Source organism: Neophocaena asiaeorientalis, unplaced genomic scaffold, assembly GCF_003031525.2.
Source record: "Neophocaena asiaeorientalis asiaeorientalis breed wild unplaced genomic scaffold, Neophocaena_asiaeorientalis_V1.1 scaffold741, whole genome shotgun sequence".
In the NCBI taxonomy this organism is placed as follows: domain Eukaryota; kingdom Metazoa; phylum Chordata; class Mammalia; order Artiodactyla; family Phocoenidae; genus Neophocaena; species Neophocaena asiaeorientalis.
The window spans coordinates 121,982-194,070 of record NW_020172792.1 but is presented as its reverse complement, the minus strand read 5'-3'; positions in this window follow the sequence as shown (position 1 = coordinate 194,070).

Below are 72,089 nucleotides of genomic sequence, written 5' to 3'. Positions count from 1 at the left end.
CCTATATTAGATTAGAGAAAAAAGGAGTAGTGGGAAGGGGGAAAGAGAAGCTAGCCGAAGCCCAGCTGTCTGCCTTACTTAGAAACAAGGGGAGGGGAGGTGTGGGTCTGTGAAGCCTCAGTTAGGAGGCACAAACCTTTTGCTGCTTCCTTGGTGGAAGAGCCCCGAGCATTAGAGAGCAGGTGCTCTTGATTCTCTGGGGAAGGAGAGCTCTACCTTCCCCTGCTGTCTCTCCTTTCTTCTTGTGTTAGAAAGGAATTTATTACAGCACAAGTATGGAAGGAAGCCCAGAGGACTCTGCCTTTAAGACATGCTTGTGAGCAGGCAGGGAGATGCTTTCAGAGCACAGGATTTTCCAAAGCGTTTATAATTTTGTGTCGTCTCCTGTGATCCAGCTATGAAGATAGACATAGATGTACCAGCTTGGGTGCTCACTAAATTAGGCTGTTTCTAATGGATGAGAGTTTTAATAAATATGAAAGTTCTATTTATAGTGTTAGTACTTTACTACTTCAAGCTATGTCTTCTGTGAAGTCCCAGAAAAACCTCTTCTTTTCAGGGCCTTTTTTCCTAGTTATTCCCTCCTTTGCCTATTTCTATCCTTTATTTCTCCATCCCATCGACCATTCATTCAACAAATATTTATTAAGCATCTGCCATGTGTCTGGCATGTTCCAGGCACCAGGGATGTCCTGGCAGATAAGGAGGACTAGGTCCTTGCCCCTGTGTAGCTTCCCTTCCAGTAGAGGACAGATACTAAATAATCAACAGTGAGGAACCGCTGTAAGTGCTGTGAAGAGAGTGAAACAGGATGTGATGGAGAGCGATGGGCCAGCCGCCCTGAACAGGTGAGGTCTGAGCTGAGACTGAATGAGGGGAGGCCTAGCCCTGCAAGAACCTGTCAGAGGGTCTCAGGCTTGAAGGTAATGAGCTCGGGGGTGGAAGGCCCAGGTGATATTGGGCCATTTTGCTGTACAAGCAAGTTTGGATTTTATTCTGAGTGGAAGGAGAAGACTTTGAAGTTTATATTTTTAAAGCTTTTAAAAGTGTTGGGGTAACATTACTTGATTAGCTTTAAAGATCACTCTGACTGCTGTGTGACAAGTTGGTGGGGGGCGGGGGGCAGAGGGCAGTCTATGTGCTGGAATGAAGCAGGGGACCAGGTAGGAAGCAGTTACATGCTTGAGAGAGAAGCAAATGGACGTGGATAGGTGAAGGGTATGTTTTGGGTACAGAGTCAACAGGACCTGCTAGTGGACGGGATGAAAGGGGAGGGAAAAAACAAGAATTCCTGGGTTTCTGGGTCAAACAACTGGGTGGATGGGGAAGCTCTTTATTGAGACAGAAAACTAGAGGAGGGATTTTGGGGGGTAGGGCTTAGGGGAAGAGGGAGAATGTAGTCACAGGAAGGTGTGAGATCCCTGAGACAGAGAGAAAAGAGACTCATTCATTTGTTTAGGAGGTTGACGGAGGAGAGGAATGAGGAATTAGGAGGGTGCTGGTGGCTGTCAGTGTGGGGATTTCAGCAGAATGAGAGAGGAAAGTCATACTGCAAGGGGATGGTGAACGCTGTGAGGGCAGGGAGGGACCAGCTCAGGCTTTGATCAGAGTTGTAACCCAGGGCCTGGCACAGTGCCTGGCAAATGAAGGTACCAAATATTCAAAATAAATAAATGAATGGGAGGGTGGTAAGGCGGTGTGAGAACTGAGTGTAGAACACTTTCAGTTAAGTGTGTCAATGAAGATATGAGGGAAAGGATGCTAGCTGGAGCAATGGCAGGTTTTATATTTATTTCAAGTTTAATGGACAAGGGGTTCCTATAGTCTCAGGGAAGAAACCCCCTAGGGAGAACTGATGCTGGATCAGGAGGGCAACTAATAGAAGGAGGTCCTAGAAGAGGGGGTGAGAAAGGTGAGCAGCAGGTGGGGGAGGAGAAAGAAGGAAGGAGAAGGGAGGAGACGGGGAGGGGAAAAAGCATGTGGTACAGTCTCCCGAGGGCCAGGGTGTGTACTGGGCTCTTAGGTGTATTTTCTCATGTAACCATCGCAATGGCCACTCGGGATGATGTTATATTCTCCACTTTCATGTGAGGTGACTGAGGGTCTGAGAGGTGAAATCACTAGCTGAGGTTCCAAGATGAGCTAGCAGTAGCATGGATTTGTATCTAGAAGCTGCTATTACCGTTAGGCTGTGTGTAGGCCAGTTGGATTCTAAAGAGTCTTGGCAAGGAGTTGGCATAGGTGAAGAGTCAGGTGGTGGGCTTTCATTCTTACTTTCATGTTTAACCCCAAACACCAGCAATTCTGGAGAGCGAGCCAACTGGACTGCAATGTACAGCAATGTTGAAACCTGGACAGAGGTTTATAAGTTGTCATGTTTGTGAGCAGGTTTCTTTTATTTTGAAAAGAAACCTGTCAAAATTTGGGGTATATTGTCACAGGATTTAAGTAATTTGGGGATTCTTTATTTGTTCTTTTGTATCAGGAGGTGGATTAATTGAGCTTAATAAAAAGTCTGAAGAGGTGATACATGTAGACTTAACAGTTCTGAGCCTGGAGGCAGAGGGCCTTGGCTTAAATCATGATTCCAGTACTTCCTAGGAATTTGTTTCATCTCTCTGAGATTCAGTTTCTTCACATGTAAAATGACAATGAAAATATGACCTTCCTCAGGAGAGACTGTGAGGACTAAATATGATGTTGCATTTCTAAACTCCTAACCCAGGCACAACTATACTGCAATGGGATCGTAGCATTATCATTGTTTTATTTTCATTCCTATTATTTTCCTGTAAGTGTGTCTTAGTCACCTTGAGCTGGTGTAATAGAATGCCATAAACTGGGTGTTCTAAACAATAGGAATTCATTTCTCACAGTTCTGGAGGCTGAGAAGTCCAGAATCAAGATGCTGGCTGATTCAGTTCCCTGACGAGAGCTCTATTCCTAGCTTGCAGATGGCTACCTTCTCATTGTGTCCTCACAGGGCAGAGAGAGGGAAGACAAGCTTTCTGGTGTTTCTTTTTATAAGGGCACTAATCCCATCATGAGGACCCCAAGCCCATGATCACATCAAAATCTATCTACCTCCCAAATACCATCACACTGACTGTTAGAGCTTCAAACATATACATTTTGTGGAAACACAATTCAGTTCTTAGCAAAGCATGAATGCATTGTGAGTAATGGTGGCTCTGAGATTCTGAGATTATACAGTTTGGGAATGAAGTAATGAAGTTGTATGAGGTTTTTTGTTACTGTTGTTGTTTAGTTCATTTGTGAGAGCTGTTTCCGAGTTAAACCCTAGGGTGAAATTATGTGGAGCTCATTACTCTAAGGCTGACACAAATCTGGTTAAATATTTTATCTGATAAATAAAATATGGGTTACAGATGTCACCAAGTATGGGCAAAATCCTTTCCTTCTCATTTCATTATTTAGTTGCCTAATTTTATTTTCTTTGTTGTGATTGGCTTAAAAGCAGAATTTTTTGTATTAGAAATCCTGGACTGTGGGTATACACAGCTCTGGATCAGAAGAAATTCATTTACTGTGGTTTGTGAATTGCTGTTTGTGAAATGAGAATTGCTGTTTGTGAAATGAGAAATGCCTTGTATTTAAATATTCTCTCCCCACTGTATCAATATGTCAAGTTAATGCACACACCTTTTCCCTTTAACATTAGAAAGCTCGGGGATTTGTATATGAAGTCGTATCTTTATTTTCCTTATTCCTGATCCATGTGTGAGTGCATGTTTCATATTTCAACAACAGTCACCACAATATGCATTGAGACAGTTCTTTGTTCAAAGAATTCATGGGTATTTATTTTCTTCTCTGCAGTAGTCTGTGCTGCAGGGTCTCTCATAGTCCCTCATTAATTTAACAATATGTATTGAGTGTGTGTTACATGTCAGGCATCATTCCAGGTGTTGGGGAAATATCAGAGTCAATGAAACAAAATCCTCTCCTCAAGGAACTTAGCTGTTTGATGATCATGATGTTTTGCTTAAAATTGGCTGATTTTCTAACTTTTGTGGATGAAACATTGGTTAAATTTCCACTCAGTGAGTCTTAAAACTCTTTATTTTAATTACCTTGCACAAAAGCATGCAAATCAAGTTACTGAGATAGGTTTGGATTTAGAGAATAGTAATACATTTGGCACTAAAGTGAAATTGTATGGTCTGAAAAATTAGGAGATACAGGGAGGCATATAAATATTTTGACTGGCACTGTTGGAAGGAGGAACTGTCTTGTTCTATTCAAGTTACTATAACAGGATACCATTGACTTGGTGGCTTGTAAACAGTAAAAATTTACTTCTCACATTTCTGGAGTCTAGAAGTCCAAGATAAAGGTGTTGACAGATTTGATGTCTGGTGAAGGCTCACTTCCTGGCTCATTCTTGCTGTGTCCTCACATGGTGGAAGGGGGAAACTCTCATCTCTTCAGCCCCTTATAAGGGCACTAATCCCATTCATAAGGGATCCATCCTCATGACCTAATTACCTTCCAAAATTCCCACCTCTAAACACCATCACATGGGGATTTAAGCATCAACATATGAATTTTGGTGGGACACAAACATTCAGTCCTTTGTGTCCTTTTAATATTTTATTCTCATAGACTTTGTGCTTTTTTCTTTTTCCCTGAAGTAGAAATCACTGTATAAATTACCTTCATATTATTTAATCTCCTTAGTGGGAATGTTAAGGTTTTATTCCATACCTATGATGCTATGAGAGGCCAAATGCATTTCAGATCATTATTTATAGCATTATACTGGTGTGAGAGAAACTTGGTGAGCTGGGGCAGTGAGATTTGTAAGAGACAGAAAAAAAATCTTTGACTAAATTATGTGTTGTTAATAAATAATAACATTTTCTTCTGATGGAAATTGTTGTTGACCCATTATTCCTCCTTCCTACATTTTAAACACCTTTCTTTGTTGACTGAATTCAGATGAGCAGTTCTTGACTTTATTCAACTACTACCTGTCAAAAATGAAATAATGGAATGAACAAAGTGTGAAGTTAAATAATGAGTCTACACAGAATATACAGCCACCAGTTAAAGTGATGTTTGTGAAGTCATTTACTTAATAGACTAATCTCTTCACTTTGAAGTGTTGATGAAAGTTTAAGCCTAATTAATAAGTAAATATTCTTAATTCAAAGCACAGGTGATGACATGATAGGGGATCTAATTTCAGATTTTTTTAAGCCTTTTTCCCCTTCCAACTCCTCTGTGTCACTACTAGTTTCTTCCTATTTCCTTTTATTCATTTTCATGTGAAATTTATTTATTTATTTTTTTCGGTACACGGGCCTCTCACTGTTGTGGCCTCTCCCGTTGCGGAGCACAGGCTCTGGACACACAGGCTCAGCGGCCATGGCTCATGGACCCAGCCACTCCACGGCATATGGGATCTTCCTGGACCGGGGCACGAACCCGTGCCCTTGCATCGGCAGGCAGACTCTCAACCACTGCGCCACCAGGGAAGCCTGAAATTTCTTTATTTAAAGATGTCTTAGGACATATGTTGCTATGGAAGTTTTTATTTTATTGGAAGATAGAAATATTCCAGTCTTTTGTTGTAGACCTTATGATGCTACATCAAGACCATTGTCACTGAAGTCGGCAAAGCAGGAAGGTGGTGGTGGGCATTAAGGGAACAGTGACTTTGCTGCAGCCTTTGTTACTGGTACAAACCAAACCAACTAACAAAACTATTGTAATATCATTATATTATTTGTATATTTGAATTTTGCAATTAAGTACATACACATTTAGGATTGTCATGTCTTCTTGATGAATTTACCCCTTTACTTCCTCTTTATCAACAGTATTATTTCTTTTTCAGAAATCTAATTAGTCTGATAATATAGCTATACTAGCTTTCCTTTGATTAGTATATTTACATGACATAGTTTTCCCATCATTTTAATCTATGTCTTTATATTTAAAGTCAGTTTCCTTTAAAAAGTATATAATTGGATCTTGTTTTCTTCATCCAGTCCCACAGTCTTTGCATTTAATTGAAGTGTTTATAACATTAATTTAATTATTCATGCATTTGTATTTAAATCTGCCATACATTTTTTTATCTAGTTCTAGTTCTTTTCCGTGTGCCCCATTTGTTCTTGAGTCCTTTGTCTCTCTTTCACCACCTTCTTTTGAGTATTTTTTTATGATTCTATGTTATCTCCCCTACTAGCTTATTAGTTATACATCATTTTAATTAGTTTGGTTGTTCTATTGTTTTCAATACATATTTTTAACTTATGACAGTTCACTTCAAATAATATTACAGTACTTCCTTTATTGTGCAAGAATCTTACCATAGTATTTATTCATTTCCTCCTTCCTGTCCCTTATGCTACTGTTCTCATACATTTTACTTCAACATATTCTATGAAACATATGCCTTACAGGTATTTTTACTTCAGACAGTTGTCTTTTAAAGAGATTAAAATCAAGAAATATGTATGTCGTAGTTACCCACATTTTTCCTTTTCCCATGCTCTTTATTTCTTTATGTCTATCTTGTATCAGATTTCTTCTGCCTGAAGAACTTCCTTTTAACATTTCTTATTCTACAAGTCTGCTGGCAATTAATTCTCTCAGTTTCTGTGTCTCTGGAAAAATCTTCCCTTCAGCCTCATTTTTGAAAGGTATTTTCACTGGACACAGAATTTTGAGTTGATCAATTCTTTTTTTTTTTTTTTTGCGGTACGTGGGCCTCTCACTATTGTGGTCTCTCCCGTTGTGGAGCACAGGCTCCGGACACGCAGGCTCAGCGGCCATGGCTCACGGGCCTAACCGCTCTGCGGCATGTGGGATCTTCCTGGACCGGGGCACGAACCCGTGTCCCCTGCATCAGCAGGTGGACTCTCAACCACTGCACCACCAGGGAAACCCCAGATCAATTCTTTTTTTTTTCAGTTTTTAAAGATGTGACTCCATTGTCTCCTGCTTGCCTAATTTCTGACAGTGAATCTGTTCTGCTTCCTATCTTTGTGCCTCTAGAAAATGTGTCTTTTTCTCTGACTACTCTCAAGATTTTCCCTTTATCTTTGGGTTTCATCAGTTTGACCATGATGAGCCTAGGTAGGGTTTTTCTTGGTATTTATACTGCTAGAGCTCTCTGAACTTCTTGGATCTATGGTTGTCTTTCACTAATTTTGAAAGTTATCTCTTCAATAATCTTTCTGTCCTTTTCTCTATCTTTTATCCTTCTGGTACTCCAAGTACATGTGCATTAGACTCTTTGATATTGTCTCGCATCTCTTGGATAATCTGTTCTATTTTTCACTATTTTTTTTTCAAATTCCTCCAATGGTGGGCTGCTGCCACTTTGTGCTTAGCATGCAGCCTCCATTACTGTAGGGCTTTTTTCAGGGTTCCTCGTCTGCTCTCAGCTCTCAGCAGGCCCAGCAGGCCTGAACTACATGTGGATATTTTCCCATGGTTTTGTTCCTCCCCAGCAGCAGACTGCTATTGCTGGTTATTTGGTGGGGTCTTGTGGTCAGGGCAGATAGAGTTTCTTGGTTCTCTTGATGTAGCCTCAGTCCTTAGAAGGCCTTGTTCATGTGCATTTTGGGTGCTCTTAGTGTTTCAGACCTCTGTCCTCACTACAACCCTCCCCCACCCTACCCTGCCACATAGCCATAGTCTACCCTGCATCAGTGAGGGGGACGTGAAGGGAACTCTCCAGTGTGGGCACATGTCCTGCCCTCTCCCAGTGGTAGTAGGCCTCTGCTTTAGGGTCCTGGACTCAGTTTAAGGGCCTGGGCTCAAACATCTGTCTCATCCCTCCCTCAGCTGCAGATCACTTTTTTCCTAGCCCTCCCTCCCTGGCAGCATACCTTTGTCCTAGAGCAGGGGCAAAAGGGTTTCCTACCTTACTCCCCATGTCTTCCAGGTTTTGCTTCAAACAAGAGGTGGCTTAGTGCCTGTGTTCCAGTGAGGGCGCCTATGCCAGGTACCATGTCTATCCCATCTTGTGAACACCCAGTAGAGGCCCCTGGCTAAAAGCTGGTGAATGAACACAGACTCTCCTTATATCTGAGGCTCCCGGCTATATAAACTGACAGGCTACTCCATACTCAGCATTTCAGAATTTGTTAAAATTTCACCTTTTTTTTCTTACTCACTTTTATGGTGGTGATTTCTTCCTCCCATAATCCCAAAGGTGAAACAGTCTGTGTGTCTCAGCTTTCTGCAGAGGAGTTTGTCATCCATTGGATTTCAATGGCTGCTTTAATTTGTTATATTAAAAAACCTTTATAATATATATTATTTTTTGAATTTAATAACTTACATACCTCTATAACCTTTTGCAATCTTTATCCAATAGCATAAAAATGATTTTATATTGTTTAAAAAATTTTTTAAGCATTTTTATTAGAGTACAATTGCTTTACAATGGTGTGTCAGTTTCTGCTTTATAACAAAGCGAATCAGTTATACATATACATATGTTCCCATATCTCTTCCCTCTTGCGTCTCCCTCCCTCCCACCCTCCCTATTCCACCGCTCTAGGTGGTCACAAAGAACCGAACTGATCTCCCTGTGCTATGAGGCTGCTACCCACTAGTGATCTATTTTACGTTTGGTAGTGTATATTTGTCCATGACACTCTCTCACTTTGTCCCAGCTTACCCTTCCCCCTCCCTGTATCCTCAAGTCCATTCTCTAGTAGGTCTGCATCTTTATTCCCATCTTGCCCCTAGGTTCTTCTGACCATTTTCTTTCTTTTTTTTTTTTTTTAGATTCCTTATATATGTGTTAGCATACGGTATTTGCTTTTCTCTTTCTGACCTACTACACTCTGTATGACACTCTCTATTGTTTTCTTTATTTCTTTTTCATTTATTTCTGACCTGATATTTATGATTTCTTTCCTTCTGCTAACTTTGGGGGTTTTTTTTGTTCTTGTTCTCTAATTGCTTTAAGTGTAATGTTAGGTTGTTTATTTGAGATGTTTGTTGTTTCTTAAGGTAGGATTGTATAGCTGTAAATTTCCCTCTTAGAACTGCTTTTGCTGCATTCCATACATTTGGGCCATTTTGTTTTCATGGTCATTTGTTTCTAGGTATTTTTTGATTTCCTCTTTGATTTCTTCAGTGATCTCTTGGTTATTAAGTAGTATGTTGTTTAGCCTCCATGTGTTTGTATTTCTTACAGATTTTTTCTTATAATTGATATCTAGTCTCATACGTTGTGGTTGGAAAAGATACTTGAGATGATTTCAATTTTCTTAAATTTACCAAGGCTTGATTTGATACCCAAGATATGATCTATCCTGGTAAATGTTGCATGAGCGCTTGAGAAGAAAGTATATTCTGGTTTTTTTGGATGGAATGTCCTGTAAATATCAATTAAGTTCATCTTGCTTAATGTATCAGTTAAAGCTTGTGTTTCCTTATGTATTTTCATTTTGGATGATCTGTCCACTAGTGAAAGTGGGGTGTTATGATCCTTGCTGGGTAGAGTAGTCTTGGTTGCAGGTTTTTCTCCTTCATCACTTTCAGTATGTCCTGCCACTCCCTTCTGGCTTGTAGGGTTTCTGCTGAGAGATCAGCTGTTAACCTTATGGGGATTCCCTTGTGTGTTATTTGTTGTTTTTCCCTTGCTGCTTTTAATATGCTTTCTTTGTATTTAATTTTTGACAGTTTGATTAATATGTGTCTTGGCGTGTTTCTCCTTGGATTTATCCTGTATGGGACTCTCTGTGCTTCCTGGACTTGATTAACTATTTCCTTTCCCATATTAGGGAAGTTTTCAACTATAATCTCTTCAAATATTTTCTCAGTCCCTTTCTTTTTCTCTTCTTCCTCTGGAATCCCTATAATTCGAATGTTGGTGCATTTAGTGTTGTCCCAGAGGTCTCTGAGACTGTCCTCAATTATTTTCATTCTTTTTTCCTTATTCTCGTCTGCAGTAGTTATTTCCACTATTTTATCTTCCAGGTCACTTATCCGTTCTTCTGCCTCAGTTATTCTGCTATTGATACCTTCTAGAGAATTTTTAATTTCATTTATTGTGTTGTTCATTTCTGTTTGTTTGCTCTTTATTTCTTCTAGGTCCTTGTTAAAGGTTTCATGTATTTTCTCCATTCTATTTCCAAGATTTTGGATCATCTTTACTATCATTATTCTGAATTCTTTTTCAGGTAGACTGCCTATTTCCTCTACATTTGTTTGGTCTGGTGGGTTTTTACCTTGCTCCTTCATCTGCTGTGTGTTTCTCTGTCTTCTCATTTTGCTTAACTTACTGTGTTTGGGGTCTCCATTTCACAGGCTGCAGGTTCGTAGTTCCCGTAGTTTTGCTGTCTGCCCCCAGTGGCTAAGGTTGGTTCAGTGGGTTGGGTAGACTTCCTGGTGGAGGGGACTAGTGCCTGTGTTCTGGTGGATGAGGCTGGATCTTTTCTTTCTGGTGGGCAGGTCCACGTCTGGTGGTGTGTTTTGGGGTGTCTGTGGTCTTATGATTTTAGGCAGCCTTTGTGCTAATGGATGGGGTTGTGTTCCTGTCTTGCTTGTTGTTTGGCATAGGACGTCCTGCACTGTAGCTTGCTGGTGGTTGAGTGGAGCTGGGTCTTGGCGTTGAGATGGAGACCTCTGGGAGGTTTTCTCTGTTTGATATTACGTGGAGCTCAGAGGTCTCTTGTGGACAAGTGTCCTGAACTTGGCTCTCCCACCTCAGTGGCACAGCCCTGATGCCTGGCTGGAGCACCAAAAGCCTGTTCTCCAGAGGCTCAGAATAAAAGGGAGAAAAGAAAGAAAGAAAGAAGAAGATAAAATAAAATAAAGTTATTAAAATAAAAAATAATTATTAAGAAAAAACATTTTTAAGTAAAAAAAAAGGACAGACAGAACACTAGGACAAATGGTAATAGCAAAGCTATACAGAGAAAATCACACACAGAAGCATACACATACACACTCACAAAAAGAGAAAAATGGAAAAAAAATATATATATCGCTGTTCCCAAAGTTCCCCTCTTCAATTTGGGGTGATTCCTTGTCTATTCAGGTATTTCACAGACGCAGGGTACAAGTTGATTGTGGAGATTTAATCCTTTGCTCCTGAGGCTGCTGGGAGAAATTTCCCTTTCTCTTCTTTGTTCACACAGCTACGGGGGCTCAGCTTTGGATTTGGCCTGGCCTCTGCATGTAGGTCGCCTGAGGGCGTCTGTTCTTCGCTTAGACAGGACGGGGTTGATGGAGCCACTGATTCGGGTCTCCCGCTCACTCAGCCCGGGGGGAGGGAGGGGCACGGAGTGCCGGGTAATCCTGCAGTGGCAGAGGCCGGCGTGACTTTGCACCAGCCTGAGGCGCGCTGTGTGTTCTCCCGGGGAGGTTGTCCCTGGATCACGGGACCCTGGCAGTGGTGGGCCGCACCGGCTCCCGGGAGGGGAGGTGTGGACAGTGACCTGTGCTTGCACACAGGATTCTTGGCGGCGGCAGCAGCAGTCTTAGCGTCTCATGTCCGTCTCTGGGGTCCACGCTGATAGCCACGGCTCACGCCCATCTTGGAGCTCCTTTAAGCAGCGCTCTGAATCCCCTCTCTTCGTGCACCAGGAAACAAAGAGGCAAGAAAAAGTGTCTTGCCTCTTCAGCAGCTCCAGACTTTTTCCCAGACTCCCTCCTGGCTAGCTGTGGCGCACTAGCCCCATCCAGGCTGTGTTCACGCTGCCAACCCCAGTCCTCTCCGTGGGATCCGACCTCCGAAGCCCGATCCTCAGCTCCCAGCCCCTGCCGCCTGGGTGGGTGAGCAGACAAGCCTCTCGGGCTGGTGAGTGCTGGTCGGCACTGATCCTCTGTGCGGGAATCTCTCCTCTTTGCCATCCGCACCCCTGTGGCTGCGCTCTCCTCCGCAGCTCTGAAGCTCCCGCCGTCCGCCACCCTCAGTCTCCGCCCACGAAGGGGCTTCTTAGTGTGTGGAAATCTTTCCTCCTTCACAGCTCTCTCCCACTGGTGCAGGTCCCGTCACTATTCTTTTTTCTCTGTTTTTTTTTTTGCCCTACCCAGGTACGTGGGGAGTTTCTTGCCTTTTGGGAGGTCTGAGGTCTTCTGCCAGTGTTCAGTAGGTGTTCTGTAGGAGTTGTTCCACGTGTAGATGTAATTTCTGATGTATTTGTGGGGAGGAAGGTGATCTCTGTGCCTTACTCTTCCGCCATCTTGAAGCTCCACTACAAAATATTTTTTTTTTTAATTTTTGAACACAATGAACTGTCCATAGATTTTAACTGTGAGTACCCTGAGGTAGACATTCTTAGGGCATGTTAAAGCACTGGAGATGTAGTTGGGTATACTGATGCCCAGGCAAATGTCCTTTAGTAGGGAAGGGAATATTTAACTAGGAACATGATCAAATAACTTAATTTTAGCATAGGAGAAGCAGAGATGATGGGAGCCATTGGGAAATTTATAAAAGAAACTATATTAGACTAGTATTGATAGTTTTCTAAATTATCAACCACTTTCCATTGGGGATTATCATTAGGAAAAAGGGTTTTTTTCTAAAATAACTTGCCTCTATTATTCTTTGGATTGGTTGATTTAACCCAAGCTGGACTCAAATTTCTTTATGGTGAAATGCAGAAACTCTCTCTATATATTTTCTGAGTCCCCAGAATATGTAATAAAACAAGAATTATGCTAAAGTATTCATTTGAAAGCTTTTTGGCAACTGTGTTTGTACTTGAACTGAACTCTACACTAAAATGTTTTATCTTCTTGGCTTCATTCAGAAATTAGCACTAAAAGCTTCTTCAAAATAAATCACTTGCTAAGGAGACTAAATTTCTTTAATTTATTGGTAGCAAAATTTCTGTAATCTGTGCGGTAGTTCTAGCTACTGCTGTCCTTGGTTCATTTTGCTTAACGTTAATTGGGTACTGGTGCTTGGCAATTTTTGATCACCCATATGAATTTCAATCAATAGAAGGTAAATTAGTTTTTTCTCAGTTAAAACTAATCAAATGTAGCTATCTGATAAATGGCCAGGATCATATGTTGAAAGAGATACTAACAAAATATAGGCATTTCTAACTGACAGACAATTCAGTCACTGTCAACAGCTTCTTTGTTGAATATTCCAGGTCTTGAGTTTTTCCATCAAACAGTCACCATATGGAATTCTCTGTCTTTGGTTAAGAGCTATGATTTCAAGATCACCAAACATCTCTCCATTCTTTTGTAAAACACAAACTAGCATTTTCTCTTTCTCTCTCCCTGTCTTCCTCTATTCCTCCTTCCTTTCTTGTAATGTATCCTCCTAAAAGATTGTGGTTATAATAAAAGCAGTCTCATCATATCTTTGTATTGTACAAATTCAGAAGATATAGTAGTAGTTCACTCATGAGATCATAATTATAGACCAGGTAGCAAATCCTTATGATCCCTAATTACTTGGTAAAAGCTCCAATATTTTCCCCTGAAAACCATATGTCACACATTTGGAACACTGAGTAATCTATGTTTTGTAGAATGTTTATGACGGAATACCAGAAATGCATGTTAGAAACATATTTTTAGAAAATGAAGAATTCAGAAGACCATTTTTTTTTCAGCCAAAAAATAGGATTGTACATGTAAAAATAGCCGAGAATTAAAAAACCATTTTAGAATTCAGTAGCAAGCAATAACCATTATGGCATTATGGTGACCAACATAGTTACACCTGACTGTGTACTTAGTAAAGGGCAGGAACTATGCTAATTATTTTACATATATTTTTTAATTTTACTATTACAAAAGCATATGAAGATTTCAGTACTCAGAGTGGTTTAGAGCATGGATTCATGCCGAGTGCCTGGGTTTCTGTTCTGTTCCACTATTTATCAAGTGTATGATCTTAGGCAAATTCCTTAAACTCTTTCTGCGTCAGGGTCCTCATGTGCACAAGGCAAAAATACTAGTACCTACCCCATTTGTTGTGAGGAATAAATGAAGTAATGCATGAAAAGGCTTAAAATAATCCAATATATAGAGACAACTCATTAGTGGTAGTGCTAGGATTTTCCCATGTTTATTTTATGGCAAATCAATCTTGAATTATTATTGAAAACCATATTCTTCCTATAATGTTCCTGTTTTCTCTGTTGTGTGCATCAGGGAAAATAGGATAATCTTGATTTGACCTGTTATAAGTTATTTGCTCTTTTTAATGAGCTTATAACACTTGAAAGTGAACAAAAACAGAGTATAAAGAAATAAAAAATAAAAAGTATTTTAGGGTAATGTTGTAAAGTTCATCAGTGTTTAGGATGCTCAGAGAATGCCTGGATTAGTACTCATTCCTAACCAAAGGGTATATTTATTTAACTGATGAATGCCATCCTCATTATAAATTGATTGAAAAGAACTGTTTCTGTTTATTCTTTATTTTTCTGTGACTAACAATAGTCAAGAAAAATATCCTTTTGAGATGTTTAGAGTCTCTGCTGAACAAAGAGCATTAGTTAAATAAACAATTGACAACTAGCTTCAATTTCATTAAGTTGAAATGCAAGAAATAAACAGACATAGTTTACCAATTTCTAGATGAATCAACTATTTTCATATAGGAAGTTATGCTTTTTGTATGGAAAATTTACAAATATTAATACTTTTTGCATTATGCAAATCATGGTCATCATTTACATATAAGCTAGAAAATGTATATTGATTTTGTGATCATTCTAAAGCAGCAGTTCTTATGAGGAGACTGACATTAAAGATTTACCTTTAAAGATTTAACCTCCAAAAGTATTGCTGAAGTATTTAAAGGGAACATAAATCTGGATTTCTAGGGTATGGAGGCAACTAATTTATCATAATTTGAAAAAGAAAGAAAACAAATTCAAATAACCATCCATAGTTGGGTGAGTGAGAAGATAATTCTCGTGTTGAGGTTAAGGGCTGGCATCCTACTGCAACTAGTGAATAATCCATGCATTTTAGTTATTGATTGATAGAGCTTTATGTAACTGAGAGTTAAGTCTTTCTCAAAGATTTTTCTTTTACACTTTGCATTCAGCTTTAAGTATATTTTCTTTGTGATTGGTTGTGAAAATAATTATGATGTATACTTCAAATATAAGACGTATATTGTTGTTTAAAATGGTTACTTATTTAAAGTGATAACTGTAATTTTGATTTTTATGCAAACAAAATGAGAGATTGTCTTTTATGTCTCCAATGATTCCTCATTAAATCACCTAATTTACAGCTGAGATGGAGAGCCCCTCTGGTCCTTCTTCAACACCTTCTTTAAGGTGTTATCATGGTTAAAGACTAAGAGAACAGGGTGTCTTAAAAGACCTGAATTCTTTTCTTTGGCCCTCATTGCTATTTTTGAAAAATCTGCAGGATATAAAACCACCAACTGGTTTTGTTCTTCTGAAAGCTCATGTCATAGCACAGGTGTTTTCCTGGTTGTCTTCAAGTCAAAGGTATAAAAAAAGCATGTTAGGTGGGAGAGGAGAAATGAGCTCCATTGTGATTCTGACTTGCTATATGACCTTGGGCCAATTATTTTACCTATATGTGTCTCTATTTTCTCATCTTTAAAATGGTGGTAATTGGAGGAGGTTAAAAGTTTTAAATATCTTCTAAGGTCCTATATCCAAAATCTTATAAAATTGTACTGTCATTTTTCTTCTTTTTAAAATTGCTATTCTTGCAATGTTGGGTGCAAAATTGGAGGTTCTACTGTGTGTTGGTGGCTGAGAGGGAATCCTTGTTCTGTCCCAATAAATTAAAACGCACTCATTGGTTCATTTAGTTAACAGACATATATTCATCACTCATTGTATGTAAGTGTCCTAGGAATCATTTGCTTGTTAGAAACAAAATCATTTTCAAAATTATTTTAGCAAAAATTGAAGTTTTATTGAAATGATACATGAGAATCTCACCGAACCCAAGGTTGCATATGTGATCGTGGTTTTTGGACACAAGCAATTGGAGGTCAAATTGATTTATTTTTCACCTTGTCAGGGATTTGTCACCTCCCTTTTGCTTTTTGTCCATGTTGTCTTTCTTTTCCCCCTCTCTTCAAAGACCGGCTTTCCCTAATTTGGTAAATGCAGCGTTGCCTCCCTCTAAGCTTTGCATGGTCTCTCCATTTGTCTTGAGAAGAGATGAACTAGAATTATATTGTCCTGATTCCAGATTCTCATCAAAGAGACTGATTGGCCCAACATGGGTTAGATGTCTCTCTAGTGGGAGAGTCATGTAAATAAAGAGTGCACTGATAGATAAATGCACAAGGTGCTACGGGACCACAGTTTGGAGCATCTTATCCAACATACGATGTTTAGCTGGAGCTGCATCCTAACAGATAGGGAGCTGCAGAAAGGTGGGAAAGTCTCAGCACAAGCAGCATGAGAGGTATGCAGCTGCAAAATGTGTGCGCGTGACAACAAACAGCTCAGGGTTTGTGTAGTGAGCAGGATGAGGTGGGAGACAGAGGGAAGAGCCCTGTCATGGAGGAAGTTGAGGGAAATGCCAAGGAGACTCCTGTCAGTGGCAACAAGTGCAGTGGCATGGACATCTTTTTTTTTTTTTTTTTTTTGCGGTATGAGGGCCTCTCGCCGTTGTGGCCTCTTCCGTTGCGGAGCACAGGCTCCGGACGCGCAGGCTCAGCGGCCATGGCTCACGGGCCCAGCCGCTCCGTGGCATGTGGGATCTTCGCGGACCGGGGCACGAACTCGTGTCCCCTGCATCAGCAGGCAGACTCTCAACCACTGTGCCACCAGGGAAACCCGGCATGCACATCTTTGAGCTAGATTCCTATGTGGCAAAAAGTGATGAAAGTCAGAAGGAAAATATTATTTGAGTGTGCAGGTTAAAAATATTCAAGCCACTTGATATTAACTGTTGCTTTTTAATAATTAACTGACAATGACAATTAATGGTTGAGAATGCCAAAGCCACAGTTCTGAGATTTTTTACCGTAACTGAATCCTGCATATCTGTGAAAACTCAACATTGACGATTTCTTCAATAAAATTTTCTTTATACCTATCTGTAGCTTGAAAGAATTTTAATATTTAAAAAATGGCATTAGGAGACTTCAGGATGCAATTTTATCACACAGGATGGAGAAACTATACCAGTTTTTATACCCATTAATTGAAATGAGCCTCTAAAAATTTTCATTTCCCTCCAAAGAATATAAAAACTGATGGGAAATTTCTTATCACAATATTCTGTTTATAATTTGATTTCTACCTTCTTGTTAATTTTGCCACTTCTGAACACTCACAGTTGGATATATTTGGGTAAAATGAGAGCTGTCTACTGGCCAGAGAGATTTGAGACCTTAGAAGAGAAGAAACATGTCCTCACAAAATTGATAATTCGAAGTAAAATGAATACATTGGCAGTAATGTCTTGTTGTTACAAACACATTATGCATTCATAGCCTCATTTTCAAAGTTCGTTTTAACCAGTTTTGATAATGGTATTATAATAATGAAATGGCAGCTAGTTTATATTGATAAAGGTACATCTGAATTCCCTTGAAGAACGGGGAGAAAGAATAGAGACTGTATTTCATTAGTGGTCTGCCAGTGAAAATTAAAATAAAGGGCATTTATTAAACATACTTCTATCTGTATTATTCTTGTGTACCTGGTTGATATATAAAGCCCAACCGATTTTGTGGTTTGGCTTGGAATTTAACTCATGCTTGTTGCATCCAGACAGCTGGTAAACTTTGTACTTAAAGAGATGATTGCTTATTTACTTGGAAAAGAAAATGGACACATGTAAGATAAATATATTTTTCTGGCTTGATCATTAAGAAGGTCTTTAACCTAATGTCGATCGTTTTCTTAAATGATGTAGCAGGTGCAGCTCAGTATGAGACTAAAGCTATTAATTGTCAAGAATTCACTTTGATCAAGATTATACGACAAGGGCTTCCCTGGTGGCGCAGTGGTTGAGGGTCCGCCTGCCGATGCAGGGGACATGGGTTCGTGCCCTGGTCCGGGAAGATCCCACAGGCTAGGCCCGTGAGACATGGCTGCTGAGCCTGCGTGTCCGGAGCCTGTGCTCCGCAACAGGAGAGGCCACAACGGTGAGAGGCCCGCGTACCACAAAAAAAAAAAAAAAAAAAAGATTATACAACAAGGCTTTTAGTATCAAAGCTCTTTGAATTAGGGCTTGGATAGTAAGAAACAGAGTTTAGTTTTCACATAAGGAAAATTGCATCAGGACTTGAAGGGTTGTACTGGTGTGCTTCTTTTCTGAAAAATGGTCCCAGTATTTCCCTTCTTGGTTATCTTTAGTAATGATGGGGTAGCATAGCTTAGTGACTAGGTACACAGCTAGCCTCTTAGAGTCAGAAGTTCTTGGGGTCAAGTTTCAGCTTTATCACTTAGGGGTAGTATGAACATAGTTTATTTCCTTACTCCAAAAATGGAATAATGGTAATACAGCCTCATGAGGTAGTTATAAGATTTAAATGAAATTAAGTATAGAAATAGTTTAGAGTAAGAGCCAGCACTATTTAAAGCATTCAATAGACACTCACTGATGTTGTTATTATCATCATTATTATTGTATGATAATCCCATGGGGTTGACTAGTTTCTGGAATTGGGAATGGGAGGATAGAGTATTAGATCGGAGAAGCTTCCTGTCTAACGCACCTATGATGCCATTTTTCAATTTCTTGAGCGTTTTGGATTAATTTTTCAAATATCTCTCTGCCACTGGAAAGGAAATGGGAAATACCATGGGGTGCCTACTACAAGCCAGGAAATCAATGCATTTAGCCATCACCGTGTCCCTGCGAAGTCGTTCTTTTTGCCACACTTAAACATGTGAAACCAAGGCTCAAGGAGGTTGTATTATTTGCATAGTGTTGCACAGCTAGAAAGTGGAAATTCCAGGATTTGAACCCAGATCTTCCTGACTCTACCCTGTAGGCTGCCCCAAGTTCTGGAGGTTGAGCCCCGCTGGTGTCTTCTTAGACAGCTGGAAACATTCAGTAGACAGAGGGCATTGTTCTGATCTATTTTTCTCCTCATCCTGTGGGCCCTGAGTGGCTTTAGCCCACATTTTACATGTGTTGGGCACTGAAAATTTGTTCTCCTCTTACCCATGTCATCATCATGCTGGAGATAAACAGGATTTTGCTGTCCAGGGTCTTTGGGCTCAGCACTTTTCAGAAGGACCTTATTCACCTTGAAGTAAAATATGAAACGTCACACTCCATCTCTAAGCAGCCCTTGAATACATTTTTGAAGGACTGTAAAGTGACAGCCAGTTTGCTGATAGAACGAAAACCTGGGCCCTGATTATTATATCTGGTGGGATTTTTGTAGGATTGTTCTGTTCCTCAGTAAAATAACATTGTGTGTAACATTTCTGGGGGATGGATTCTTTTTTTTTTTTGGCAAGGTCATAATTATTTTTATGCGCTTTTGGTCAAAAATTTTCAAAGCTAATGCATGTCTGCTCGGGTATTCACTGCGGACATGCTAAAGCAATGCTTTACAGTCATTGGCCATGATCGTGCGCTAGGGAGTCATTAGTTTCTTGGGGAAAAAAGTGAGACAGTTAATTTAAGTAAGAGGAAAAGGCAAGTGTGGTCTAGTATGCCTCCTATTTGAAATGAAATGTCCTGTAACTTTAATTTTTATACTTTTATTTTCAATTCCTTATGTAGAATATACTATTCCTTATTTGAGCATATTTTCTCATAATTCTTTCATAAGCTGCTTTTTATGTTTGTTTTTCTGAAAAGTTAAGAAATTAGAAAAAATTACATAGAAAAATAAAGTAGACACTCATATTCCTACTGCAAGGATAAAAAAAAAGTTTGAACGCTTGGATTTCTTCTACATAGACCCTTCAAAAATGCAATTTTGCAGGTACATTTAATGTCTCCCTTAACTACATTAAAAAAAAAATCCTTTTCCTTTCCCTTCTTCTCAGGGGCAACAACTATGGTGAGTTTGGTGTGTAGACTTAGTTCCACTCATAGGCTGCTTTTCTGAGAACTTTCCTATTTTTCTAAATTATCCAGAAACTAGAGCAACCTCTGTTAATCACTCCATACAATCAGTTCCCTCATAGAGGATGAATTGGAAGTGAAACAAAATACACTTTAGGACTCCCCAGGTTTTACCCTTTCTTAGTCTTCTAAATCTTTACGGTACTATGTGACCAATTTTCTTCAGATCTCAAATTACCCAGAGAGATCTGCACAGGAGTAACCCTGAATTCTTTCTTCTTTAAATTGAAGTATAGTTGATCTACCATATTAATTTTAGGTGTACAGCATTGTGATTCAGTAATTTTACAGATTATACTCCATTAAAAGTTATTACAAGATAATGGCTAAAATTCCCTGTGCTGTACAACGTATCCTAGTTGCTCATCATTTTATACACAGTACTTCGTATCTCTTAATCCCATACACTTAACTTGCCCCCACCTTCCCTCTCCCCAACAAACTAACCATTAGTTTGTTTTCTTGTTTTCTATGTCTGTGAGTCTGTTTCTGTCTTGCTATACACATTCTTTTGTATTATCTTTCAGATTACACATATGTCATATCATACAGTCTTTGTCTTTCTCTCTCTGACTTATTTCACTAAGCATAATATCCTCTAGGTCCATTCACATTGCTGTAAATGGCAGAATTTCATTCTGTTTTTTGGCTGAGTAATATTCCATACACATATATACCATATCTTCTTTATCCATTCATCGTCGATGGACACTTGGGTTGCTTCCATATCTTGGCTATCGTTGATAGTGCTGCTATGAATATTGAGGTGCATGTACCTTTTCAAATTAGTGTTTTCATTTTTTCTGGACGTATACCCAGGAGTGGAATTGCTGGGTTGTATGGTAGGTCTATTTTTAGTTTTTTTGAGAAACTCCATATTGTTTTCCATACTGGCTGCACCAATTTACATTCCCACCAACAGAGTACAAGGGTTCCCTTTTCTCAACATCCTTGCAAACATCTCTTATTTGTAGAAATTTTGATGCTAGCCATTCTGAGCGATGTGAGGTGATATCTCATTGTGGTTTTGATTTGCATTTCCCTGATGATTAATGATGTTGAGCATCTTTTCATGTGCTTATTGGCCATCTGCATATCTTCTTTGGGAAAATGTCTGTTCAGGTCTTCTGCCCATTTTTTGATAGGGTTGTTTTTTTGATATTGAGTTATACAAGCTGTTTGTAAATGTTTGTATATTAACCCTTTATCAGTCATATTATTTGCAAATATTTTCTCCAATTCCTTAGGCTGTCTTTTCACTTTGTTGGTGGTTTCCTTTGCTGTGCAAAAGCTTTTGTTTAATTAGGTCCCATTTGTTTACTTTTGCTTTCATTTCTTTTGCCTTAGGAAACAGATCCAAAAAAATATTGCATGATTTATGTCAAAGAGTGTTCTGCCTATGTTCTCTTCTAGGAGATTTATGGTTTCTGGTCTTACATTTCGGTCTTTGATCCACTTTGAGTTTATTTTTGTATATGACGTTAGAGAATGTTCTAATTTCATTCTTTTACATGTAGCTGTCCAGCTTTCCGAGTACCACTTATTGAAGAGACTGTCTTTTTCCATTGTATATTTTTGCCTCCTTTGTCATAGATTAATTGACTGTAGGTGTGTAGATTTATTTCTGAGCTCTCTGTTCTGTTCCATGGATCTATGTCTCTGTCCTTAATTCTTAATAATTGGCTCAGACTAAGAAGTTGTTTTCCAGGTGATACTGAGATGGTAAGAGTCTCAGAATCCTTAAAGTTCTAGCCCCTCTCAGTGTCTTCATGTACTAATAATATGGAAGAAATTGATAGATTTTATTTTGTCAGGGTCTATAACATATGATCATCAGAGGGCCTTCATGCATCTCTGGGCCATCTCTTTATCCATCTGCATACCACTGGGAACTGCAAGTGAAAAGAGTTGCCTTGTGTCTCAGGCCCTCTAGTTTGACTAGAATGAGAGGACACATTCATTTTTCTGTATCTGATTCCCTTTTTTTTTTCCCCACTGCTACAAGACCAAGACTCCCAGCTTATACGTCAATGCTCATATTCTCATTCTTATTCCGAATATCCCCTAATCTGACCTTTCCTCTTCATACCATCCCAAACACCTCCATTGTGCACCCAAGAACTGTCTTTAGCCAGCTTCCCCCATCCTCATTCTCTTCACCTACTTTGACTAAGTAAAACCTAAATTTCCTCTGAAAATGCTGCAGTCCTCTTGAGCAGAGGCTGTATTTTTTTCTCTCCAGTAACACACTTTGGTGAGTAGATATGGACTAGGCATCCTATACTTGTATCTCATTGCCTCTCCTCCATCTTCCTTCAAAAAAAGAAGCACCCCACAATACCTCTTTCTGTTGTTGTCATTGGTTAACCACACATGTAGTCACTGTGGCAGACTGGTTAAGAATGTGTGCTCTGGAGTCCAATATTGCCTGGGCTTGAATTCCAGGGCTCCTACTTGTATGACTTTGGGCATGCTGTTTAATTTCTGTGCTTCAGTTACCTTGTCTGTAAAATGAAGTTTCTGATGAAGAGAAATGATAATAAATGAAAAGTTCTTAAAACTATGTTTGAAACATAGTATATGCTTAATAAATGTGAGATATTATTTTAGAAAATAATTTTCACTTCCATATGCTTATCTTCATCAATGACTATAAGTGTATCTAAAATCTGAGTTTCAAGCAAACTGATACTAACCACAGCCTCCTTCCCTTCCAGCTCACTTCCTCTGATGTTTCCTCTCCAGCATTTCTTCCATTCCACCAGGATCACCAAGCTTCAGATCCTACTGCCTTTCACTCTCAGTCACTATCCACATCGTCACTATCTTTCTTGGCCACGTTAGAGTATCTGGTCCATCTTCAGAGTTCCTCTCATGCAACATTAACTCCCCTCTTCCTCTCTCCCTTCTTCATACTCATCTGGTGAAACCACAACTTTACTTAACCCCAGCTTTCCTACCTATCCTGCTAGAATCCAAACAACTAAATATTCATGGAAAAAACACATACCTTGCAGATTAATGAATATAAATCTCAAATGAGGACTCAATATTGCCCATCAATATTTTTAAAATTAATTTTTATTGGAGTATGGTTGCTTTACAATGTTGTGTTAGCCTTCACTGCAGAACAAAATGAATCAGCCATACACACACAGATATCCCCTCCCTTTTGGACATCCCTCCCATTTAGGTTACCACAGTGCATTAGGTAGAGCTCCCTGTGCTATACAGTATGTTCCAATCAGTTGCTTATTTTATCCATGGTATCAATAATATATATGTGTCAATCCCAGTCTCTCAATTCCTCCCACCCCCCCCCTTTCCCCCCGGTATCCATACATTTGTTTGCCCATCAATCTTACGAACTTTTTAGCCCTTTCATTTTTATGTACTCCAAAATGATTGTTTCACACCTTCTCTCTCTTCCAACCTATAACTCTTCCTCTAAAACCTCCTTTTTTTTCTGGCTATCTTCCTAATACACTGGCTCTTTCCCCTTGGTCTCCTTTGCTTGTTACCTATCAATACTGTAATAGTTCTACTTAACAAATCACCTCAAAACTTAGTGGTTTAAAACAATAATTCTTAATTATCCTTCTCAGCTTTTGTGGGTCAGGAATTTGGGAGTGACTTGGGGTCTCACACAATTGCAGTCAGATGTGAGCTGGGTCTGCAGTCATGGGAAGGCTTAACTTGGACTGGTCATGCATATAGCTTCTCTGTGGTGCTGCTTGAGTGTCCTCACAACATGGTTACTGACTTTCCTTTGAGTAAGGAAACAGAGCTGGACAGATGCTGCAATTCCTTTCATGACAAAACCTTGAAAGTCATACACCTTTACTTCTACAGTATACTACTGGTCACACAGCCCTGATTCATTGTTGGGGGTGTGTGGGAGGGACTGCACAAAGGCATGGGTACCAGAAGATGAGGATCATTAGAGGCTATCTTAGAGGCTGTTACCACTACGTATCAGCTTGATGGCTAAATATTGACAGTCCCTGTATCTCTGCACCGAGGTTTCTTTTCTTCTGTATCTATACTCTCTCCCTTAGTGCTCTTATCTAGTCCTGTGGCTTCATATATCATGTATAAGCTGTTGACACTCAAGTTTATCTCCACCCCTAAACACTAGATCCATACATTCAAATACCCATTTGACATTTTCAGTTAGATGTCTAATAGGTTTTTAAAACTTCCTTCTCAAATATTTCCTAAGCTCCATCATCTCAGTAAATGGCATCAGCATCTGTCCAGTCACTCAAGCTAGAAATCTGAATTTCCCCTTTTCCTGATGAAATTCTTAACAATACCTTCAAACCATACCCAAATTTGTCTACTTTGATTCATCTCTGTTGTCACTCTCCTAATCCAAGTCATCATTATCTCTCATCTAGTCTAAATCAAAAGTTCCTACCTGACCTTTCCACTTCTGCCACTCATTATTCACCCATCAATCAGAGTGATCTTTAAAAAGATCAATATTACATTATGTCTTAACTGTGTTTAAATACCTCTCTTAGCTTCCCATTCCACTTAGAATGAAATCTCTCTCTCTCACCTTGCCTAAAAGACCTTCCACGAATGGCATCTGCGCACCTGTCTGATCCATTTCCTACCACTTCTTCCCTTGCTTACAACATTCCATCCACACTTACTTACCTTCTGATCTTGAAACATGCCAAGCATATCCCAACACATGGCCTTTTGTGCTGGTTTTCACTCTAAAATGCTCTTGCCCTGGATCTTGGTGTGGTCATTGTTTTCTTGTCCTTCAGGCCTTAGCTTACATGTCCAGCCTCCTCAGAGAGCCCACTCCTGCTCATCCAATCTAAAGCAGCTCCAGGTCATTCTAACACATTTTATTTTATGTGTAACACTTAACAACGTCAGCAATTTCTTGCTCCTTTGTCTGCTGTTCGTACCCTTCAGTAGAATATAAGCTCTATAAATGTAGAGGTCTCAAGTCTCTTGTTCATTACTGTATTCCCAGCTCCTGGAATAGTGCCCGACTCATGTTAAAGGCTCAAAAAATGAATAGCTGAATGAAAAAATGAACGGTTGTTAACTGGTGACTCACTAAGGTACCCTTCTTTGTATCATTTACATTGAATTATCCCTGGAATATTTAGGTGATCATCAGGGAAAAAATATATAGGAACTATTTAGTTGGAAGACAAGTCTTTGCTATGTACTGGTTCAGAGAAAACAACTTAAAGAGGCATCTTCTTTTCCTCTATAAGACAAATATTGACTTCTTCATACCTAACATCTGTCTTTCCTTTTATGTGTTCTGTTGTAAGAATTGAATTCTCCTTATTACTCTTGGTATTTAAACAAATTTGCTTACATTTTAAGAATGTTGCAATTTCAGTTATGGATAATTATGCCTTTGGGGTGCTACAGGTTTAAGGCATCTTGTGTTAACAATAATGCATGTTCATTTATGCTGTTTGCTCTGGCATTTTCATCTGCAGAGTTATTCTCTACAGCTCTGTCTCTCAACTTTACATTGTCCAATTTATTGTTATACCTGAATCTATATTGTGTAGAAACCATTTAAATGTTTCTTTTCCTGGCAAACCACCATAGCCTGTGTTTTTGTTTACTTGTTTTTGTTTTAATTATCTTCAGAATGGTCATTCCTCTTTGTTGCAAGTCAGTGTGCTTTTCCTTTAGAGTGACCCTGAGATTCAGACCGTTTAGGAGACCCCTCACTTCTCCCCTTAACTCAAAATCTCCTTCCCTTCTAAAGTGTGATTCATTTCCCTCTACTTTGTTATTTCAGCCCATGTGCATTGTTTTATTTTTAAATTATGTTATGTTGATTAGAGATGTCCTATGATATTGTTTCCCTTTTAGATTTTTTTTTCTTTTTTCTTATCTTATCACCTGAGGCAATACCTGCTGCACAGCTGACACTCAGTCTGGATGGGGCGTGGGGGATACCCTCTCCTTTTCCTGCTGACCTGGAGACCCACCCAAGTTACCAGGGCACCAGAGTTATGAGTCAGTCAACTTTCCTTCATTCCCATCACATTTTATGCCAGACTGCTTTATGAAATTTAGTCAGTTCTGTCAGTTTAATTATACAAATATTTATTCATGTTGGTTCAACACCTACTAATCAGATGCAATTCTGAATTCAATAAAAATACCCCAGGGATTTTAGACATATCCAGAATAATTAATGGTACAAGCTGTAACAGTTAAAGCTCTATCAGAGAAATGAAACCATATTTATATCTATATTTATATCTATATCTATAGTTGATCCTAATTATTTCTGGATGCCATATTTGTGAATTCATCTACCTGCTAAAATTTTTTTGTAACCCCCAAATCAATATTTGTGCAGCTTTTGTGGTCATTCACGGACATGCAGAGTGACAAAAAATTTGAAATCCCTGATGCGTATGTTCCCAGCTGAGGTTAGATGCCCTGCCTTCTTGTTTAAATTCTCATACTGTAACAAGAGGTTTTTTGTTTTGGGGTTTTTTTGCAGTCTAAAGACTACTGTACCACATTTTTCATATTTTTGTTCTTTTTTGGTGATTTCACTGTTTGAAGTGGCTCTCAAGTATAGTGCTGAAGTGCTGTACAGTGTTCCTAAGCACAGGAAGGCTGTGATGTGCCTTATGGAGAAAACATGTGTGCTAGATAAGCTTCACTCAGCCGTGAGTTGTAGTGCTGTTGGCTGTGAGTTCAATGTTTATGAGCCTGCAATAGGGTACATCCATAAAGAGGAAGAAGAAATTCACTGCTTTGCACATGAGGCCACTCTGGAAAGTGCTAACATAAAACTAGAGTGTGTGATGAAGCTATGGAAAAGATGATAAAGTGGCTAAATTAATGTATTCATGAGATAATGACCAATTAAAAAAAGCATAGTGGACAGCAATGATGTGAAGCTGAGAGCCAAAGAAATTTCAGGTCATGTTACCCATGACTAGGAAAATGCTTCTGGGCTAGTGCTGGCTTGCTGACACATTTCAAAAGATGATACAGCATAAAAAAATATTCACTTGCAGATGAGGTAGGTTCTGCAGGTCAAGAAGCTGTAGAAGAATTTTAAAAATACGTGCTAAATGGTTGATAGGAAAAGGGTTATGTGAAAGAGCAGGTTTTCAACACTGATGAGACTGGCTTGTTTTACAAGGACATTGGCAAGCATACCTATATAACATAAATGGCTTCCAAATTCCCTGGCTATAAATCACTCAAAGACCATGCAATTAATTATTTGTAATAAATATATATTAAATAATGTGTCTTTAAACAGAAACATATGTGAAACACAATTATTTATTGACTGTTTGGCAAAAATATTGTGACCAGAGGCTCACAGGAACCTAACCCTGTATCCCCCCATGGGAGCAATGGTTCCATATTCACTAGTTGTGAAGTGTTCATGGCAACTTTGTAGAATATAACTACTGTGAATAACGAGAATTGGCTCATCATCAAGGAATATGATTGGTTTATGTGATTGCGAGGTCTGGCTAGGGAAGTCCAAAATCTATAGGATAGGATAGGCAGGCAGAAACTCCTGGGTAGGGACTGGCAATGCAGCCTAGATGCATAATTTCTCCTTTCAAGGAAACCTAAGTTTTGCTCTTATGGCCTTTCAGCTGATTGGATCAGGGTCTCCCAGATTATTGAGGGTAATCTTTACTAAAAGTCAACTGATTGTAGATGTTAAGCACGACTACAAAATACCTTCACAGCAACACCAGATTAGTGTTTGCTTGTATTACTGGGTACCACAGCCTAGTCAAGTTGACACATAAAAATATCCATCAACATTCATTGAGTCTTTTCTGTGTTCAGACACTGTTCTCAATACCTCCATGCTTATTTAACCCTCAAGCAATCTTCTGCAGTTGGTACTCTTATATCTGCATTTGATAGATGAACAAATGGAAGCATAAGTAAGCAGAAGTGACTTGCTCAGGATCATGCAGCATGTGTGATGAAGCTGAAAATCAACCCTAACCCTAATGCTGCAACCTCGCTCCCAGGTCCCCGCTCTGAACCGGTTTACTCACTCCCTAATGTAAAGAGAAAGTTAACTACGGCAGGAAATCTCATAACTTCACAAGTGAACAGGATTTTTACCTTAAAGATGGTACCACCTTGGCTGACATCAAGGGTTATACACCATTTGGAGGGGTCCAGTCTTCTGAGTGGGTATTGCTCTCTCCTTCTGTCATGACCATTACTTCTGTCCACCTAACCCAGGCTCAGCCTGGTTTTGTGTTTGATGAGACCACAGTTGTGATATGATTGGTTATTTTAGCTATTATATGTTTTTTAACTAGCCTGGAAGAGGCCAATGCACGTTACAGAAGCCAAATACTGTCGAGAAACAAAGTTCACATAAAGAGGTCCACTGAATTATGTTCTGACAATGTTTACACAGAATTGAAATAACCTCAGAGGTCCCAGGTAATCTCCATAATCACAGTATGGCTTCACCAGTTGTTAATTACACTACTAAATGCCTTGAGGGAGGAGGATCTGTGATTGCTGGAAATACCTCTTTTAACTCTTTCAGTTGTAAAAAGCAAAACAAGTCAAAATAGAAATGCAAATTACCAACTACTGAAATTAAAGTAAAATAAAGTTAAATACAATAGAACTTCACAAAAAATTGATAATGGCCGTCTAACATGAATAACATGGGGAATGTGGCCCATTCAAAAAGACTGATTTTTCAACTATTTCCATATTGTGATTCCAAATATTTTTTTCTCTTTAGTTTGTAGAACTCTCAAAATAATCAGTGATCTCCTGGCTTATGGGTGTGAGTCACCCATCTACTTACTGAGGTAACCTCAAGAAAGGACTTGGAAACTCTAAGTGAAACTTAAGAAGCATTGATGAGCTAGGTAGAGGTTAAAGGATCATTCATATGGAAAATATGTTGTGTCTTCCAACATCACATGCAAGATAATATCAGGCCAGCAGACACGCAGCCTCATCAGACAGAGGCCGATTCAGATGGGTGTTTGAGAAGAAATACATCATCTGTAGCATCACCCTTTCTCTCTCACAAAGTACAAGGAGCATGTGGAAGAGTGTAAAGACAGAATGTCAGCACGTATCAGAAAGGAGTGAATCATGGTTTAAGCAGAGCTTTCAATTGCTTGCAACAGATGTTTCAACATATATTTTAAGATGCATCTTATATTTAAAAGGGAGTGGTTGATCATTGTAATATAAAAAGGTAAAAAGAATTGAACCTTATTCTTAGAAGTAAGGTGGCTGAATTGAAGATGAAGAAGACTGCATGGCAAGGAAAGTGGGCAGCCTCTAGGAGCTAAGAGTGGTTCTGGCTGATAGCAAGCAAGGAAATAGGACTTCAGTCCTACCATAGCAAGAAGGTGAATTTTGCCTGCTCCAAGAATGAACTGGCTTTTCCCCAGACCTCTCACACAAGAACTCAGCTTGGCTTCTACCTTGACTTTAGCCTTGTGAGGAGAGAACATAGATAGGCTATGCTGGATTTCTGACCTACAGAATTATGGGGAGATAAACCACAGGCAGTATGGCCTTTGCATTCAGAGCTCTTCTTGAAGTTCTCACTGAGTTCCTGCTTTCTTCTCCCAATCCTGGCAGGCATTCTTATGACTACTTCTTTGAACCCTTTATCAGCCGTGTGGCTGACAGGGTCCTGGTGCTCCGGCCGGGTGTCAGGCCTGTGCCTCTGAGGTGGGAGAACTGAGTTCAGGATATTGGTCCACCAAAGACCTCCTGGCTCCACGTAATATTAAATGGTGAAAGCTCCCCCAGAGATCTCCATCTCAATGCTAAGACCCAGATCCACTCAACAACCAGCATGCTACAGTGCTGGACACCCTATGCCAAACAACTAGTAAGACAGGAACACAACCCCACCAATTAGCAGAGAAGCTGCCTAAAATCATAATAAGGTCACAGACAACCCAAAGCACACCACCGGACACAGTCCTGCCTGACAGAAAGACAAGATCAAGCCTCATCCTCCAGAACACAGGCACTTGTCCCCTCCACCAAGAAGCCTACAAAACCCACTGAACCAAACTTACCCACTGGGGGCAGACACCAAAAACAACATGAACTACAAACCTGCAACCTGTGAAAAGGATACCCTAAACACAGTAAGTTAAGCAAAATGAGAAGACAGAGAAACACACAGCAGATGAAGGAGTAAGGTTAAAAACACACCAGACCAAACAAATGAAGAGGAAATAGGCAGTTTACCTGAAAAAGAATTCAGAGTAATGATAGTAAAGATGATACAAAATCTTGGAAATAGAATGGAGAAAATACAAGAAATATTTAACAAAGACCAAGAAGAACTAAAGAGCAAACAAACAGTGAGGAACAACACAATAAATGAAATTTAAAATTCTCTAGAAGGAATCAATAATAGAATAACTGAGGCAGAAAAATGGATAAGTGACCTGGAAGATAAAATACTGGAAATAACTACTGCAGAGCAGAATCAAGAGAAAAGAATTAAAAGAATTGAGGACAGTCTCAGAGACCTCTGGGACAACATTAAACACACCAACATTTGAATTATAGGGCTCCCAGAAGAAGAAGAGAAAAAGAAAGGGACTGACAAAAAATTTGAAGGGACTATAGCAGAAAACTTCCTTAATATGGGAAAGGAAATAGTCAGTCAAGTCTAGGAAGCACAGAGAGTCCCATACAGGATAAACCCAAGGAGAAACATGCCAAGACACATATTAATCAAACTATCAAAAATTCAATGCAAAGAAAAAATATGAAAAGCAGCAAGGGAAAAACAAAAAATAACATACAAGGGAATCCCCATAAGGTTAACAGCTGATCTTTCAGCAGAAACTCTGCAAGCCAGAAGGGAGTGGGAGGACATATTTAAAGTGATGAAAGGGAAGAAACTACAAACAAGATTACTCTACCCAGTAAGGATCTCATTCAGATTTGATGGGGAAATTAAAACCTTTACAGACAAGCAAAAGATAAGAGAATTCAGCCTCACCAAGCCACCTTTACAACAAACGCTAAAGGAACTTCTCTAGGCAGGAAACACAAGAGAAGGAAAGGACCTACAATAACAAACCCAAAACAATTAAGAAAATGGTAATAGGAACATACATATTGATAATTACCTTAAATTTAAGTGGATTCAATGTTCCAACCAAAAGACATAGACTGGCTGAATGGATACCAAAACAAGACCCATATATATGTTGTCAACAAGAGACCCATTTCACAACTAGGGACACATACAGACTGAAAGTGAGGGGATGGAAAAAAGATATTCTATGCAAATGGAAATCAAAAGAAAACTGGAAGAGCAATTCTCATATAAGACAAAAGAGACTTTAAAAAAAGACTATTACAAGAGACAAAGAGGTCACTATGTAATGATAAATGGATCAATCCAAGAAGAAGACAACAATGGTAAATATTTATGCATCCAACATAGGAGCACCTCAATACATAAGGCAAATGCTAACAGCCATAAAAGGGGAAATTGACAGTAACACAGTCATAGTAGGGGACTTTTAACACCCCACTTTCACCAATGGACAGATCATCCAAACAGAAAAGTAATAAGTAAACACAAGCTTTAAATGACACATTAGACAAGATGAACTTAATTGATATTTATAGGACATTCCATCCAAAAACAACAGAATACACTTTCTTCTCAAATGCTCATGGAACATTCTCCAGGATAGATCATATCTTGGGTCACAAATCAAGCCTTGGTAAACTTAAGAAAGTTGAAGTTGTATCAAGTATCTTTTCTGACCATAACGCTATGAGACTAGATATTAATCACATGAACAATCTGTTAAAAATACAAACACATGGAGGTTAAACAATAAACTACATAATAACCAAGAGATCACTGAAGAAATCAAAGAGGAAATTAAAAAATACCTAGAAACAAATGACAATGAAAACACGATGACCAAAAACCTATGTGCTGCAGCAAAAGCAGTTCGAAGAGGGAAGTTTATAGCAATACAATCCTACCTCAAGAAACAAGAAACGTCTCAAATAAACAACCTAACATTACACCTAAAGAAATTAGAGAAAGAAGACAAAAAAAATCCTCGAAGTTTTCAGAAGGAAAGAAATCAAAAAGATCATATCTGACACAAATGAAAAAGAAATGAAGGAAACAATAGCAAAGATCAATAAACTGAAAGCTGGTTCTTTGAGGAGATAAACAAAATGATAAACCATTAGCAAGACCCATGAAGAAAAAAAGGGAGAAGTCTCAAATCAATAGTATTAGAAATGAAAAAGGAGAAGTAACAACTGACACTGCAGAAATACAAAGGATCATGAGACATTATGACAAGCAACTATATGCCAATAAAGTGAACAACCTGGAAGAAATGGACAAATTCTTAGAAATGCACAAGGTTCTGAGACTGGACCACAAAGAAAGAGAAAATATAAACAGAGCACTGAAATTGAGACAGTGACTAAAAATCTTCCAACAAACAAAAGTCCAGGACTAGATGGCTTCACAGGCAAATTCAATCAAACATTTAGAGAAGAGCTAACACCTATCCTTCTCAAACTCTTCCAAAATATAGCAGAGGGAGGAACACTCCCAAATGCATTCTACAAGGCCACCATCACCCTGATGCCAAAACCAGACAAAGATGTCACAAAGAAAGAAAACTACAGGCCAATATCACTGATGAACATAGATGCAAAAATTCTAAACAAAACACCAGCAAACAGGATCCAACAGCACATTAAAAGGATCATACACCATGATCAAGTGGGGTTTATCCCAGGAATACAAGGATTCTTCAATATACGCAAATCAATTAATGTGATACACCATATGAACAAATTGAAGGATAAAAACCATATAATCATCTCAATAGATTCAGACAAAGCTTTCAACAAAATTCAACACCCAGTTATGATAAAAACCCTCCAGAAAGTAGGCATAGAGATAACTTACCTCAACATAATAAAGGTCATATATGACAAACCCACAGCCAACATCATTCTCAATGGTGAAAAACTGAAACCATTTCCACTAAGATCAGAAAAAATACAAGGTTGCCCACTCTCACCATGATAATTCAACATAGTTTTGGAAGTCTTAGCCACAGCAATCAGAGAAGAAAAAGAAATAAAGGGAATAAAAATCGGAAAAGAAGAAGTAAAGCTGTCACTGTTTGCAGATGACATGATACTATACATAGAGAATCCTAAAGACGCCAGCAGAAAACTACTAGAGCTAATCAATGAATCTGTTAAAGTAGCAGGATACAAAATTAATGCACAAAAATCTCTTGCATTCCTATACATCAATAATGAAAAATCTGAAAGTTAAATTAAGGAAACACTCTCATTTACCATTGCAACAAAAAGAATAAAATACCTAGGAATAAACCTACCTAAGGAGACAAAAGACCTGTACGCAGAAAACTATAAGATACTGATGAAAGAAATTAAAGATGATACAAAAAGTTGGAGAGATATACCATGTTCTTGGATGGGAAGAATCAATATTGTGAAAGTGACTCTACTACCCAAAGCAATCTACGGATTCAGTGCAATCCCTTTCAAACTACCAATGGCATTTTTCACAGAACTATAACAAAAAATTTCACAATTTTTATAGAAAAACAAAAGACCCTGAATAGCCAAAGCAATCTTGAGAAAGAAAAACGGAGCTGGAGGAATCAAGCTCCCTGACTTCAGACTATACTACAAAGCTACAGTAATCAAGACAGTATGGTACTGGCACAAAAACAGAAATATAGATAAATGGAACAGAATGGAAAGCCCAGAGATAAAAACATGCACATATGGTCACCTTATTTTTGATAAAGGAGGCAAGAATATACATTGGAGAAAAGACAGCCTCTTAAATAAGTGGTGCTGGGAAAACTGGACAGCTAGATGTAAAAGAATGAAATTAGCACACTCCCTAATGACATACACAAAAATAAACTCAAAATGGATTAACGACCTAAATATAAGGCCAGACACTATAAAACCCTTAGAGGAAAACAAGGGCAGAACACTCTGACATAAATCACAGCAAGATCCCTTTTTATCCACCACCTAGAGAAATGGAAATAAAAACAAAAATAAACAAATGGAACTTAATGAAACTTAAAAGCTTTTGCACAGCAAAGGAAACCATAAACAGGATGAAAAGACAAGCCTCAGAATGGGAGAAAATATTTGCAAATGAAGGAACCGACAGAGGACTAATCTGCAAAATTTTCAAGCAGCTCAATACCAAAAAAACAAACAACGCAATCCAAAAATGGGCAGAAGACCTAAATAGACATTTCTCCAAAGAAAATATACAGACTGCCAACAAACACGTGAAAGAATGCTCAACATCCATCACTCATCATTAGAGAAATGCAAATCAAAACTACAACGAGGTACCTCACACCTGTAAGAATGGCCATCATCAAAAAATCTACAAACAATAAATGTTGGAGAGGGTGTGGAAAAAAAGGAACCCTCTTGCACTGTTGGTGGGAATGTAAACTCATACAGCCACTATGGAGAACAGTATGGAAGTTCCTTTAAAAAGTAATAATATGACCCAGCAATCCCACTACTGGGCATATACCCTGAGAAGACCATAATTCAAAAAAAGTCATGTACCACAATGTTCATTGCAGCTCTATTTACAATAGCCAGGACATGGAAGAAAGCTAAGTGTCCATTGACAGATGAATGGATAAAGGAGATATGGCACATATATACAATGGAATATTACTCAGCCGTAAAAAGAAACAAAATTGAGTTTTTTGTAGTGAGATGGATAGACCCAGAGAATGTCATACAGAATGAAGTAAGTTAGAAAGAGCAAAACAGATACCGTTTGCTAACACATATATATGGAATTTAAGAAAAAAAAATGTCATGAAGAACCTAGGGGTAAGACAGGAATAAAGACACAGACCTTCTAGAGAATGGACTTGAGGATACAGGGAGGGGAAGGGTAGGCTGGGACAAAGTGAGAGAGTGGCATGGACTGATATACACTACCAAATGTAAAACAGCTTGCTAGTGGGAAGGAGCCGCATAGCACAGGGAGATCAGCTAGGTGCTTTCTGACCACCTAGAGGGGTGGGATAGGGATGTGGGAGGGAGATGCAAGAGGGAGGAGATATGGGGATATATGTATATGTATAGCTGATTCACTTTGTTATACAGCAGAAACTGACACACCATTTTAAAGCAATTATACTCCAATAAAGATGTTAAAAAAAAAAAAAGAAGTAAAGTATATTCATTTTCCCCAGTAAAGTGCTGGATGTAGGTCTTCAAAGAAATGTAAGTGAACAGTTTCAGGTACATCAATGTTCTGTGGAAATTGACATTTAAAAAAAGTAGGCCTTGTGTTGTCAAAACAAAGAAATGGAAAGCTTCTCAAAATGAACAATAGAGGGAGGAAAGCATCATTGAGACAGATGAAGAAAAGCAGGAGGTTTTGAGTACAGAAAGATGACTGTTGGCAAGGAGACGGGGTGGAAGCCTGATGTGGAGTGAGGGCTTAAACAGAGAAGCAGGTCGTGAGCAGTTCAGGCTCCCGAGGAGGCATAGGCAGCCTGATTGCAAGTTTTATCAGGTCACGGCTAGGAGAGGGAGAAGGCTGGCTGTGTTCAGAAGACGGTAATTTTCGGGCTTACCTGGTGGCACAGTGGTTAAGAATCTGCCTGCTGATGCAGGGGACGTGGGTTTGAGCCCTGGTCCGGGAAGATCCCACATGTCGCGGAGCAACTAAGCCCGTGCGCCACAACTACTGAGCCTGTGCTCCGGAGCCCGGGAGCCACAGTTACTGAAGCCCACGTTCCTAGAGCCCATGCTCTGCAACAAGAGAAGCCACCGCAATGAGAGGACTGCGCACTGCAGTGAAGAGTAGCCCCCGCCCACCTCAACTAGAGAAAGCCCGCGCACAGCAACAAAAACGCAACAGAGCCAAAAATAAATAAATTTTAAAAAATGTTTAGAAAAAGAAGATGGTAATTTTGACCAAAATGTGTCCTCTAGAAGGAAATGAGAGGTGAGGGGGGAAGAGCTGAGACCTCAGCTGACTCTTGCAGCCTCTCTGGACACTGGCAATGGCCATCAGTGCCGGACTTTAAGGATGAAATGCAGGGTAATAAGTAACAACTTCCTAGAGAAGGCAAAAGCTTTCCCTTTGATTATGGCTTTTCTGTGAACCTAAGGCATCTTCATAGTGAGTCAGTGAGGTCAGGGAGGCCCTGGGCCGGGGGCGCTGACACTGACCCATGAAATTACACTCCACGTCCTGAGTAGGTGGGAAGGAGAGGGCGATGTGGTGTTTCTGGGGTCAGACTGCCTGAATCAGACACAGCTCTGCCACCCCCAGGCTCTGTGACCTGATAATTTACTTCTCCTTTCTAACCTCCATTTCCTCATCTGTAAAATGGGACTAAAGACACCATCTCCCTCATAGTATTGTTAGGATGGTTAAATGGATAATGCTCAGCACTGGGCATAAAGTGGGGCTCAGAAAGTGTTCACAAGTATTGTCACCTTTATAGTGTGCTTGCTGTGTGCTTGGCTCTCTTTTAGTGAGATGGTTTTGCTATAGTTATCTCATTTAAACTTCATAATAATATATACGTGTTGCTTTAATCACTTACATTTTTTTACCTGCAAGAAAACTACCTGCAAGAACTCAGAGAAAATAACTTGTCAAGAATAACACATGTAATCACTATGTGAATCTATGTCTCTCTTGATCCACGTCGATGTTAACTGTCCTGTGATGCTTAGCCTTTTTAAGAGCAGATGTAGAGGGTTATTGGGAGCCAACAGCTGAGTACAGAGGCAAGAGGCTCGGTTCTGGTTATAATAAAATGATTCATCATGTCACTACTCTACACCAAGACCCTTCTAATGGTGACCCAACAAGACCGAGACCCTTCAGTGTGGTTGGTAATAGGAAATCATACTTTTTTGATCCCTTGATGTGTGCTACACACTGAAAAAGGAGATTTCCCATTTAATACTAACAGGAATTCTGAGAGGTAGCTACCATTATCATCTCCAATTTGCAGATGAGGAAATGGTGCTTGTAGGTGGCTGAACCAAAATTTGAAAGGACATCTGTTTGGTCTTAGAGCCCATGACTTACCACCCCCGGTACTGTCTTGCTCTGCATCTGTAGGCTGATTGGCCTCACATCCGCATTTCTGGCCTCATCTCCCACTGCTCTTTTGAAGTAATTTGCTCCCTAAATCCCTCTCCTCACTGCCGTGAAATGTACCTTGTTCTTTCTGATTGCCATGGTTTTCCTGTGTTGTCGTCCACCTCCATATCTTCTCCCCCATAATTTCTTTTGGAATATGTCATACTTTAGATATTTTTTCTTAAACACCCTGCCTAGTTTGGTTGCAACTTATCTGAAAACCCAAAGCACTTATTGATTTACTTATTCAGCAATTACCATTTGCTAGTTTGTATTCTTAATTAACCTTTCATGTATCTGTGCCTTTCCTTTTCTAATAGGTTACCAAGCTCTTGGAGTACGTCTTTTTTTTTTTTTACCCCCAGAAATCCTTGCTTCGCACATCATCTAACTTAATGAATATCAACTAATCCACTCTTTTCAGGAAAATAGTATACTCATCAAGAGAGATAATTTTAAAACTGCAAGAAAACATCTATTACACAATTATAGCACAAGTCATAGCTTATGGATATTTGAATAAAAAACCTTCATTATTCCAATGAAAGGAAAGTGAGTGAATGGAGAGAATCATAGCCAAGGAAAAAAGTATAGTAAAAAGACCCCAAATGGATGGAACATACCAGAGTCATGTTGGTGTTTACCTACCAGTTTAGAAGACTGGTCAACTGTGTGCCCCAAATGCAGCAGCTAATGTGACAGAAAAAAATCAATACATATACAGCTTGTAAGTAGCATTTCATTTCTCCTAGATGTCTCTTTAATTGCCTTAATACTAAACAAAATTTTTGTATGTTATGATATTTAATTTTCTGACTTCATTCACATAAATGAGAGAAAGATGATTTAGAAGTAAAGCTGGTGTTAGATAGATTTAGAAATTTGTATGCCTTCTGCATTATTTGGTTGCACAAGAAGTGAGCAATTTCTGTAGTCATGTAGGTTTAAGTAGTTATCTAGTTTTAAACTTTTTCTTTTAAGAACTTAATATTTATTTTCTGATATTTTATTATCACATTGTTTTGTGTTGTGCATGTGTGGGTTTTAAACACATGTGTGTTTCAAACATATATCTGCTTTGCTAGACATTTAGGCTACTATTCATTTCCATACTTGCTGAATTAAATTTTTTAGTAGGAACAATAGTTTACTGATAGAATGTTACAAAAATCAGATTCTCACTATTAGTTTTACTTTACTTCTCACTCATTTATCCAACATTCCTTAGGAATATGTAGAATCTGTTTCTATTTCATATACTAACAGCTGATATTTGTAAGAGAATCTAGATCTCTTAATATCCCATGACTTTCTCCTTTTTTGAATATCTTCCCATCTTGCCTTCAGATATTTTTAGAGGACAAAATGTAGAGATTTTGTATCACTGTTATATCACCTTGCATAAAGCAGGGAACTAAAAAATATTCTCAAAGAGACATTTTTCCCCTTTTTGAACCACTATTAAGTAGTATTTCTCTATTCAGTTCCTGCTTTATTTATACCTCAAATAATTCTGTACAAAGTTGACTATTTAAATGTGAGAGCATACAAATCATTATTACCCTGTTTACCAGCTCTTTTAAATGTGTGCCATTTATTTTAATACAGAACAGCTGGAGAACAATCAGGTGAAACCTCTGTTGGAATCAAGAAATAATTAAATCATCTTCATGCTAATTTCCACCATCTTCTGTTGCAGATGGCAATGCTGTCACCCTCCAATGATCTTTCTCAGAGATGACTCTAAATGTAGAACCTCTGCTTGCTTGTAGCAACCTGACTTATTTTAAAGGATAAGTGGAAGAAAGGGAGGGCATGATAGCATCTCCTCGTCTCTGGGTATGGGTATTATTTTGTTGAAATTGTAGACAGATGTGGAAGATGGTTTTGTAAGGCACTCAAGCCCAGAATTGTAAGCGGTCTATGTTACTAACAATACATTCAGTGTGATCCATCTGCCTCCTATGTGAAGAAATGTGGCTGTTTTCTACAAAATGCATTTTGAAAAAGCCACCTCGAAAAAGCCATCCCATTTGTGTGGAATAATTCTTGAGAAGATGGTGGGTTATGCTGCATAAAGTCATTGGATCTGATAGGCAAGCTCCTAAAACCTTTTTATGTTCATTTCAAAATATCATTTACCCAGGTAAAATATTTTGTGTCTTTGAATTTGATTAGGTAAGAATAAGTGGATTTATATGGAAATAATTATAATTTTTTTCAACATACATTACCCTTCATGCACCTCCCTCACCCCTTCTCAGCTCCCCTCCCCCCTCCCTAAACCATTGCTTCCAGGGATATTTCCCTTGTGTGTCTTATTCCCCATGCTGCCTGAGTCCTTTCAAGAGAATCTGCCATACATAACCAGCCACCTTTTCCCACCCACCTGGAAAAGTCTCTTCATATGGAAAAAAAGGGAAAGTTTTAATATGAAAAGTAAATATATTCATCCATCCAAGTGAGTGCCAGGCACTGGGCTAGGTCCAGAACATAAACACATGAGGTTGGGGTCTTATTCTCAGCAGTGGAATCATCTATGGCACAGAAGTAGACACATAACCAGATAGAGACACAGTGTATGGGCCACAATCACAACAGGAAAGAAGACGCACTCAAGTTAGGATAACTGGAGGAGGGTTTGTTCATAAAGTATAGACCCCACAGGGGTTGGTGCCCCAGGCTAGTAAGGGCAGAGTTACTGTTCTCACCCCAAGGCCTGAAGGGAAGAGGGAAGAGAACAGTTACTCAAAGCCAGAGGAGAGAATCCTGTAGAAATGTTGAGATGTGAAAAGAGTGACATATCCATCCTGAGGCAGCCTTGCTGGAATCTTCCCTGACCTCCCTTCCTCCCATCTCCTGTCAGGGCTCCCCAGTGAAATCAAACTGGAAGGCAGAGACCACAGGGGCCAGTTGTAGCCCACACAGGGCAGGCTCCTGGATAGAACAGAGAGGAGCAGAGTGCAGAAACAGTCTCGGGGACACCAGGAGACACTGAGCACATACAAGTAAAATGTCCTGCCAGCAGGTGCTCACCATCTAGCAGGGAGGAGGGGTAAACAGACGTGGACTGCCCAGCTACACACATGCTCCCGAAGCAGCCACCCCGTGTGCCATCGGAGCACTGAGGACAGACACCCATCCTGGGGTGTGTGTGTGGGGAGGGTTCACAGGGGCACTCCCGGATTTTGAGGGATGAGGGGTTTTCCTGGTGAGAAAACTAGCTGCGGCCAGCTGGGAACTGGCTTGGCACTCACGGTCAGACCTGGGTGTCCTGCTGCACGTAAATAATTTCACAGAACAGCAACATCCAAAAATGTTGACAAATCTGTGCCCAGATGGATCAAGTCAAAAACAAGGGCACTCTGTTGAGATTCCGCCTGCCGATGCAAGGGACACGGGTTCGTGCCCCGGTCCGGGAAGATCCCACATGCTGTGGAGCAGCTGGGCCCATAAGCCATGGCCACTGAGCCTGCGCGTCCAGAGCCTGTGCTCCGCAACGGGAGAGGCCACAACAGTGAGAGGTCCGCGTACCGCAAAAAAGCAAACAAACAAAAAACAAGGGCACTCTGAAATCACGTCTGAACAGAGACAAAAGCTGGAACATTGTCCAAACCTCAAAAATGGCCAAATATTCCTCCATCCTAGAAAATATGAGCGACTGTTCCTTCCTTACAAATGACAGATTTAGCTTTTCTTCAATTCTTCCCCCTTATTGATGAGATTTATTGTGAAACTCAATTGCAGACAGCAGCCAGTCCTGAGCAAAGGTCTTCCTTCCTCCCTGTATTCACCTAATACTAACCCCAATCCTATGATAGGTTCCTTCTAAACCCTCTTCCTGAGGCATCCCAGAGTTCTAAGGTGTTATTCTCCCTTTCTGCAATGAGTAATAGACTCAACTGTCAATAAACACGGTGTGTTCCTTGTGGTTTGAAGCTGGAAAGTATCAACACCATTTAAAACCGAGAAAGGACATTTTAGGCATGTAAAAAATGCATAAAATGGAGCGAATCTGATACATCGGAAAAAATCGTAAATAGTTCACAATGATTGGAGCTATCTAAGTCCGTGAGAGGCTGTAAACATACCCCTATGTCTGTAAACAAAACTAAGTTTCACTCTTTCCCAGCTTGTGTAATTAGGCGAGGGAGAGGAATAACACGTCTAAAAATTGGAGAAAGATTTTAGGTTCCAAATAACCCCAAACTTACCTGTGTGCACAAATTAAAATAGATTTTTTTTCTAGATTTTCTGAATGCAAAATTACAACAGATTTATAGAGCTGTACTTCCTAATTTTTGCGAAGTGAGGTGGAAATGTGGCTTGTTTGTGGGTATCTTCAACATGCTTAGTTGACCTGCACTGGGTAACCCAGAACTCTGGGACAGTCTTGGGGAGGGAAGAGTGGGAGAAAAGAATCAATAGCATCTCCTGGTCTCTAAAGAGTGGGTATTATTTTAATGAAACTTTCAAGCAGATGTGATGATTTTGCAAAGCCTCAAGCTCAGAATTTCAAGTGACACATGTAACTAATAAGGCATTTGGCTTAATTCATCTGCCTCCTAAGAAATGTGGCTATTTTCATTTTTCTCATTGTGGCAAGAGGAGACTGGAGTAGGAAGAAGGGACAAGACACTAAGCAGCAGTTTCTCTGTTCTTTGAATATACCAAGGAGTCACTATATCAAGTCTTGCAAAATCCATATCTTTAAGCAGAGGCATATATATGCAGCAGTTGGTAGCTGATAACTTTCTGATGTTTTCCTTGTCAAATCATCATAAATAAAATTAATATTAAATAATAATTGCTGAAACTTTTATAGAATTTACTTTACGCCAGGCATCATACTTAGCTCTTTCCATACATTCATTAGTTTACTCCCCACAAGAACCTTGTGAAGTAAGTATTGTGATGATTTTGCAGAAGGAATTGAGAGGCAGAGAGTTTAAGGATTTTGCTCAGAGTCACACAGCTCGGAGGTGAAAGAGTTGAGGTTTGAACCCAAGGAGTTTGTCTGTAGAGTCTGTGCTTTGCTGGGTTCGAAGAGTTAAGCAGTGTGGTGTAGAGCAGTGCTTTATTTTCAAACCTTAATGTGCATGGGAATCTTTGGGGGCTCTTTAAGAATAATTCCTTGTTCAATAGATCCTGCCACGGTGCCTGAGAATCTGCATTTCTACCAAGTGCTCTTGATCTGCTTTGTGTTCAGGTGACAGTGCTTGAGCTTCTGGCTGGACAGGGGTGCTCTACTATCAGCTGTTTCCTTCCAAAACTGAGCGGTCTCCCAGCATCTGGCGCTGCTCCCTTTCACCTCATGGATTCTCATTCTCTGTCACAGCTGATTAGGGGGCTGGATCTAAAAATGGAGCCTGGGACCTCCCTGGTGGCGCAGTAGTTAAGACTCTGTGCTCCCAGTGTAGGGGGCCTGGGTTCAATCTCTGGTCAGGGAGCTAGATCCCACATACATGTCGCTACTAAGGAGGTCACGTGCCTCAACTAGGAGCCTGCCTGCAGCAACAAAGACTTGGAGCAACTAAACAAATATTAAAAAAAAAAAAATGGAGCCTGATACTCAAGGTACCACATTGTGTAATTTTTGTTGTGCCCTGTAATTAGAGCCCCAAATTGTAATATTCCTGTGAAGAAATCTTTAGCATCTTAATAAAGCTCCTTCTTCTTTTAGAAGGGTTTCTACTCTTAGACTAACAGAAGATACTTAACTCTCATTGTGACCAGCCAATACTGTGCTTAAAACTCATAATTTTCAAACTCCTTTTGCTTTTGTAATAACTGTGAGGACCTGTGAATAGAGAATGATTAACCCTCTTATAACTTAAGCTTCAAAGAAAGATTCATTGTTCTGGTTCCCTAAATCTCCAAGTCTTGTACCTGTGATTTAGGGCTCCATTTCCCTGTAATCCCCAGTTCTGTATTCACTATGCAAATCACAGATTTGTGTTTCAGATGATCAGTCAGGGTCCACAGTAGTGGGCCTTTCTTCTTTTTCTTCCTTTTGCTTTGATCATGCAGTGCTTAAGCACACACTCAATAAATTATGCAAAGAATTTCTCCAGATGCAGAGCTGTGTGACATTATGCATTATAGTTTCCTTGCTGCATTTTGACATTTTGTGAAATCTAATTGCATTTGATGATGCTCTCAGCCTAACCAGGCCAGAGCAGCAGTATTATACCCCTGCTGTGCTCAGCAGTGCCTCCTGAAAGGTTGAGGAGAAGGGTGGTTGCTGTCCTTTTACGATGTTTATGCAATTCATTATCTCTTAACTACGTCCAGGTTAGTTACAAGTCATGAAGATGTTTGCACAGCATAATCTTTTAAGCATATGTTTAATTTCCAAGTAGAGAAACAAGTCTTTCCATTTTTAGAATGATCTCTACATTGGAGGTATTGAATGATCTGGCTTCCGAATTTTACCTGATCTGTGGTTAGGGATGCTTTTATTATGTGCTGTTGATACTCAATGATTATTCCAGCCATGATTGAGGATTAGTATGTCTGATACTTAACCAGGGATGGGATTTTTAGGATAAAAGGCACAGAGTTTCAGAAATTATTATAAAGCTTGTGATGGGGGCTTCCCTGGTGGCGCAGTGGTTGGGAGTCCACCTGCCGATGCAGGGGACGCGGATTCGTGCCGCGGAGCGGCTGGGCCTGTGAGCCATGGCCGCTGAGCCTGCACGTCCAGAGCCTGTGCTCTGCAACAGGAGAGGCCACAACAGTGAGAGGCCTGCATACCGCAAAAAAAAAGAAAAAAAAAAAGCTTGTGATGGGTATAGTAAGATAGGGATGATGGCTCCTAAAACCCCTGAAGAGAAACACATTTGGTCTGTTATCTCTGTCCATATGTCTTTGTTGGCTAAATTCTCCATTCCCACTTGTACCGAAGATCTGGAATATTTGGAAGAGAGCTATAAAAATCTGGGAAGCACTTCTCTGGGATTTTCTTAACATTGGAAAAATGGTGGAATCCTTGGTCTTAATAGAGTAAGTACTGTATTTAACTAACCCCTGTGTCTCTAAAAGCAGCTTTCATGTTAATTGCTTTTGGATTATAGTAAAAGTATTAAAAATAGCTATTGAACAGGCAGAAGTTAGGGCAGAAATCTGGGCAACTTCACAAGACAGGCTGCTTCTCCCCTCCCAAGCCTAACCTATATTCTACCCACCCCTTGCCTAGCAGCCTAGGAATTCAGGCAGCAGCTCTCCCAGGATTGTGGGGTGAGGTGGTGTCCCCTAAGACTGTACTGTGTTTTCTGGAGCAGTGTTAGATGAATCAGAACACAGTATATGGTTTTCCCTTTCCTTTGGACCAATAATAGGCTATTCATTCAGGTCCTGGAATCCTGGCTCTGTATATGAAGGCTTATAAAATAAAAGTAAAAGGCCACAAATGAAATTTGTCTCTCTCTGCCAGATAACCTGTTATTTGGATTCAAATTCCCTTTTCTGAAATATCACTTTCATCTTTACATACCCACATGCATTTTGAATTTGAATATTTGGTTTAAAAAATTGGAACTCATGTACATTGTTCCCTCCCCACCATGTCAATTCCAGTGTAGTTCTGATGACTTTGAATTGTTATACGTGGAAAATGGAATATACTTTCACATAATAGGCTATTGTGAAATAGATGTATTATGTGTTCTAACATTTTATTGTACAATATTTTTGGTAAATATTGAATGTATAACAAAAATTGTAACAAAACATTCGATAAATTTTAGAGTTTCAAATGAATTCAGTGAAAACCTCTGTATTGTGTGCTCCTCCCCCAATCCTTTCTGCCTCAGGGGTACCATTATCCACAATTTTATGTTTATTTTTCCTTTTTTTGTTTTCTTATGGCTTTACCATATATGTTTGTATCCTTAATTTTTTTTCTTTTTTGGTTTTTCATGTTTTTGAAATTTATATAAATCAAATCATCATTCTTTGGATGTTTTTCGGAATTTTTTTTCTCTCACTTTTATGTTCCTGAAATTCATCTACATTTTTGCTTTTAGCTGTAACTGATTCCTTTCAATGGCTGTAGAATACTTCTTTATAAGATTGTACTACTATGTATTCATAATGCTATTGATAGACTTTGGTCTGCCATCTTGAAGCTCTCCCTCTGGTTTTCCACTATTTTGCTACCTATCACAAACAGTCCTGGTGTGAACAATTTTTACATGCTTGTTGGTGTAAATGTATGAGACTTCCTCTAGTTAATATTCCTAGGATTGACATTTCTGAAACTTAAGGCATGGACACCGTCAGCATTACTGGATGAATCAAAAAAATTTTAAGGTCATTAGATAAATTTTCAGTCTTATTAGTGAAATATATGCAATCCAATTGATTCATATCTTTGCCAATAGTTGATACTGTCAGATTTAAAATTCTGACCAATCTGTTGGGTGTAAAATGGTGTGTCTCTGTGATTTTTAACTTGTTTTTCTATGAAATACTAATGAGATTCAGCATATTTTTATAGTGTACTATCGGCCACTGGGATTTCCTTTTCTGTGAAGAGCCTGTTTTAAGTCTTTGCCTATTTTTATGGGCTGAATTGTGTCAGCCCAAAACTCAACATTCTGAATTCCTAACCCCCAGTACTTCCGCGTGTGACTATATTTGGAAATACGATCTTAAAAGAGGTAGTTAAATGAACATGAGGTTGTTAGGGTGAGCTCTAATTCAATACAACTAGTGCCTTAATAAGAGGAAATTTGGACACAGACAAGTCCAGAAGGAAGATGATGTGAAGACACAGGAAGAAGATGGCTATCTGCCAGCCTAGGAGAGAGGCCTCAGAAAAACCAGGACAGCCAATGCCTTGATTTGAACTTAGAACTGTGAGAAAATACATTTCTACTGTTTAAACAACCCAGTCTGTTGTACTGTGTTATGGCAGCCCAGGAAGACTAATACTGTTATTAATTTTAATAATAACTTCCTCTATGGCTTATACTGATTGTTTCTTATTTAAGAAATACTTCTCCATTCCAAATACATAAAGATCCTCCTATATTCTATTTTTAAAAGTTTTTAGTTTTGCTTTTTCATATTTAAATTTTTAAAGAACCTGTAACTGACTTTTTTAGTGTGCACAGAGCACAGTTCTTCCTTCACTACATCAAAAAACACTGATCAGCATATGATTTAGAAAAAAGCGGTCCAGCCTTTCCCCACTGAAGTTTCCACATATCTGTGAGTGTTTTTACTTTCCCTGTGCTAATACTACATGGTTTTAAATATTATAACCTTATAATAATTATGGATGTTTGGTACAACAACTACTCTCAACTGGTTAATTTCTTTCTATTTTTTTCTGTGGGTTCTTAGTTCTTCTTGGATGCTAAATATTCCAAATTTATAAAGTTTCAATTAAAATCATATTGAATTTATAGATCATTTCAGGAGACTTGATCTCATTAAGATTTTCAGTTTTTCTGCAACTGCAGAGCTAATGTAGACTACAACTTGTACTGATTTAAGTGACAGAAGTCAATAGATCTTGAACCAGGCATGCATATCTTAAACAACACTTCCGTTTTAGCACTAAACAAGCTTACTGATTGCCTGGAAATGAATCCCAATTATGTGCTCTAGCTGTTCACAAGGTATTTCAGGATCCCCTTTCTCCTGCTGCCTTTTAAAGCATTCTGTATTTTTGGACTCATGCAGTTACAGAGTCATTGTGATGTCAGGTTATCTATGCAATGCAGAATAAGTATGTTTTTTCACAGTGAAACTTTTAATTTGGGGGATAAGTTACCTTTCCCATTGAGCTTTCATTCATCTTGAATTAAAATTTTTTTTTCTTTGAATACACTATGCACAGTTGTTTCCTTAGTCCTTTAATTTGGGCATAATGGAGCATGTACATAGACACCATGGCAGCTTGGTTGCCTTTTCCCTGAGCAGCAAGTCATAAACATTTTAAAATCTAACAACTTTTCACCTTATCAATTAACTCATATTTGCCAAGTCTAATCAAATGCACAAAAAATTATAAGAGAACAGCAGGTCTTTCACACAGTGATAAATTATTATCACTGTTTTTTTGTTTTGCGTTCACAGGCTTCTCACTGTTGTGGCCTCTCCCGTTGTGGAGCACAGGCTCCGGACGCGTAAGCTCAGCGGCCATGGCTCACGGGCCCAGCCGCTCCGCGGCATGTGTGATCTTCCCGGACCGGGGCACGAACCCGTGTCCACTGCATCGGCAGGCGGACTCTCAACCCCTGCGTCACCAGGGAAGCCCGTCGCTGGTTTTTAAACCGTGAGATTCAAATCAACACTGTTAACCCTTAACAGTGATAGCTGACATCTGTTGACTGCTTGTTTTGTGCCCAGGCTGTTTTGCATTTTATGTGTGCTACCTCTCTGACTTTGTCACTAGTCTGTTTTACTGACGTGGAAATGGGGGTGAGGAGAGTTAAGTACTGTAGCCAAGGCCACTTAATAATAAGTGGCAGAGACTTAATTTGAACTTTAGGTTCTTAACCTCTACACCTGCTTAATTTGAACTTTAGGTTCTTAACCTCTACACCTGCTTTTCTTGCAAGATAATCATCTGGGAAAAAACAGTACTACCACGAGTTAAATTATGTCTTTTAGTTCTGAAATCACCATTTTTTTCTAATCAGCCTGCCATATACTCTCAAAGTAGAAAGTGATGAAACAGTGTAAAAAAACCCAGACTTCTTCCTTAATTCCACATTCTCCATTCTTTAATTCACATTGTATTGTCTCTACCTTAAAACTTATCCTTTTTTTCTCACCATCCTTGTTTTTCTTTTGGTTTTGCTGACTCCAATTACTTACCTTTTGTTTTCCTTACACTTGATTTGCTAATGTGTATTCAAAGAACAATGGGTAATTTCATTAGAAATGTTATACCTGAGTTAATAAGAAACATGTCTTTATAACTGGTAGAAGATATTTCCATCATTTTATGCTTTAAAATTATTTATTTATTATTTTAGAATAGGTAATACATGCACGTGATATTGGAAGTCAAATTCTAAATGTCCAAAAAAGTAGTAAGTAAAAAATGAGTCCCTCTTTGACCTTTTGTTCTCCAATGACCATTTCCTTCCATAGAGAGAAACACTTAGACCATGTTTTGGCGTATATTGAGATGTAAAAAGGAGAAATTCACTACTTTGTGAAATACATTTGTCTCTCTTAGAAGCTTAGTTTTTTGGTTGCTTTTAAATTATTTCCCTGTATTGGTTTTGATACTTTTACGTATCTCATGCACAGTAACTAGTACAATAATATTTATTTTGAGAGGTTTAACTCATCATCAGTGATCCGCAATGTTTTGTAGAGTATATATTTTTGGTAAGTGCCTGTTGTTACTTTACCATAAATCTCTTGAAAGCTGAGGAGGCAACTTGCCTAACTGAAGTGCAGTTATTGGTCTGTTAGATAATAATAAAATGTATTTTGGAAAGAACTATAAACTCCTAATGTCAATAAATTTTTGAAAATTCCAGAATAATTTCTAAATGACTGTTACTTGCTATTTCCTAATTATAAGTGGGTGTTGTATGATATGTATAAGAACAGTCTTGTACCTAATACGAAGCACTGAAATTAAGAATGCAATTGCTAGCCTAATTTTAATGCTTAGAAAAATTTAAATGTATTTAGTTCGTATTTTGTGTGTGGGCAAACTTAAGCAAAGTGTAATAGGATACAAAACACAGTCATTTTTACTAAAACTGAACCATTCTAACCAAGGTCAGCAGGCATGATTCCATTCAGACCTGGCATATTTCAAATGATTATGGGACAGTTCTCTAGGCCCAGGAGTTGGATCTTGAAACATTCCTGTTATCTAGGGCTAGGAGTTTAAACTTTTAAGCTTTTGGTTTATGTACATACTAAATTTTTATGAACTGCACATGCCCTCACACATTTTTAGGTTGGTATCTTAAATTTTTAATCATGTTAGGAGTTAAAGTAAGTCATTTCCCATATACTGTAAATGTTGATGATTTAAAACAAAACAGTTTTATCTCTCTTTTAAATATACCTAATAGAATATAATTACTGGAGTGTTTTGTTATTCATCAGCATCCATTTTAAAAACACACAAATAAGAGGGCTTTCCAGTTAAGGCGAAATGAAGCATTTGGAGGGCCCTCTCCACAAAAAGCAAGTATAAAACTGCCCATAGGACTTCCCTGGTGGTGCAGTGGTTGAGTCCGCCTGCCGATTGCCCCGGTCCGGGAAGATCCCAGCTGACGCGGAGCGGTTAGGCCCGTGAGCCATGGCCGCTGAACCTGCGGGTCCGGAGCCTGTGCTCTGCAACGGGAGAAGCCACAACAGTGAGAGGCCCGCGTACCGCAAAAAAAAAAACAAAAAAAAAAAAAAAAAAAAAAAAGAAAGTGATCCACACCCAGATATATATAGTCAAACTGTTAAAAGCCTACCTGATTTGAAAACTTACTGTATAATACCATAGTAATCAAGACAGTGTATTATTTGTATAAGGACAGATGTATAGATCAAGAAACAGGATGGAGAGTCCAGGAAAAACAGACTTATTTATGGTCAATTGAATTATGACAAAGATACCAAGTGATTTCAGTTGGGAAAGGAGGGATTTTTCAACAAACATGACACAATTGGATAGCCATATCTCTACCCCTCCTTCTGAAAGAATTTAGATAATTCTTTACCTTACTCCACACATAAAATTAACTCAAAATGGATAATAGTCCAAAATATAAAGCTAAAACTTTACATCTTGTACAAGGAACATAAAAGAAAAATCTTTGCAACCTCGAGCAGGCAAAGGTTTCTTAGATATGATATCAAAAAGATTTTTTTTGATACATTGGACTTCATCATTTAAAAACTTTTGCTTTTTAAGTTTAAGAAAATGAAACTACTAACCATTCAAAATAAAAGTCAAGCTGAAAACTAGAAGAAAATATTTGTAAATTATTTATCTGATAAAGGACTCCAGCCTATATAAAGAACTTTCTAAGATGAGGACAAAAAAAGTCCAGTAAAAATGAGCCAAATATTATAATAGGCCAAGGGAAAAATATGATTAGCTAATAAGCATGTGAAAAGATGCTTAATGGGCTTCCCTGGTGGCGCAGTGGTTGAGAGTCCGCCTGCCAATGCAGGGGACACGGGTTCGTGCCCCGGTCCAGGAGGATCCCACATGCCGCGGAGCGGCTGGGCCCGTGAGCCGTGGCCGCTGAGCCTGCGCATCCAGAGCCTGTGCTCCGCAACGGGAGAAGCCACAACAGTGAGAGGCCCACATAAAGTAAAAAAAAAAAAAAGATGCTTAACATTATTAGTCATTGGGGAAATGAAAATTAAATCCATAATGAAATATTACTACACATTACTTGGATGACTAAAATTAAAAACACTTTCAATACCAAATGTTGGCAAGTATATGGAGAAACTCTCTTGCATTGCTAGTAGAAATGAAAAATGCTACAGCCACTTGGAAAACAGGCACACACAGTTCCTTAAGCTGATAGATACACATTTCCTAATCTACCCAGCAATTCCACTCCTAGGTATCCACCGAAGAGAAGTGGAAACATATGTCCACATAAGACTTGCATGTAAGTGTACATAGAAGATTTATTCATTGTTCCCAGTCAAAAACTGGAAACAAACCAAATATCCATCATTTGGTGAATGGAATAAAGTATGGAATATCCACACCCAGCAACAAAAAGGAATGAACCACTGAATATGCAAAAACCTGGGTGAAACTCAAAGACATCACGCTAAGTGAAAGAAACCAGCCATGAAATATGCATAACAGATGAGTCAAATTTATTGAGATTTCAGGAAAAGGGAAAATTATACAGATAGAAAACATGTCAGTGGTTGCCAGTGGCTGGGCATGGATTGGTTGCAGACTGTGCGTGGAACTTTTGGGGGGTGATGGAAGTATTTTAAAACTGGATTGTGAAAATTGTTGCAGAATTGTTATAAATTTAATAAAAATCCTCATATTGTCCATTTAAATTATGGTATTCAATAGAGTTTTATAAAAAACAAATTAGATGAATGGATGAATTTGTGATAAAAAATACACAATAAAATGTCAATGGAGAGCTTTTGTGGTGGGTTTATGAATATTCACTATAAAATTCTTTAAAAAATACACAAAGACCTTTTCCTTTGACAACTTAAATTTTATATCTTCCCTTTCTCTCCTTGAATGTGTATTTTCATTCCACTTCCATTGCAATATTTTATCCTAATATAATACTTTTTAAAATCAAATGACTTCCCTTGACACTCTATCATATTTCTCTGCAGTAAAAATCTGTGTATACATTTTCAAATTTTAAATTAATTATGACTGTAAGGTTCTAAATATTTAAAATGGTTTCTGGATTTGGTTATTAATACAAGTAACCTAAATATACTTATTATAAATGCACTGTGACAACACAAGATATGGTTAAGAATACATACTTTGGAGTCAGACTGCCTAGATTCAAAATCCAGCTCTACACAGATGTGTAGCCTTGGAAAAGTTTCTTACCATCTCTGTGTTTGTATTGCCTCACCTGTAAAATGCAGTAAAAATAATATTTAGCTTGTGGGGATCTTTTTTTTTTTTTTAAAGTTTGTTCAGGGGCTTCCCTGGTGACGCAGTGGTTAAGAGTCTGCCTGCTAATGCAGGGGACACGGGTTTGGGCTCTGGTCCGGGAGGATCCACATGCCGCGGAGCAACTAAGCCCATGTGCCACAACTACTGAGCTTGCGCTCTGGAGCCTGTGAGCCACAACTACTGAAGCCTGTGCGCCTAGAGCCCATGCTCCTCAATGGGAGAGGCCACTGCATTGAGAAGCCCACACACTGCGATGGAGAGTAGCCCAAGCTCGCCACAGTTAGAGAAAGCCCACGCTCAGCAATGAAGACCCAACACAGCCAAAAATAAATTAATTAATAAAAAAAAGTTTGTTCGACTGTTTTCTGGCTTCCATTGTTAATTTATTAATTAATTTATTTATGACTGCGTTGGGTCTTCATTGTTGTGCACTGGCTTTCTCTAGTTGCAGCGATTCAGTGCGCAGGCTTCTCACTGTGGTGGCTTTTCTTGTTGTGGAGCACAGGGCTTCAGTAGTTGTGGCACGTGGGCTCTAGTTGTGGCACGTGGGCTCTTGCATATTTGTTATTATGGCTGAGAACATATTGTGGTTTAAATTTTGTCTTTAGGGGTTAACCTATCTGGATATGTTTACATAAAATGTAGTATCTTACACAAAACAATACTCTTTTGTGTGCATATTCTTTGATTATTTTATTTACTGATAGAAACAATATTACATTACAGAAAAAAAAATAGTAAAAAAGTCACCCATAATCCTATCATCACCCTAAAGGAAAGATTCTGAGTTTTCTATTAAAGTCATATTTATGCAATAGATTTCTTTTGGTTTCTATTACCTTAATTTTTTTTTTTTTGGAATAATTTAGATTTACAGGAAAGTTGCAGTGACACTACAGAGTGTTCCCATATAACTTTCACCGGCTTTCACCTTATATTTCCTCCCAAGGCTTTATTAAGATATAATTGACAAATTAAAGTTGTATATTTTACCAAACCAAACTTGGGTCTGCTCACCTGCACACAGTAAAGCCAATTCACTGGCACTGAGTTGTGGTGAAGGAAAGTGCAGTGTTTATTACAAGTGCCAAACAAGGAGTCTCGGTGGCTAATGCTGAAAAGACCCCAACTCATTGATGGATTTCAGGGAAGAGTTTTAAAGGCAAGGTGAGGGAGGGGAGTTGCAGGGTGTGTGATCAGCTCATGCACAATTCTCTGATTGGTTGATGGTGAGTTAATAGGGTGGTGTCACAGGGGCTACCATCATCAATCCTTAGGCTCCAGATGGTCTTGGGGCTACGTGTTCATCATCATCATGCAGTTAACTTCTTCTTCATGCAGTTAATAGTTAACATCTGATGGGGGTTTTAGTGTCTGTAAAATAACTGAGGAACATGTGTCAGACATTGTTATATATGTCCTTCAGGGAGGAACTAAAGATTCTGACTCCACTATATGGCTGATCTATTGTTTAAATTGTCACCATTTCTTCTGGCCTAACTGCTATCTTTTGTTACTACATGTTCACATGCTTCCAATCAGTAACTCTTGAGCCAGGCTTTTGTGACTCAGGGTAAGCCTGGGAGACTAAAGCTTTTCTACAAACAAGAGTCTGGCAGAGGACATGGAGGGAGGGAAGTTCCTAGCCTGGGAAGTCCCCATAGGGTTGCATATATTTAAGGACAACTTAATAATTTGATATACATATACACTGTGACATGATTACCACAATAAAACTAATTGAGACATCCATCACCTCATGTAGTTACCATTTTTCTTTTTTGTGGTGAGAACACTTAAGATCTATTCTCTTAGCAAATTTCAAGTATACAATAGAATATTCCTAACTGTAGTCGCTATGCTGTACATTAGATCCCCAGAGTTATTCATCTTATAACAGGAAGTTTGTACCCTTTATCCAACATCTCTCAACCCCCAGCCCCATTCTACTCTCTGTTCCTATGAGCTCAACTTTTTTTAGAATCCACATGTAAGTGAGATCGTACAATATTTGTCTTTCTACACTGTTGATAATGTTAGTGTGTTTTCTGTCTGTTGTAAAACGAATGATCTGAAAATAGCATTCATTCTTAGGATTCTCTTTCATGTAGTTTTTTGTTTGTTTGTTTGTATTTTGTTTTTTCCAAGGGAGGCTGCAATATATTTGAGAGTGGACCCTCTTGAAAACAGTATCTGAGATGAGCCATCAGATAAAGGGCAGCTTTGTAAAGTGGCTTTGGAAGGATTTTGCCAAGTGCATGCAGAAACTCAACAGTTTTTCTTTCATGCCCTGCCTCTAAAGCCCATATCCCCGAGTATGTGCTCCCTACTCCCTAACTTCACTCATAATAGCCATGTTAGAAATATACTGTCATTTGTTTATAGTAAAAAAAATTGACCAAACCCTAGGTTAATGTGTTTAATTTTTTAGTGTTAGAACTTACAGAACTACGCAGAACATTTCAATAGATGTGAGGGAATAGAGAAACAACATTTTTGAACTAAAACCCAGAAATCTGTTTACCTTGAATGCTCCTTTATTCCACCCCCACCCCATAATCATCACATAAAACTAGTTTCTGTGTAAATACTTTCCCTTGTTACCTTGTAAAATAGTTAACTTTCATAGCACCTATTCTGAAAATGGTCTTCTAAGGGTTCAGGGTTTGCCAAGGCCATTTGAGGTCCAGATTGATGACAAACACTGGGCTCACCATCATTTTGCGTCTCAGTCACGTGGTTCCTGAGACACCCCTGAGATAGGAGTGCAGTTCGAAGGCTGCAGAGAAAGAGCAGCCTGCAGACTAATTGGCACGTAGCGGGAGCAGGGGCAGCCAAGTGACTTACAAGGCATCCGCTGTGTCCTAACGGGCATGAAGGTGCTCTGCAGACCCCGGCAAGGGGGTGCAGGCTGCGTCTGGAGTAGCTCGGTCTGGAAGCCAGCTAGCAGTGTGGCAGCTGCTCGATTAAAGAAAGTTGTTCAATAGAAGCAAGGGAACAGAGACCAACTGTAAACTCTACTCGCTTCTCTGAAGAGGGACAAAGTATGTTTGTACACAGCAGACCAGTGAGGGGTCCATCTTGTTTAGTGCAAAGTTGCTAAAAAAATCTCCTTTGGGCTGGTCCTATCATAATGTTGGTCCCTCTCTTAGCAAATTAGCCATTTTATACTTATTCAAGATAACTTGCCTCATAGTGTGAATGCCTGTCTTTCTGTGCATAATTTTCTTCACTTACTTATGTTTTCATATGATGCTGAGGCATTTGATAGCCTTTTCAACTTTCCATTGTGTTTTATGTACATTTATGTATATTATAAACCTATCTTACAGGTCAGCATCAATAAACATGTAGTTGTTAAAATCATTTTTTAAAATGGAGACATAAAGGCATATTTTGATTTTAATGCAAAGTTCTTAAAGCAGACATCAAGCTGGAAGATTGTAATCTGGTCATGACTGGCTCCAGTGCCACCTGGGAGTTGAGTTCTGAAGGAACAGCAGAGAAGGATAAACAGGCTCAGCCCCAGGGATTCTCTGATTTCTTTTCCATGTTTTGCCTCTTTCTTTTGGACATCTGTGAAATTTTCTTTCCTCAACTTTTGTTTCTGATATTGTATTTTAAAAGTGTTTTAAAAGATGGTAGTTGTGCATGGAAACATCTTATTCTCTTTTTACTCAACTCTCTTTAATGTGGAATCTTTTTTCTTTCTTTTTTTCTCTTTTCCATTTTCTTTCTTGTGTATTTTAAATGTGCCAAATATCATTCTAAATATTTTACATGGATTATCTTATTTAATGTTTACACAGCCCTATGAGGCTATTATTGTTACTATTTTTGTTATTATTACTATTTTCCCCATTTTGCAGAAGAAGAAAATAGGCTCTGAAAGGTTAGATGCGTAGACCAAGGCTGTTCAGTTTATTTGTATCCAGCAGTTTGGCTTCAAAACCTATGCCATTATAACCACTCTATAAAATGGGTTCCCTACATTCTGAAACTTTTCTCTAAATTTGAAACTTATGTTTTTTGGTTATATTCTGCAAAAAGAAACGAAAACAATGATTTTGCCTCTTCCTCATTTTGTGGTTCTACACTTGTTCAGTATCCTTTCTTGCTGATTTTTCTCCTACTAGAAAGAACTTGTCTGGAAGCATGTACACTTGGAAGACACAGTATTTTCTTTTATTCCCATTCTTACAAGAGAAATAATATAGCTCACTTTACTCAGAAGAAAACTAAGATAACATTTAGTTTTGACTTTGTTCCTATTTAAGATATGGATTTGATTTGCAAATGCTCCAAACATCTTGGATCTGTCATTTCAATAGACTTTTCCCCCTTTTTTTGCAACTCCCCCAAAACAAAGTGTAAGAGAATATACTCTAGATTTGTCTTTGGACCCTTGTGGATTTTTTTTTCAAGGAAAGCATCCTTTCTTTGGAATTTATTGAACACATCAAAGTTTTTCAGAGGGCCTGCTATTCTGGGTATGCGGTAGCTCTGATTGGAAAATTCTAATATACCCTGACTGCACATTATGTCATATATCTAATATAATGTGAGAAAAATGTTTTTAGCTCATCATGGCATTCATGAGCTTTGGGGGGGGTCTCATGCAATGGTCTGCAAACATTTGTTTGTTTCAGAGTTCCAGGGAGGTCCCTAAAATATTAACAGCACAGCTTTGGAGGATCTTTAAAATTACTTCCAGTGGAATTATTTATTTTGTGATTTTTATTGATTATGATTAGTAGTTTCTCTTTTTGTATTTCATATGGAGTTCTTAGTAAATAAAGTGTGCTAAGTTTTGCACATATTTCTTCCTTCTCCTAGCTGTATTCATTCATTCACTCATTCATTTGTTAAATTCACAGTGTGCCAAAGCAAAACCATGTCCCCTCAAACTAAGTAAGACAACCCTGTTAGAAACTCATTATGGTATTCCGTAGTTTTCCACAGTGATTTTACCACTCTTTTCAAATTAAGTATTTGTATGATGTCTCTGTCACTGGATCGAAAGCTGCAGTAGACCAGGGTCCCTCAGTGTTGGGCACACTGCCTGACACATAGTAAGAATTCAAACTATCAGTGTTGAATGAATATATCTCTGTGTCCCCTTATAGAGTCTAGTACCTAACTGAGATTCATTCTATATCTGTTGTGAACAAGTAATCACTATGGAGTGCTGAAGGGGTAGAAAAAGAAGAAATACAACATGATCACTTCCTCAGGGGGTGTACAGTTCAGCCCAGGTAAAGGAAGTATCAAACTCATAGCTCTCAGTGAAGTGCTGTGGGAGATGGAGAAAAGGGGAAAGGAGAGTGGGCAGCTAGATACAAGGGCTTCTCAGTGGAGGGAGGCCTGACGTGGAGAAGGATTTGTGAGGAGATACCATGTCAAGGTCACCTGAAGAGCAGGGTCAGCAAGAAAGGTGATGCTGAAACCAACTCAAGGATAACATTAGAGTCTGTGGAATTTTCCCAATTGCTGTGCTGTCTCTGCCTCTCTCCTCATGGGAGAAACAAGTACTTTGCCCAATGTCAGTAGGTGAAGAGCTGGAGCCACGGCGGGCTGGGGTACAGTTGGAAATTTGTGATGGGGACAAAGGTTTTCAAAAAGAAGAAAGGGCAGCACTGGGACCAATAGCAGGGCTCTGAGTGATAGCCTTGGAGCACAGGATGCCCCAGGGTGGAGACCAGAGGAGGGCGAGACTTGTGTGGGAGCACAAGGGTGAGATGCTAAATGAAATGCATAATGGCAGCTAGGTAAGTTCTGTTCTAGAAGGAGACAGAATACCCATGAGCCAAGCATCATCTACGTGTCTCATAAACCTCAACAGGATGAAAATAGGATGGCTGGGGAAGAAGCCAAGCCAAGGAAGGACCATCACTGTGCCCATGCTGGGAGAGGGGCCTTTTGGAGTTGGGTGACCTGCATATGTGGTGGATACTGCAGTGTGGCTAAAACCAAGACATCCCAGCAAAACCCCTAAGCATCCACTTCATGTCTATTTGGGGTAATTTCACTTTCTGTCCAGTAATTGTTTTCCCTCTAATCCCTTCCCCCCCCCACACACACATATCCACCTCATGAGACCCAAGATAGCTCCCAGATACAACTGTTTTATACTCTCAAGGACAGAAACACTGACACCTTCATCCACTACAACTCCTAATCACAAACTTTCCACAAGTTATAAAGTCCACTTTTCTGCTAGCAGTTTGTTATTTTCTCTCATCATTGCTCTTCCCCCATATCACATTTCATAAGTGAAGCCTGATCTACAGGTTTCATTTCCCTTACTCTTCGTCGTCTTCTTTTTTTTTTTCAGTCACAATTTTAAAAACAAAACAAGAATTACAACAAAAAACTCCATCAACTTACAAAAAAGGGAGGGGGTGCTTTGTAGAGTGAGAAACCACAGCACAGAAACTGAAGTTTACCAAAAATACCCTTAGAGAGCGTCATCAATAGTGTCAGCAATAAAATCCTGGGAACTGGGAATCTGGTTCTGGTCATTCATTTTGCACAAAAATAATCATTTCTGTGGATGCCCGTTCCCAAGTGGTTGACGGTTCCTGGACTCAGTGTTCCAGATGAAAGCATCTGTTCTAAACCCCGTTAAAAGTACTTCCAGAATCGCTTCTTCACATCCCCACATTTCAGTAAAGAAGCCAAAATGTAGCTCAAAGTAATTACTTCAGACTAAGCCCTGATAGTAATGGCACTACGTCATTAACATTGTGGTTCAGTGAGCAGCCAGAGTGTTTTTTTAATGCCTTTAGAATGGTGATAAAATTAAAGTGGAATTGTTGGGCAGAAGGAATATGTAATCCTATTACACTAATGTCTCAACATAAAGGGAATACTGACGGAGGGTTGTATAGGATTGTATCACTTTTGCTCGTCTCTGCCTTTAATATTCCCGGCTGCTTGAGCTCTTGCCCTTTGGGAAATGCACACCTCCCTCCCCATCTAAACCCCTCCCTTCCTGCAGGTGTCAGATCAGTTTCAGTCTCTCCATGAAGCTCTTCCTGACCACTAGATGCATCTTTCTCTGAAAGCTGATGGTGGTATTATTTGGGAACCAAAAACTCAGTTACTTGTTTCATGCCACAATTCTATTTCCCTCTGTGGTAGTGCCACACACAAAACAGCCTCAAAAATTGATTTTATTTCTAGAAAGCATAGGAAGAGGATATGTAGAAAACAGGAGCAGCATTCAATTTTGTTCAATATTTTTTTGAGAAATTATTGTGTATAGAGCACAATAATTAATTTAATTAAATTAAAACAATCTGAAGCTCTTATTCAAAATGTTATTGAATTAATATATATGCAAATACATCACATTTCTCAGGACCCCTTCCAGAAGTATGAAATCATCTTAATAAACATCATATGAACTCTTTTTAATGAGAACACCATCAATGAACAATGAACAAAGGCCTGAAAGACATAAAATCATTCATTCATTCACTCATTCATTCATCCATCCACCTATTTAGAAGCATTAAGTGTTAGTGTTAGGTTCTGGGACACAGAAATAAAGAATTTCATGGATAGAGTCTTACCCTCATGAAGATCCTGCCTCTATAACTGTAGGGAGACAGAAATGCTGCCAGAACCAAATCATGAAGGACTGTGTATACCTGTATACCATGGGAAGGCATTTGAATTTTATTCTCAATTCTATGGGAAAATGTTGAAGATGTTAAGCAAGGAAGTAATGAGAATGATTGACATTCTAGAAAGATCAAGAGTTTTTGAGACTAAAGATGTGGCAGAGCAAATTTTGATATAGGGAGATCAGAAAAAGATCATCAGATATTTAAGATAATTTCCCCTAACAGAACTCTTTAAGAATAGGTATCTGGACCACCAACTGGGGAGCTGGTAATATTTCTTGATGAATATTCTACCAGTTTAAAAGCTTCCTGGTCATGAATTAAAACAACTATGGACTTCTTGGCTTTTGAAAAGAAATTACTTTTGGAAATAAAATTTTGGTTATAATTATATGCATTTTTTTTTTTAAAGAAGATGTTGGGGGTAGGAGTTTATTTATTTATTTATTTATTTTTGCTATGTTGCATCTTCATTTCTGTGCGAGGGCTTTCTCTAGTTGTGGCAAGCGGGGGTCACTCTTCATCACGGTGCGCAGGCCTCTCACTGTCGAGGCCTCTCTTGTTGCGGAGCACAGGCTCCAGACGCGCAGACTCAGTAGTTGTGGCTCACGGGCCTAGTTGCTCCGTGGCATGTGGGATCCTCCCAGACCAGGGCTCGAACCCGTGTCCCCTGCATTAGCAGGCAGATTCTCAACCACTGCACCACCAGGGAAGCCCTATATTCATTTTTTATTAAACTTTTGTGCAAAGAGAAGCTATATTTATCTAATTTGTTGAATTAAACATGGAGTCTTTCAAAATAAAGTGGCATTCAAAGGGAGTTGAAAACACTTTATGGTTTAATAGAACTTTTTTGTTCTCTCATATAGGTTCTTATCTTATTAATAAAATACACTAAAATTTCATTTGTTTCCTTCATCTTTACTGTGTTCTCTGCCAAAAGTTGAAGTGCTATTTTCATGTAAAAGAATGTATACAAAGCAATTTATAAAATTCAATGAAAGTAATAAAATCTTCTCTAGATGTGTAAAGGAAAGAATTTCGCATAAGCAAAGATTCTTTGGTTGACACACCAGAGAAATTTACAGACCTTGCTCTGCACAGCTGTTACCTGCCCTATTGTAAATTTGGTTAAAATAAAATAATTCCTTAGTCCATATCTAGTTCCTCCATTTCCTCCCACTCCTACCTTGGAACAAATAGGACATTCCTAGGTTGAGCATCTTGTGGGGTCCATAAAGATTCTATTTGTGCACATAGCTTGTCCTCTCCAGTCTTAATGGTAGATTTATTACCCCACCTATCAAAGAGTCAAAATTCTGTTGCTTATTAGTCCTAATAAAGCAGCAGGAGTTTCCTGAAGGGAATGCTGACAAACCTAATTGTTCACAGCTGGAGGGTAGAGGGTACATTCCATCAATGAGATTTTAACCCTTTCTTTCCTCACTTCCCTCTTGACTTTACAGAGCGGAGTTGGGCTCCAAGGATTCATAACAGAGGTATTCATATTTTCATGATAGTGAAAGACTGTGGCAAGACTGAGATATTTATTTGGATTTGGTGATATAGTGATGGGTAATATCAGAGGTCTGTGCAAGAGTGTCAGTGTCTGAGACAAGAGTCTGTGCTGAAGTGTGACTGTTTCGGAGGGTCAACTAAATGAGATAATGGATCAGCTATAGAAGAAAATTCTCTTCCTGGCTTTCCTATGAAGTTCTGTATAAAATATAAGAATGAAGAGTCAGCTTATATATAAATGTCTCCAGAAAAAAAATGTAACATGCAAATCCTTGTAGAGACATACTCTTTGGACACCAAATCCTTTAGAAATATTAGAAAAGTCTTCATAATCTACACTTGCTGTCATCCACAAATAGTTCCTGAAATCTGTTGTGAGAGGATACTGTAGTGGACACTGGCAATGCAAAGAGAGTCTTAAAATAGAAATCTAGAGAGGCAGGGCATGTTCATGTAAAGGTAGGAGACATATCAAGGTAGGTGCTATGCCAACTGCTACAAAACTAGAGGAAAAAGGGGGACCCATAGTAGAATCAAAGGAAATCACAGAGCAATGATATGTATAGTACAAGGTCAGGAAAGGAAAGAATGGGAATTTCAGGAAGGAGTAGATGACCAGCACTATTGATTATTACCAGAAAGTTAATGAGACTAAAGGCTAAAAATGAGTAAGAAAATAGCACTTAGCTATTTGGAGGTCATCTGTGACAGGAACATGCAGTTTCAGTTGAATGGTGATGATGAATGTGAAGAAGTAAACATGGCCTGAAGTGAGACAAATTCGAGATTATAGTAATCATGGGTAAAAAAGTATTAGCAAATTGAATTCAATCATACATATAAAGATAATACACCATCATGATCTAATGGGGTTTACCTCAACAAAGCAAGATGGTTGGTAAATACACACACACACAGACACAGGCACACATACATGCAAATAGCTGGTTTATCTACTAACACCATATTAACATAATAAGATTAAAAATTTTAAAAGATACTCATATGATCTTCTTAATAGATGCAGAAATACATTTGACAAAAATCTGCATTCATCCATGATTTAATGAAAAGACTCTCAGAAAATTAAAAATTAAAAGGAAATTTCCTGATGAAAGGCATCTACAAAACCTCTATAACTAGTATCTTACTTAATGGGAATGTCTGAACAAAATTGAGAAAAAGATAAGAATGACTACTCTCATCATTTGCATTCAAAATTTTACTAAAGATCCTAGCAAGTGTAATAAGACAAGGAAAAAATAAAACTGGAAAAATGGTACAGGTGAACTTGTTTGTAAGGCAGAAATAGAGACACAGATGTAGAGAACAAATGTATGTACACCATGGGGGGAAAGTGGCAGGAGGGGTGGTGGTGGTGGGATGAATTGGGAGATTGGGATTGACATATATATACTAATATGTATAAAATAGATAACTAATAAGAACCTGCTGTATAAAACAATTAAATTAAAAAAAATCTGGCTTTACTCACAGACAACATGATCATGAAATTATTAGATGTTCTAAAAGAATCTGTATATAAAAAAGTTGTTACAACTAAAAAGTGAGTTTAGGAAGGTGATAGGACAGAAGGTGTGTGAAGTATTTCCATATACTAGCAATAAACAACTGCAAAATGAAATTAAAATAATATCATTTACAATAGCCCAAACCATGAAATACTTAGGGATAATTTTATCAAAATACATGCCAAAGTTGTACACTGAAAGTTACAGAACTCTGTTGAGAGAAATCAATGAAAACAAAATAAATGTAGAGAAATACCATGTTCATGATTCAAAATGTTAAATATGGTTAAGATGTCAATTCACTTCAAATTGATCTAAAGATTCAATGTCATTCTAATTAAAATCTCACCAGGCTTGTTTACAAAAATTTATTTTCAAATTTTACAATGCAAATTTTGGGAATTCAAGGATTTTGAATGGTTAGAGCAATTTTAATGAGAAGAAAAAGTTGTAGAACTTATAGTATGTGATTTCAAAACTTACTGATTTTGGCCTGTGACAGACATATAGACCACGCAGCAGAATAGAGTCTAGAAGCAGACTCACACGTGATTTGTCAGTTGATATACCAAGGCAATTTCATGGGGAAGGGATTGGTATGTCAGTACATCGTTCTGGGGAAATTGAATATCCTTATAGGGAGAAAACTCCAACATCAATCATTCCCTTATACCATATTCAGAAATTAATTATAAATGGATCATAGACATAAATGTAAAAGCAAAATCTATAAAACTTTTAGAAGAAAAATATAGTATTTTTGTGATGTTGAAGTAGGCAAAGATTTCTTAGATAAGAGAGATAAAGCCCTAACCATAAAAGGAAAAAACTGATAAACTATCCTTCATCAAAGTGTAAAGCATTATGAAGAAAATAAAGATGAAAAGGCAAGCCTCAGACTGGAAGAAAATACCACAATACAGATATGTAGGACTTGTATTCAAAATAGATAAAGAAAGCTTACAGCCAAACAACCAATTTGAAAAAAATGGGCATAAGATTTGAACAGGCATTTCACAAAACTAGATCTATAAATGGCCAAAAAACACAAAAAAGATGTTTAACGTCATGACTCACCAAGGAAATACAAATTAAAACCACGAGAGCACAATTTGCCCACTTGAATGGTCAAAATTAAAGTCTCATAATATTAAGTGTGATCAGGTAAGGCAACTGGACCTCTCAGACATTCCTGGTAAAGTGTTAACTAATACAAGTATTTAAAAATAATTGGTAGTTTTTAATAAAGTTAAATATTCACTTATCATAAGACCCAGCAATGTCACTCCTTGGATATTTACCCAAGGGAAATGAAAACACATGTCCACCAAAAGACATGTGAATGAATATTTATGAAAGATTCATTCATAATACCCAAAATGGAGACAATCTAAATGTCCATCAACAAGGGAATTTATAAACGAATTGTGGCATGTCCATGCAATAGAATACGACTTAGCAACAAAAATCTATGAATTACTGATACATACACTGCTATGACTTCATCCTAAAAATATAACATTGAGTGAAAGAAGTCAGACACAAAAGAGTATATGCTGTATGCATTTCTAGAATAGTCAAACTTAACGTATAGTGACAAAAAGCTGATCTCCATGAAGGGGAAGGTAGGGAATGACTGCATAGGGACACTTTTGAGGGAGATAAAAATGTATATATCTGTCCAAATGTATCTAAATGTACGCATAAAAGTGTGCATTTTATGTAAATTATACCCAATAAAGTTGATTCATAAATAAAAACATGGTATATATACAAATTGTATGGTTTGTTTTGCTTTGTCTTTTAAAATTGGATTAATGTTATAGGTAGCACAGTGTCCAGTATAGCAAGATATAATGTAATTAAAACTAATGGTAGAATCCTTTTAGTCCATGATGTATGTTATATTTGAGTTCAGCTCTTAAAATATGAACCTCCACTGTAAATAATCAAGCAACTTTTTGGTTCACTAAGTAAAACTATTAAAACCCATTAGATTGTACATAATAGTTTATTCCAAATAGTCTTAGAACTTATTAAACTCTTGTTCCTCCCATTTCTTCTTGTTATTTTTTAAAAATGAAAATGTGAAGTATGTTATATTGGCTGATTTCAGTATGCTGAAAGAATTTGTCTAACAGTGATAAAGTATGGATGAGGAAATTCTAGTTCTCCTATTTTCAGAATGAAGGAGCTGAAACCAGTTAGCACTTATTTTTCACTGGAGAAACACTTGCTTTTGATACACTTTTTATAGACAGTGGATGAATTGTGGATCCAAAAGACCTGTTTAAGGGAAGATGAAGGAAGTGTTGGGATTTTATTTGCACTTTTGGTTAGTCTTTATTGCTTGATTCTTTTGCATTGTACCCACTTGTTGGAGGATGGCAGTTTAGTCTCACTTGTAAACTTTTCTTTCATAAATTCAGAAGGCTGAATTAAATGCTTACTGTGTAAAGCCCTGGGTTGGGATGGAAACACAAATGAATAAGGCACTCACTGCTCCTATATAGCTAGAAAAATTAAATGACCTTCTTTATCTGGACATTAATTTATATGGCTTGGTGATTGGAAATGCAGCAACAGTGTGATAGCACATCGGTGAGAAAATGAAATTGGCTGTAAACAAAATGGAAACATTAGGTTAACAAGTCTCTGTGAAGTCATTAGTAATATGAAGCTGTCTAGTCCCTAAGTGTTAAATAATAGTAAGATCAAGGCACCTGTATGTGCTTTAGAATGAAGTGTGGGCACAGAGCCCATGATTGCTGTGTGGAGGGCACATTTTGTACGTTGGTATGTAGGCTTCCCTTCCCCAGTACTGATGCAGTCTTCTGCCCTATTTGTCACCTAGCTGGGCACCCTTACACTACTGCACTGTAGTGGTCTGACCTCAGTATAAAAGTTGAATTAACAAGGAGAATGTTGAAAGTCAAATTAAAGTTTTATTTTTTGGAACAATATTGTGTTCCATGTGCTTTTCCTTCCAGTAAAGAGGAGATTAACAGACTTTCTGAGAGCTTAGAATGAGAGGAAGCAGTAGAGATCACTCTGGAAACAGGACCAGAAGGACCAGACACTTGCCCAGACTCACAGAACACTAAAATTAAAAAGTTTGCCAAGAAGAAGAGTCCTGATTAACATATCTTAAGAATCAGAACACAGACTTCATTAGGAAGCCCAGTCAGTGAGTAGCTTGGACCAGTATGTAGTTACTATTTAGGGGCTAGAAAGAGATAGATCATTGCCATGGATAAGGGCTTGGGCTCGTGGGGTCACCTGGGCCAGAGTGACATGCCAGGTCTGCTGTTCACTTGCTGTGTGACTTTGGGCTGTGTGACCATCTCCATTTTCCAGTAGAGGATGGAATAATAGCTCCTACCTGCTTAGAGGAAAGATCATGTGGGGCCATCAGTGTATAATCATGACTATTATTTGCAGTCTGAGTCATACAGGATTCCAGAGACAATGTCTGAATAAGAAAACCCAAAAACCTATTTTTGATAAGAACACAAAGAGGTTTGGGGGATATATTTGGGGGTTTTTTGGTTTATTTTTGTCTGCATTTGTGTGTGTGCCCTCTGGCAATGTGGCCATGTAATTACTATTCACTCCCACACCCAGACCACCTGAGGACCAGGGCGGGGGCTTGGGCTCTGCAGACAGGATTCCTCATTCTCAGGATACATCACAGATATGGACCTCTACAGCTGGACAATCTGTAGTATTTTCCACTGATTTCTGATTTTTGCATTGGAAATATCTTATCCTTTGGTTGATTTGATTAGAAATGTTAAGTTAAAAGCAAATATGCAAACATATTGCATAAGAAAATAGACCAGAATTTCTAGATTTTTAGCAACTTGACAATGTAAACTTCTTTTCCATGTCTTCAATATAGACTTATGGGTCTATGGAGGAATTAGGGGGTTTCAAAAATTACATAACCAAAAGAATTGTATATTTTATTTTTATATAAGCTGTGATTATGCTGTAACATTAATTCTACAATACTGATAGACATGGTAATCAAATTTTTATATCCTGACATGAATAATGTTTGTATATATGTCTTGAATACTCAGTGCTGGGATCAATGTGGTCCTTATTTCTACTCCAAAATGTTATTTATGGCATTCCCCTAAGGAGCTAGCTTTCCATTGAGTGAAAATTCAAAATAAAAAATCAAATTGAATACACATCAAATATTCTAGAAGTGAAGCCTTAGAAAAAATCTACAGGCTGTTTTTAACATAACACGGTTCTTTGTTCTCAAGGTAAAAATAATCTGAGGTCCAAGTGAAGACTTACGGAGCACTTTGTCCAGGCAGCTCTCTCCTCTACATGCCCTTTGATCTCTGGCCACCATGACCTGCTGGGACTCTCAGCTCAAGTCCAGCCCAGGAGACCTCCCTCTATTTCTACTGTGGTCTGGAAACTTTCTCCAAGACAGTAAGCTGGGATGATTGTTTCCATCTCTCAGGGGTTGTTGGCCTTCATTGCCTAATGTTTTGTGTGGGCTTTTTTTTTTTTTTTTTTTTTGCAGGAAAAATGAACTTTGAAAGTGTTGGCAAGAGAGTGTAGAGAACGACTTATTTCCCATTTTCCAGCCCCATCTGCAACGATGATTAATCATAGCACCTTAAATATAAAGCCACATTGAGAGTGGGAGGGGGACTGCAACCTGTTCTTTGGATGAGTTTTGTTTGGGCTAAAAAAGATTTATTTTCTCTTGTATCAGCATTATTTATACCCTTTAAATTGCACTGTGTTTTATTGGGGCCACTTACTCTGAGGAAGGGCTTTGACCTCAACTGTGAGGTGATCTCTTTGAGGAAGAGCAGTGGTCTGTGGGAAGCTGAGGCTGCAAAATGTCTTCCGTGGCCCCTGCATGAACTCAGCTCAAGAAACACATGAGCTTTAATTTTTTTTAACTCTTTAGTTTGAAATCATTTTAGACAGAAAAAAATTGAAAAAGATCTTACCAATTAGGAAATTAGCATTGATACAATGTTACTAGCTAATCTACAGGTCTTATCAAAACTTGCCACCGTTTCCACTAATGTCCTCTCTTTGGTCCAATATCCAAGCTAGAATCCCATGTAAAAATGCATCCATCCTAAGTGTACATTTCAATGAAGAAATTTATGTGCCATGTAGCCACTACCAAAATTAGTAAGTAGAACGCTTTCACTAATCCCCAAAATATTCCTTATACTTCCGTCACCCCACAAAACTTATTGTGTCCTTTCCTAGTCCTTCTCCACACACTTGCAGCCCTGGCAACCACTGACCTGCTTTCTGTCACTGTAGATGATTTGTCAAGTATTTCAAATAGCTGGAATCATATAATGTATATGCCTCAGCATCTGGCTTTTTGTGTTCCATATAGTTCCTTGGAGATTCATCCATGTTGTGGTATCAGTAGTTCTTTGCCTTTATTGCCAAGTTTGGAAATACTCTACAATCTGTTTATTTGCTTACTTGCTGGTGAACGTTTGGCTTGTTCCTGGGTTTGAGGTATCCAGAGGCGGAATCATAGGAAGATGGACCCTTCCCTATCCTTCTGCTTATTCTTCCTTTAGGTAGAATTTTTGGTGCACAAAGGTAAATATAAAGAACAATAGCAGACTGGACATCAGAACACCATTAGATACCCCTGATTCAGGGTCTTCTCTGCAATGCTGCATGGATGAAATTGGTTTGGGCTTAAGGCTTAAGTGAGGCTTCTTCTTACCCTGCTTTAAATCTGAGATATCTGGGGGTGTAATCCAGCCCCAGACTAAACTATTCACCCATTACAAGCACAAAACTGAGATAAAGAGAAAGAGAGCTAATGTTGAGAGTGTGGTCTCAGGAACTAGACCCATACAGGTCTGGTCTCTGTTCTGCTCATTACTGAACAGGTGACCCTGGGCAAGTGAATTCATGGCTCTGTGCCTCAATTTGCTTTTCTATAAAATGGGGATTACAATAGCACCTGCTTCCTAGTACTTTTGTGAGGATTAAAAATGTTATACACACACGTGTTTAGAACAGAGTCTAGCCCCAGCATGCATTCCGTAATTTTTAGCTATTGTTTTTGAAATACTGAATGTGTGCATCTCTTTCAGGCTTCCCTGGATATTCCTGTGGTCAGAGATTCACAGATATTTTTTCTATCTTTTGCATTACCTCTAGGTCCACCAAAGGGCTGGGCAGGTAGTGGCTTTTCATATAGAATATTGATGTCTGACTTGTTCACCAGTTTTTTTCTTTTTCTTTTTTTTCTTTTGCAGTACGTTAGCTTAATTGCACTAAAATTTATTGACCCATGTATCCTAACTGAAGATTCAGAAAATATGATTATAGCACCTTTGGCTGTTTTTAATCTTAGTGCTAAGGTTACTTGTGCCTGTGCATGAGTATGAACTGCAAGTAGCAGTGATTTTATTTGCGTGGATTCCTTGAGTCTGTGCTGTGAAACAAGTTTGGACAGATGGAGATCGAAAAAAAAACTCGTTAAATTCCACATTCTTATGATCATGTAGCTAAGAGAGCACTGGACTTCGGAAGACTCAAATTCTGGTTCATTGTTCACTGCCTCTGGCCACTTTACCTCTGTGAGCCTCATCTGTAATACGGGGGCAGTGCTTGCTGTCCTGCCAACTTCACAAGGATCTTTCACTCATTAAATAAGAACATGGATGGAAAAGCCCTATGTAACCTATGAAATACAAATACGTAGTGGGTCTATTTATGTGAGTGGTTAAATATTCTAGCAAATTAAATGTTCTGATAAGAGAGAATTCTCATACATAACAAGTTAATAACCAATTAGTAGAAGATTAAAGTGTATTGAGAAAATACTAAGCGCCTAAATCATATTGATATATATATATTATATACTTTTCTCATTTTATTCTTTTCCACAGTTAAGGGAGTCTTTACTTCCTACCATTAGAGCGTCCTCAAGATTTCTAAAAGTTCATCTGATTGTATCTCAGATGTTTCCCCAAAGCACTCCTGTCTACTTTTTATTCTGGCTCTCATCATTTATGTTTCCCTCTGGTCCTTGGGTCTTGCCTTGCCATCCTTTATCTTATACCACTGTGGTGCTTTCTGCCATGGATCTCAGAGTGCCACTGTACAAATGTTATATGCTGCAGATGTTACCTTGCTTGAAATCTGATTGTGTCATCTGTCTGCTGAAAGCCCTTTCCTGGCTCCCCACTGCCTTCAGAATAAAGGTCAGACTCCTCAATAGGCCTCAAAAGTCCAGTTTCTTCTGACCCTTCTCTTTTTCTTTCTCCAGCCTCTCTTCTCACCTTTATGCCAATGGTTGATACTCCCACGATATTTGATTTCCTTCAGTTTTTCCCCACATGCTCTGCTTTCTTTCAAGCCTAAGCTTTTGTGTATGCTCTTCCCTCCAAGTCACCTGCTGTCATCTCATGAATTCTTCATCATCATCCTTCTTGTGCTGGCTGCAGCCTGGGGTGTAGATTTGAGTCTTTGGGGCTGGTTGACTCTCAGAAATTACAATGCAGCCAGCTGGCCTAGGGTTTGCCCTCTCCTCTGTTATGTACGCTTTTTCTGCGCTCAGCTGTTTTCACTTACGGTTTCTGAATCAGCCTGTTCTACTTGGGGTTCTGTTTTACCATTCAGTATCCAATATGTATATTTATATTTGAAAATATTTTGCAGAAGTCCCTTTAGGCCTGTACACTGCCTAAGTTCATTCTTTTTTTGATGAACATTTATTTTGTACCAACAGTGTGTGCCAGGGACAATTCTAATTTAAGGAGACATCAAAGATACGTGAATGAGGTTGTTGATTTGCAACAACATGAATGGACCTGGAGAGCATGATGCTCAGTGAATTAAGTCAGATTGAAAAAGACAAATACTGTATGATATCACTTATATGTGGAATCTAAAAAATACAACAAACTATGAATATAACAAAAAAGAAACAGACTCACCGATATAGAGAACCAACTAGTGGTTACCAGTGGGGAGAGGGAAGGAGGGAGGGGCAATATAGGGGAAGGGAATTAAGAGGTACAAACTATTATGTATAAAATAAGCTATAAGGCTATATTGTACAATGCAGAAAATATAGCCAATATTTTATAACTATAAATGCAGTATAACCTTTAAAAATTGTGAATCATCATACTTACACCTGTAACTTGCATAATATTGTACAACTATACTTCAATTAAAAACAAACAAACAGGGCTTCCCTGGTGGCGCAGTGGTTGAGAATCTGCCTGCTAATGCAGGGGACACGGGTTCGAGCCCTGGTCTGGGAAGATCCCACATGCTGCGGGAGCAACTGTGCCCGTGAGCCACAACTACTGAGCCTGCGCGTCTGGAGCCTGTGCTCCGCAACAAGAGAGGCCACGATAGTGAGAGGCCCGCGCACCGCGATGAAGAGTGGCCCCTGCTTGCCACAACTAGAGAAAGCCCTCGCAGAGAAACGAAGACCCAACACAGCCAGAAAAATAAATAAATAAACAACTGTGGGGTTTTAAAAAAAAAATTAAAAAAACAAACAAACAAACAAACAATAATCACTGTATTACAGACACTCAGAAATACCAGTGAATAAAAGGTAGGTTGAAAATATGCTGAATAAATAAAACTTTATTTGTAGAGGGTATAGATTAGTTGATGGATTTGGCTTTGGGTTTGGGTCCTACCTCTACCACTTTCCAGCTCTGGACTCCTGGATAAAAACCTCTCTCAGCCTCATCTGTAAAACAGAAAAGAGTTATGACTCAGATGGCTATTGTGAGGATTAGATAAGATGAAACATACAATGTGCTTCACACAGGGACTAGTACATATTAAATACACTAAACATCAGATTTCATTATTAAAGTGAAACTTCTCTGAGGTTGTTAATGACAGAAGTGGTCAATAGCACCAAAACTGATTAAAGCTATTAATTTTTTTTTTTTTGGCCGTGCCACACGATCTTAGTTCCCTGACCAGGGATCGAACCCGTGCCCACTTCAATGGGAATCCTAACCACTGGACAGCCAGGGAATTCCCTAAAACTACTAATCGAGAATAGAAATTATTACTCTGGCATCTCTCACTAAATTGCTCATATGGTATATTGAGAAAAACACTGGAATAAGCATAAAGAACCTAAACCCCAGTTGACTTTTAACACTTTGACATTAAATGACTAAGGCTTTATGCAAGTCATTTCATATCTCTGATTTCATTTTTCTTATCTGTAAAACTACAAGAGTTCATACAGTCCTTTCTAATTATACTATAATTTGTCACCTCTTTAATGATTTTCAAATTGGTTTAGAGAACTGAAATTATGTTCCTACTTGATTCTCACATCCCCTATTTCTACAATTCCCAGTATGATAAAGGGAAGTATTTCCCTGTACATAATCCTTGCTTTGTAAATAACATGCTAGAGTAAGAATTTAACAGTTCAGGAGGAAAAGCTGTAGCTGCAGAACAGGTTGTTGAAGGTTAATTTGAGCTTTTGCACAGTGGAGACATTTATGAGTGCTTTCTTTGACTGGTTGGACAGGTCCTTTCCGTCAGAA